This window comes from Staurois parvus, unplaced genomic scaffold (genome assembly GCF_062004578.1).
Source record: "Staurois parvus isolate SC_StPar_1 unplaced genomic scaffold, SC_StPar_1.0 ptg001044l, whole genome shotgun sequence".
In the NCBI taxonomy this organism is placed as follows: domain Eukaryota; kingdom Metazoa; phylum Chordata; class Amphibia; order Anura; family Ranidae; genus Staurois; species Staurois parvus.
This window is the reverse complement of record NW_028318840.1, coordinates 3,560,293-3,632,381: the sequence shown is the minus strand read 5'-3', so window position 1 is coordinate 3,632,381 and position 72,089 is coordinate 3,560,293.

The window sequence follows — 72,089 nt, the reverse complement described above, 5'->3', positions numbered from 1 at the left end:
TTTTTTATATGTTAAAGAATATGAAGAATATATTTAAAAAAAAAATATTTTTAAAAATATATTTCAGATATTTTGTAATATATAAAAAAAGCATTTAAGCATTTCAACACACAGTATATATATATATATATATATATATATATATATATATATATATATATATATATATATATTTTTTTTTTTTTTATTTAAATATATTTTAAAATATATTGAATATGTACAAAATTGTTATATTCCCAATATATGTCAATATATTTGGGAAGAATATGTTTAAAATATATTTCAAATATATCTTTCTTCCATGTGGGTATACTCATGTGGGAATGGTTAATAACATTTCGAAATAAAAGGCCGGCAGCACAAGCTGAATGGGGACCTCATGGGACTCTACTAAAGGGTCAGCACTAGAAGTCACTTTTCAAAAGAGACACATTACTGCCAAGACCAATGTAGTGCTACCCCTGCAGGTGCAGCTTGTATTAACCGGTTCTTCCCTAAAAGCACAAAGGCTGCCTACCACTGCAAGTGCACCAATCCATTCAAAACGTCTCCAATAACACAGTCTAGGGACTTCTTAAGGTTTTCTGCTTGAAGAAACTTTAAAAGGAGATGAGTTAGACCAGCCTTTCTCAATCAGGGTGCCCAGGCACCCCGGGTTGCCTTGAGGTTTCTTCAGGGGTGCCTTGGCAATATGTATAAAAATTGCCGAAAACTTCCATACAAGCCAGCAGGTGGAACAAGCCTACATTTTAGTTACACAAAGCCACGGGTTTTAATTGTACCCCATTACGACCTTCTAGCCACCAGCGTCCTGACAACCAATGACATCAGTTGATAAGGAGTAAGTCGGCTGCTTGTACAGCATCCTGGTTTGACCCTCCCCTGACCCTTTCATTCAGTGCTCGGTTCACATTAGCTCAGTGATGGAGAAAAACTGAGGGAGGAGAGAAACAATGGAACACTAGTCGGTACCAGTGTGCAAAAGTGTATTTGCTTTGGAAGAATAAATCACCTTTGAAGTTGGGTGTTCTACATGTGTGGATGTTGCTGCATTATGTAAAACTATTAGAATTGTTTTTCACATTTTAGAATGGCCCTTTTAAAAATATGGACAGTCTAGGGCTGCCTCAAGACTGTCTATAATTTTAAAGGGTGCCTCGGGAGTCTCCATAATTTTAAAGGGTGACTTGGGACTCTCCATAATTTTAAAGGGTGCCTTGACTGAAAAAAGGTTGAGAAACACTGGGTTAGAGCATGAGAAACTCTAAGCAATTCTCAGTATGTAGAGGACAATCCTCCTTTTAAATAGTTGTGACTGTTGGATGGTCTAATGCTTCACAGCTTGGGACCATGGGGCACGTCTCTGAGTAGTCTAAGGTCTCACAGCTGAAGATCATTGGGCAAGTCTCTGAGTAGTCTAAGGCCTAACAGCCGAAGACCATGGGGCAAGTCTCTGAGCAGTCTAAGACCTCACAGCTGAATATGATGGGACAAGTCTCTGAGCAGTTTAAGGCCTCACAGCTGAAGACCATGAGACAAGTCTATGAGTAGTCTAAGGTCTCACGCCGCAGACCATGAAGTAAGTCTCTGAGTAGTCTAAAGCCTAACAGCGGAAGACCATGGGGCAAGTCTCTGAGAAGTTAAGGCCTCACAGCTGAAGACCATGGGGCAAGTCTCTGAGTAGTCTAAGGCCTCACATCTAAAGGCCTCACATCTAAAGACCATGGGTCAAGTCTCTGAGCAGTTTAAGGCCTCACAGCTGAAGACCATAACACATGTCTCTGAATAGTCTAAGGTCTCACTGCCGCAGACCATGAAGTAAGTCTCTGAGTAGTCTAAAGCCTAAGAGCGGAAGGCCATGGGGAAGTCTCTGAGCAGTTAAGGACTCACAGTCGAAGACCATAGGCAAGTCTCTGAGTAGTCTAAGGCCTCACAGTCAAGGACCATGAAGCAAATCTCTGAGTAGTCTAAGGCCTAACAGCTGAAGAGCATGGGGGGAAGTCTCTGATCAGTCTAAGACCTGACAGCTGAAGACCATGAAGTAAGTCTCTGAGTAGTCTAAAGCCTCACAGCCGAAGACCATGAAGTAAGTCTCTGTCAGGGCTCCCAGGTGTGACCAGAGGTGTGTGGCTGACGCAGGGAAATGCAGACCTCAGATATGTTATAAACAATATAATTTATTAACACTAACAATACAAACATAAACGCAGTGCAATACTAAAACATAATACAGTGCAACCAAACCAAACCAAACCAACCACCCACAGATAACAGTACATACAAGCAAGCATCGTCAGGCAGGCCGGGTCAATATCAATAGGGCAGGTAGGTACAGGGGGAGCAAGCGGAGATTGGTCGGGGTCACAGGCCAGGTTCAGCAGGTAGCAAGCAGCGTAGTACAGAGGGTAAGGCAGAGGGATGGTCAGGGTCACAAGCCAGGGATCAGAACAGGTAGCAAGCAGCGTAGTACAGAGGGTCAGGCAGAGGGATGGTCAGGGTCACAAGCCAGGGATCAGAACAGGTAGCAAGCAGCGTAGTACAGAGGGTCAGGCAGAGGGATGGTCAGACAAGCCAGGGATCAGAGCAGGGTCAGCAGAGAATCAGACAGGAACAGAGAGCAGGAACAGGATACAGGGCCCAAGAGAACACAACACCAAGGCAGAGTCTGTGGGTCTGGCCATCCCTTAAATACCCAAGCATAATCAGTTCCAGGTGTTAGCTGGCTGCAAAGTTGCGTCTCTGATTGCTGGGAGCATCCGCTGGCCAGCCCTGGTACTGCAGATCAAAAGGCAGGTGAGTCCCACCATTGCTGGCCAGTCCATTCCTGACAGTACCCCCCCCTCAAGGAGCGGCCTCAGGACGCTCCAAACAGTCCTAGCTGGGAAAAATGTTCCACCGCCCGGGTCTGGTAACTGGCGGGATATCAAAGACTGGCACATCGGGCTGGACTCCGTGCAGAGGCACACCGGGCAGAGGCACACCGGGCAGAGGCACATCGGGCTGGACTCCGGGCAGAGGCACACCGGGATGGACTCCGGGCAGAGGCACATCGGGCTGGACTCCGGGCAGAGGCACATCGGGCTGGACTCCGGGCAGAGGCACATCGGGCTGGACTCCGGGCAGAGGCACATCGGGCAGAGGCACATCGGGCTGGACTCCGGGCAGAGGCACATTGGGCTGGACTCCGGGCAGAGGCACATCGGGCAGAGGCACATCGGGCAGGACTCCGGGCAGAGGCACATCGGGCTACCAGGAGAAGCGGCAGGCAGCGGGCCACCAGGCGGAGCGGCAGGCACCGGGCCCCCGGGCGGAGCGGCAGGCACCGGGCCCCCGGGCGGGGCGACGGGCCTCGGGCCCCCAGGCGGGGCGACGGGCCTCGGGCTCCCAGGCGGGGCGACGGGCCTCGGGCCCCCAGGCGGGGCGATGGGCCTCGGGCCCCCAGGCGGGGCGGCGGGCGCCGGACCCAAAGGCGGAACTACAGGTCTCGGGCCCTCAGGCGGGGCGACAGGCCTCGGGCCCCCAGGCGGGGTGACAGGCCTCAGGCCCCCAGGCGGGGCGACAGGCCTCGGGCCCCCAGGCGGGGCGACAGGCCTCGGGCCCCCAGGCGGAGCGGCGGGCGCCGGACCCCCAGGCGGAACTACAGGTCTCGGGCCCTCAGGCGGAGCGGCGGGCGCCGGACCCCCAGATAGAGTGACAGGTCTCGGGCCCTCAGGCGGAGCGGCGGGCGCCGGACCCCCAGATGGAGCGACAGGTCTCGGGCCCTCAGGCGGAGAGGCGGGCGCCGGACCCCCAGATGGAGCGACAGGTCTCGGGCCCTCAGACGGAGCGGCGGGCGCCGGACCCCCAGATGGAGCGACAGGTCTCGGGCCCTCAGGCGGAGAGGCGGGCGCCGGACCCCCAGATGGAGCGACAGGTCTCGGGCCCTCAGGCGGAGCGGCGGGCGCCGGACCCCCAGATGGAGCGACAGGTCTCGGGCCCTCAGGCGGAGCGGCGGGCGCCGGACCCCCAGATGGAGCGACAGGTCTCGGGCCCTCAGGCGGAGCAACAGGTCTCGGGCCCCCAGGCGAAGCGGCGGGCACCGAGTCACCAGGCACGACAGTGGGCACCGAGTCGTCTGGCAAGACTGCGGGCACCGAGTCAACTGGCGGAACAGCGGGCATCGAGTCAACTGGCGGAACTGCGGGCACCGAGTTGTCTGGCAAGACTGCGGGCACCGAGTCGTCTGGCAAGACTGCGGGCACCGAGTCAACTGGCGGAACAGCGGGCACCGAGTCGTCTTGCAAGACTGCGGGCACCGAGTCGTCTGGCAAGACTGCGGGCACCGAGTCATCTGGCAAGACTGCGGGTACCGAGTCGTCTGGCAAGACTGCGGGCACCGAGTCAACTGGCAAGACTGCGGGCACCGAGTCGTCTGGCAAGACTGCGGGCACCGAGACATCTGGCGGAACAGCGGGCACCGAGTCAACTGGCGGGACTGCGGGCACCGAGTCAACTGGCGGGACTGCGGGCACCGAGTCGTCTGGCAAGACTGCGGGCACCGAGTCGTCTGCCAAGACTGCGGGCACCGAGTCGTCTGGCAAGACTGCGGGCACCGAGTCATCTGGCAAGACTGCGGGCACCGAGTCGACTGGCGGAACAGCGGGCACCGAGTCAACAGGCACGACAGTGGGCACCGGGTCATCAGGTATCGGATTGTCTGGCTCGACAGCGGGCATCGGGTCACCAGGTATGACAGCGGGCACCGAGTCAATTGGCACGACAGCGGGCACTGGATCAGGTACCGGATCATCTGGATCAACAGCGGGCATCGAGTCAACTGGCCTAATAGGATCGTCGGGCTGGATCAGTTCATCATGCTGAGTAGCGGCATCAGGCTGAATGCAGGCATCAGGCTGAGTAGAGGCTTCAGGCCGAGTAGAGGCATCCGGCTGAGTAGAGGCTTCAGGCCGAGTAGAGGCTTCAGGCCGAGTAGAGGCTTCAGGCCGAGTAGAGGCATCCGGCTGAGTAGAGGCTTCAGGCTGAGTAGAGGCTTCAGGCTGAGTAGAGGCTTCAGGCTGAGTCACGGAAGGCAGGCTCACCGGTTTGGATACTGGCAGGATGGTATTGGTTGGAAAGAATTTTCGCTTTTTTCTGGTTTTAACTACTGGAGCACTGCAAGTAAACGCAGGTCTGCAAACGAATGGAGCAGCTGGAGACAGAGAAAAACTGGAGGATGGAACAGGAGAGGGAGCAGTTGCTACAGAGGGCTTTTTTACAGGGTTAAAGGCAGGATAGGTGCAGCGAGTGGGAACAGGGTACTGACATGCGGTAGATAGCCAAGTATACTGGGCTGTAACTGGAGGAGCTGGTGGGAATACAGGAGTAGAGTTAGAAGCAGGACTGGGTTTTTGTAAGCTGACTGAGGCTGGGTGCAACAAGTCTGTCCATGTCTGCAGTAGGGGTTGAACAAAGCTGAGCTTACACAAAGCCTGTCTGGTCAATGACTGCACTGCGTTTATACAATCTCTTAGTGTCTGTGGTGAACATGTGGAATAACGCTCCAGAAAGTAACCCACATCATCCTCTAATAACCACACCAGGGACTCAACCTGGTCTGCACTAAATGGTGGCAAAAATTCATTCCTGCATTCGGGGGAACCAGATGAAACCAACTCAGCACAAACCTCAATCAATGGCTGCACCTCAGAGAACTCTGTGCCCTGATCTACTAGAACATGAGCGAGCCGTATACATTCTAGTAGTTGATCCCGGGGATACTCCTTCAGAGTTTGATAAGCATACTCCCTGTCATCAAACACTAGCAGATATAAATACACAACCTCATCCAGATCCATCCTTCCCAGCAACAAGCCAAGATGGCTTCCCTGTGCAGCCACTTCTGGTCAGGATTGGCCTTGGTGTAATGTCAGGGCTCCCAGGTGTGACCAGAGGTGTGTGGCTGACGCAGGGAAACGCAGACCTCAGATATGTTATAAACAATATAATTTATTAACACTAACAATACAAACATAAACGCAGTGCAATACTAAAACATAATACAGTGCAACCAAACCAAACCAACCACCCACAGATAACAGTCTCTGAGTAGTCTAAGGCCTAACAGCGGAAGACCATGGGCAAGTCTCTGAACAGTCTAAGGCCTCACAGCTGAAGACTATGGGGAAAGGCTCTGAGCAGTCTAAGGCTTCACAGCTGAAGACCATGGGGCAAGTCTCTGGGAAGTCTAAGGCCTCGCAGCTTAAGATCATGGAGCAGGTCTCTGAGTAGTTAAAGGCCTCACAGCTGAAGACCATGGGGCAAGTCTCTTTGTAGTCTAAGGCCTCACAGCCGAAGACCATGAAGTAAGTCTCTGAGTAGTCTAAGGCCTAACAGCTGAAGAGCATGGGGGGAAGTCTCTGAGCAGTCTAAGGCCTGACAGCTGAAAACCCTGGAGCAAGTCTCTGAGCAGTCTAAAGCCTCACAGCTGCAGAGCATGGGAAAAGGCTCTGAGTAGTCGAAGGCCTCACAGCCGAAGACCATGGGTCAAATCTCTGAGTAGTTTAAGGCCTCACAGCAGAAGGCTATGAAACAAGTTTCTGGGTAGTCTAAGGCCTCACAGCTGAAGACCATGAGGCAGGCCTCTGAGTAGTCTAAGGCCTCACAGCTGAAGACTATAGGGCAAGTCTCTGAGCAGTCTAAGGATTTACATCTGAAGATCATGGGACAAGTGTCTAAGTAGTCTAAGGCCTCACACCCAAAGACCATGGGGCAGGTCTCTGAATTGTCTAAGGCCTCATAGCTGAAAACCATGAAATACGTCTCTGAATAGTCTAAGGCCTAACAGCTGAAGACTATGGGGCAGGTCCCTGAGCAGTCTAAGACCTCGCAGCTGAAGACAATGGAGGAAGTTTCTGAGTAGTTTAAGGCCTTACAGCTGAATACCATGGGGCAAACTTCTGAGTAGTTTAAGATCTCACAGCTGAAAACCATGGGGCAAGTCTGTGAGTAGTCTAAGGCCTCACAGCTGAAGACCATGGGGCAAGTCTCTGTGGCTGGCTTCCTTAAGCCAAAGCACAATTGTTGGTGCCCAGTGCAATCTCAAAAACACTAAACAATCTAAAGAAATCAGTTCAGGGACTTTATTGACAAGTCCCCAGGACAGTTGTCACCCTCCAGCTCCCTCTGGACATGGTCCAGTGAGTGAGACCGTCCTTCTATAGACCTGATCCCTTGTGGTGAAGTCCTGGAATCAGCTTCTAACAAAGTTCATCCAAGCCCTCAGCACTGACACCTCTATAACAGCTTCATAGTTCATGGGCTGCCTGAAGACAGCAGCCCCTCAGGCTCTGGAACTCTTCTGGGGAGAATAAACCCAGCTATCCAGTACCTCAGACTATATATCACCCTTCCAGCCCCCTTCTGGACACTCCTCTTCAGGGATTGGCTGGACAATGATACATATCATGCACATGTAGTCTCAGCCAATAAGGAGGGAGAGAACCGAGGCTGGATTGCGATGGGGCTCATGTAAGTATTGGGGGAGCTGGGGGACTGCTGCACACAAAAGGTTTTTTTTACCTTCATGCATAAAATCTATGAGTCTTTACAACCACTTTTAAGGTCTTTTTTTACCTTGGTCAAGAACAGGTTAAAAAACAATGGGGCTTGGCACAGAAGGTGGTGGGGAAATATGGGGAGAGGCAATTTGCAACTTACTTCCTGCCCTGTCTCCAGTGACCTTGAAAAGTCATTCAGGATCATTCTGCACTGTCTGGTAGGGGGCCTGCCTCTCAAGACCATCTGAGCAGCACCACAAATGTTTTGACAAGTAAAACAAGACATCAAACCTCTTCAGTGGCATATTTAACAATTAAAGTTCAGCTATGAAACAACTTTCTGTTTTGTGGCAGCAAATTTCCCAAGGAGTAGAGTTTGCGTGCTTCGCCTCCAATCCTGCCTCCTCCTAAAACCCAAGCTCTTCCCACACATGTAACATACACATGCACAAATTAATGCATCGCTCTCCCCGCTGCCTAAATTATACACCGCCTGAGATTTCACCATTGTACTGAGTGCCGTGCAATTAGCCAGACTCCTTGCCGCCAAAAGAAGTATTATTGTTATTAGAAACTTAGAAGTGCCTGAGACCGCCAACTTCAAAGGAACGCTTCTGTGAATTGCACATATAGTTGTTTCAGTAATAAAAGGGAATTGAAAAAGAACATATAAAATTACAACATCCCAAATCACATCAATTAACTCTGCAATTATTTCCTGTGAATCAGAAGGTGAGCCAGGTGGAGGGGAAATATTGAGGGAGCACAATTCAAATCGCTGAGCACCCATGTAAATGATAGACCCCCCCGAGAGCAAGTCTAAGAGATAAGAGAGTGGAGATGTTTCTGTCTTTCTTTCTTTCTTCCCCCCTCTTTCTCTCTCTTATTTTCTATGAAATTTTCCATTAAATTACTTTATCTATTAAATGGAAACTTTAATAGTAAAATCAATAAGGTGGAAAATGTAGTAAAGGTTATGATATAGAAAACACCTGGGTATTTGCAACATTTTTCTAATCTATCTATCTATCTATCTATCTATCTATCTATCTATCTATCTATCTCATATCTATCTATCTATCTATCTATCTATCTATATATCTATCTATCTATCTATCTCATATCTATCTATCCATCCATCTATCTATCTATCTAATCAAATCTTTTTCTTTCTTTCTTTCTTTCTTTCTTTCTTTCTTTCTTTCTTTCTTTCTTTCTTTCTTTCTTTCTTTCTTTCTTTCTTTCTTTCTTTCTTTCTTTCTTTCTCTTTCTTTCTTTCTTTCTCCCCCCACTCCCCCTTTCTCTTTCTTTCTTTCTTTCTTTCTTTCTTTCTTTCTTTCTTCTCTTTTCTCCCCCCCCCCCACTCCCCCTTTCTCTCTTCCTTATCTCCATCTCCCTTCTTCCTTCCTTCCATCCCTTCTTCCTTCATTCCTTGCCCCCCCCTTCCCCCCCTTTATTCTTTATTTCCTTTCTCTCTCTCTCTTTTTCTATCTATCCTTCTTCCTCCCTCATCCCTTCCTTACATCTCTTCTTCCTTCCTCACTTTTCTTCCTTTGTTCCTCTCTTTCTCCCTTGTCCTACCATCTTTCCTCCCTCATCACTCTCTTAAATCCTTTCTTTCTTTCTTTCTTTCTTTCTTTCTTTCTTTCTTTCTTTCTTTCTTTCTTTCTTTCTTTCTTTCTTTCTTTCTTTCTTTCTTTCTTTCTTCTCTTTTCTCTCCCCCCCCCACTCCCCCTTTCTCTCTTCCTTATGTCCATCTCCCTTCTTCCTTCCTTCCATCCCTTCTTCCTTCATTCCTTGCCCCCCCCTTCCCCCCCCCTTTATTCTTTATTTCCTTTCTCTCTCTTTCTATTTCTATCTATCCTTCTTCCTCCCTCATCCCTTCCTTACATCTCTTCTTCCTTCCTCACTTTTCTTCCTTTGTTCCTCTCTTTCTCCCTTGTCCTACCATCTTTCCTCCCTCATCACTCTCTTAAATCCTTTCTTTCTTTCTTTCTTTCTTTCTTTCTTTCTTTCTTTCTTTCTTTCTTTCTTTCTTTCTTTCTTTCTTTCTTTCTTTCTTTTTTTCTTTCTTTCTTTCTTTCTTTCCACCCTCCCCCCCCTCTCTTTCTTATTTTCTATAAAATTTTCTATTAAATTACTTTATCTATTAAATTGTATTGTAATTGTACTGTCTGCCCTTATGTTGTGAAGCGCAGCATAAACTGTTGGCACTATATAAATCCTGTACAATAATAATAATAATATCTATCTAGTAGATACATCGGTCTGATATCAGTCTGTCAGATACATCTCTCTCTTTCTCTCTCTCTCTTTTTTCTTTATCAATCCATCTATGATACTGATATCTTTTTTCTCTTCAAGCGCATAGATAATCCTAAAAAAAACAGTGTTTGGTGTATTTTTACAGAACACAGATCAATATTCCATGGAAGCTGCACAGAACTCCCCATATTATCTCCCAGCACAAGACAAACACATGCATGTCTGTTTTCTGCCACTAGGTGGCGAGTGCCATTCCATGGAGAAGGCTGCCTAACAAATGCCTGCTGATTACATACATATGGATGTTCCAGTGTCTGCGACAGACATCTGTACATGATCTAAGCATGTCCTATTACAGATAATCTCACACAGTAACTAATTCCTGGGTGACAGATGTGCAGTTAAAATGGAAATGCAACACAGAGTGCAATGTATCAATTTTATGGTGAAAGGAATTCCATTGGAGGATTGCAGAGCACATAATGGACAGTATACAGTATATATATCTGATACCGGGATCCCTCTTATATGGACGGAGTTGTGGAATAATAATACTAATCTCAGGAACAAACCAGCTGTGACAGACGTCTCTGCTTATACACAGTGTAATAGAAGGCGATGCGTCTTCCACCTAATAATACCGATGGTGCCGACATAAATAGAAGCTTCAACATTCTAAGGCTCAATCCTAATGACAAAAAAAATCCATCTATCCTTCTATCTATCTATCTGTCTATCTATCTATCTATCTATCTATCTATCTATCTATCTATCTACCTATCTAATATCTATCTATCTAGCTATCTATCTATCTATCTATCTATCTATCTATCTATCTATCATCTATCTATCGATCTATCAATCTATCTATCTATCTATCTATATCTTTTATTCTATTTCTTTCTTGATCTAGAAATCAATAAAATGGAAAATGTAGTAAAGGTTATGTTATAGAAATCATGTGGGTATTTGCAATATTTTTCTAATCTATCTATCTATCTATCTATCTATCTATCTATCTATCTATCTATCTAAATCTTTCTTTTTTTTCTCTTTCTTTCTTTCTTTCTTTCTTTCTTTCTTTCTTTCTTTCTTTCTTTCTAAAATGAAAAATGTAGTAAAGGTAATGTTATAGAAAACATCTGGGTATTTGCAACTTTTTTCTAATCTATCTATCTATCTATCTATCTATCTATCTATCTATCTATCTATCTATCTATCTATCTATATCTATCTATCTATCTATTATGTTCCCTTTTTTTCTTGCTTCTCTATTTCTGACAAATGGAAACATTCTGGAAAAGGAACTCATGAAAATATATTTTTTTCTTTTCTTTTCTTTTCCTTTCCTTTCTCCTTTCTTTCCTTTTTTTCTCCATTTCTGGCAAGTAGAAGAATAATCTGGAAATGGAATACCATTTAAAGTGGATAGGGTAGTGGGTGTAGGTTCACACCAAAATTGCACAGAGCCTGTGCAATCTGTGTGCGATGGGATTTTCATTTGAATCGATCAGCTTGTGAGCTGAATTTGGGGTGTCATTAGAAATACAATTTCTTTGCTGTATCCAGCTGTTTATCCTTCTATCTATCCATCCAAATTTATCTATCTATCTATCTATCTATCTATCTATCTATCTATCTATCTATCTATTATCTATCTATCTATCTGTCCGTCTATCTATCTATCTATCTATCTATCTATCTATCTATCTATCTATCATCTATCTATCTATCTATCTATCTATCTATCTATCTATCTATCTATCTGTCTATCTATCATCTATCTATCTATCTATCTATCTATCTATCTATCTATCTATCTATCTATCTATCTATCTCTCTCAATTTTACTTCTGGGTGGAAAACCAGCAAGTTGAATCACTGGCTGCCTTTCAGTTTCACCAGCCATCAACCATCCAACCAACCAACCAACCAACCAACCAACCAACCAACCAACCAACCACTGTTATGTGCTTATTTAATAGTTCACCATGCAAAGTTTCATCTATTCCCAGTGGTGGAACCCACTAAAGATATAAGGGGTCAGCGATTGATTCATCCCACCAGAGTCACCACAAGACTATCAAGTGATAGGCTGGGACAAGGGGTGGGCAGGATGGACAGCTGCCCTGGGCACAATGGTTTACTGTAGGGATGGGGGAGCCTTCTTACTGTAACAAGGCTGACAGGAGTAGGGGCAGCGGTAGCAATTTGACAGACGAGTGACTGCTGAGCGTAGGATCCCCTAACCGTGCACATCAGGGGCGCAGTTTGGCATCTTTGCCCTTGGCGCTGGATGCCCTTGCCCTGACACTGGCTGGACGGGATTACAGGTCCCAGGAGACCGGAGAGCTGGAGCAGTAGTAAATGTGGAAGGAATCCAGGGGTTCAGGTGATCACTAAAGAGGGAGCTGCTGTCTTGAGGAGCCACCTGCTTTCATATTTGCAGTGCATGCTGGAAAGAGACTCCACTGCTACATCTACCCAGAGATCTCAGCAGTGATAGATCACCACTATAAGGTCCTGAGCCCCTGCTGACATCATCAGTTCTGATTGTGCACAGCGGGAGTCTATCAGAAAGTCTTGGCGAATGATTTATGGCTGGGACCTGCTGATCAGCTGTGTCCAATCACAGCCCAGAGCCCTGTGTTAACAATCAACACAGGGCTCTGTACAGAGGGAATGATCTCTCTGTTTCTTATACCTGCAAAACATGGGTTGAGAAACAGAGATCTATTAGTAAAAGCAGCACACATTACACATTATGAGGCACAGAGGTAATCCTTTCATCGCCCTCAGGGGCGGACTGACCATTTGGAAACTCGGGCACTGCCCGAGGGCCCAGGGTCAGTAGGGGGCCCCATGAGATGCCCCTGGTACCTTTTTCATAGGCTTTTTGAGTTTGGACAAGGACACAGGGGCCCCATGATCCCCTATTGCCCGGGGGCCCCATGAGTTGTCAGTCCGCCCCTGATCGCCCTAGATGTTAACCCCTTTCCATTATTATGCTTATCGAGTTGTTTATATGTATATATATATATGTATCCTTTCATATATTTCATTACTTAGTTTATTTGGATGCCCGTTCATTTTGGGCACATCATGCACCTTACATGTGCATATTCATGTGCACACACATCTTTAATACCATCTCTCTTTTCCCTTTGGGATTTTCCTTTCTTTTTTTTTTGATGCGTTGTTTTTCGATGCATTACTTTTGGTATATATATATATATTTTAGTTTTGTTTTGTCTGCCGTTTTGATATAACCCGGTCTGAATAGGTATGGTTTTTTTGTGATTTTATCCCAAGTAGACATGCCTTTTTTTTTTTTTTTAATGCGTTTTTGTATGCTTTTTTTTGCATATATTTATATTTAAATTTTGATTATTTACTAATGTGGCTTCTTAGCCTATATGTTCTTGGGATATTTACTCACTTTTATCTGTTTTTGTTATTCTATTTTTCATTTATAATTTTTTCATAATTATTTTTTCACAATTATTTTTATCCATTTTTCTTTTTCTCTTTCTTTGTTTATCTTTTTATTTCACTTCACTTTCTTTGTTTCTTTTCTTCTTTTCTTGTTGTTCTTTGAGATCACTACTTTTGATACAATGGTTTTATATGTCTTGTTACCAGGGGCGGACTGACCATTTGGAAACTCAGGCACTGCCCGAGGGCCCGGGGTCAGTAGGGGGCCCCATGAGTGCCCCTGGTACCTTTTTCATAGGCTTTTTGGAGTTTGGGCAAGGACACGGGCCCCATGATCCCCTATTGTCCGGGGGCCCCATGAGGGCTCAGTCCGCCCCTGCTTGTTACAATGTATTAGTAGGCGTACCCTCAGGATTCAGGAGTGCTGATTAGGACAGCTGTTCTTTATCAACTAATACCTATATAAGACGACACTTTTGTTGTTTTCTTTGTTATGATTAAGCATGAGATCGTGTGAAACGCGTTAACAAGTCCTGTATTCATGTCCTGGAGTTTTGTGTGTCCTATGGATCAATAAATACACACTATATTCATCTATCCTCCGGTGTGCGGCTGACCCTCAATACTATTGCATTGTGTGTGGTGGCGAGCCGAAGCCTGCACCTGTTGTGGATTGATCTGGATTGTTTGCCTGAGCGGTATACCTTTTGTTCTTTGGATTTAACCCCTTCCCAGCCAGTGAAAGTGTATGATATTGGCATTGATCACTGTATTAGTGTCACTGGTGATGTTATTGGCAGTTTGTCAGCTCCCCTCAGCATCAGTTACTGCCAGATTGCCCGCCCAACTATCACAGTCCCATTATAAGTCACTAATCACCGCCATTAGTAGTATATAGAAAACAATTTATATATATATATATATATATACTGTATATACAGGGGTGTATTTACCACAAGGCAAACAAGGCATTTGCCTAGGGCAGCATTTTTCAGGTGGGGGCAGCATTGCCCCTTGGAAGAAGGGATGGAAGAGTGACACACACGGCATGCCAGGTGTGTTTCGAGAGTTGCTGTGGGTTTCATGTCGGTGTATGTACAGCCCAGCTCTAGTTCCTGGGGATGTCTGAAGCTGTGAAGGTAAGTGTCTTTCTCTCTCTTGCCATGGGGAATGGTGGTTGGTGTACACTGGGGATGGTGTCAGTGGTAGTGGAAGGCTCGGGTGGAGGACAGGGATGTTCTTGGTTAATGTCAGGCTCTTTCTGCTAATTGTTGTGTTGCCTAGGGCAGCATGAAACCTGAATACACCACTGTGTATATATATATATAGTATATATATACACATACACACAGTATATATATATATATATATATATATATATATACAGTGGTGTATTCAGGTTTCGTGCTGCCCTAGGCAACACAACAATTAGCAGAAAGAGCCTGACATTAACCAAGAACATCCCTGTCCTCCACCCGAGCCTTCCACTACCACTGCCACCATCCCCAGTGTACACCAGCCACCATCCCCCATGGCAAGAGAGAGAAAGACACTTACCTTCACAGCTTCAGACATCCCCAGGAACGAGAGTCGGGCTGTACATACACCGACATGAAACTCACAGCATCTCTCGAAACACACCTGGCATGGCGTGTGTGTCATTCTTCCATCCCTTCTTCCAAGGGGCAATGCTGCCCCCACCTGAAAAATGCTGCCCTAGGCAAATGCCTTGTTTGCCTTGTGGTAAATACACCCCCGTATATATATATATGAATTGTTTTGTTGTTGTGACTTAGATGACGTTCAGAGCACATTTTATGCCCAATTCATGCAAAACTCCACGTAATCCCAAGGGGTTCACATACTTTTTCTTGCAACTGTATATATATATACCATAGTTCGAAGGTACTATAACTTTCACACGAACCAATCATTATACACTTATTGGGATTTTTTTTTACCAAAGACATGTAGCAGAATACATTTTGGCCAAAATGTATGAAGAAATTTGATTTATCTATTTTTTTTATGTTTTATAGCAGAAAGTATAAAATATCTCTTTTTTTTCACAATTTCCAATGTTTTTTTCGTTTATATTGTAAAAAATAAAAAAAAAACCAGTGGTGATCAAATACCACCAAAAGAAGGATCTATTTATGTGAATCTCCTAGATTGTAAGCTCCAAAGAGCAGGGCCCTCAATCCCCTCATGTTTTGCATTGTATTGTTATTGTTCTGTCACATGTTCTGTCCCCCTTTGTAATGTACAGCTCTGAGCGAACCATTGGCGCTTTATAAATACTGTATAATAATAATATAATAATGTGAATAAAAATGATACACATTTTGTTTGTGTACAGCGTTGCATGACAGCACAATTACCAGTTAAAGTAGGACAGTGCTGGTTTTAGAAGGGCTAAAATCTTCCGGAGCTGAAGTGGTTAATTGTTAACATTTATTGGTAAGATATTTTACATTTATCAACATCACATTGATGTACATATCTAAAATCCTCTCTAAATCATCACATTTCCGGCAGTCTGTTGGGATGGTAAATGATGTTGTTAGTGAACAGAGATCAAGGAATGAGTAGTTAAGACGAATTGGAACAACAAGAACAATTTAGGTTTCTGCCCATCGAAGCTGCAGCTTTAAGTGATTATCGCCTATCTCTCTATGTGATTATTTTATGCTTTCTTTTTCCTTTTTTTTTTATCTTGCGTTTCCTTGTGTTACCCTTTGAAGACCCCCTGCCATATCTCGCCTTAACTTGCAAGGCTCCCTTTTGATTATAGGATTCATCATGTTCATATCTGGCCATATTTCAGCCTGGGCATCATATAAATTGCTTCTGTGTTCGGCGGGTTTGATTCATTTTGCAATTACTGATTTGTGCTCACTTCCATGTTTAGCGGAGGGGGGTAGTGAGGTTCCGCCTGACAAACGGCTTTCATTGTCCTGTGTTATTTTTCCCCAGATGGAGCATTGAGGTTAGTCAACATGCTGCGGCAATAAAATTTGCAATCCAGGTTGGGTTTGTCGTCCATAAACTCTCAGGTGAGGATGTTTATGAACCCTGAGATCTCGTATTTTCTTCTTATGGCTCTCTCTTGTTTTATTATGGGATTGAAAGGTATGTGCTGATCGGAGTTGAACATTAAAAGCCATATTTTAGGAGTTTTGCTGGCTACAGAGTTACCCTCCCCCTTCTTATATCATTTTGTGACTATAGTGAGGCTGTAGCTAGAAGTAGTGTTTTGGATGCGGTCACTTACCGACCACAGCTGTTGTGATCTACCAGTGAGCCAAATTAATATAGAATTACGTGCACGTGGAAGCAAGACACTGGCACTGTTGCAGTTTGCCAACTTCCTAAAATTCTGTTTTATTGAGGAACTAACAGTATCATTTATAGGGCTTATGATGCAGGCAAAGCATATACATTGATTGGGTGAAAAGTCCACTGGGTTTCTGCGTGTTCTTCCATCCGTGTTGATATCTTCCAATCATTGTCCCCAAAAAGACTCATTCCCTTTTATGGGGGTTGTTTACATTAAAAGATACTTTTCTCCTAATGCAGTGGTGGGCAACCTTTTTTTCAACTGAGCCAAATCTCGCCAAAACCACGATTGAAATTTATTTTGAGAGCCACATTTTTAAAACTGAAAATACATCCCCCATATAGTAATTCATCCCCCATAGTAATTCATCCCCCATAGTAATTCATCCCCCATATAGTAATTCATCCCCCATATAGTAATTCATCCCCCATATAGTAATTCATCCCTCATAGTAATTCATCCCCCATATAGTAATTCATCCCCCCTATAGTAATTCATCCCCCATATAGTAATTCATCCCTCATAGTAATTCATCCCCCATATAGTAATTCATCCCCCCTATAGTAATTCATCCCCCATATAGTAATTCATCCCCCATATAGTAATTCATCCCTCATAGTAATTCATCCCCCATATAGTAATTCATCCCCCCTATAGTAATTCATCCCCCATATAGTAATTCATCCCCCCTATAGTAATTCATCCCCCATATAGTAATTCATCCCCCATATAGTAATTCATCCCCCATAGTAATTCATCCCCCACATAGTAATTCATCCCCCATATAGTAATTCATCCCCCATAGTAATTCATCCCCTATAAAGTAATTCATCCCCCATAGTAATTCATCCCCCATATAGTAATTCATCCCCCATAGTAATTCATCCCCCATAGTAATTCATCCCCCATATAGTAATTCATCCCCCATATAGTAATTCATCCCCCATAGTAATTAATCCCCCATATAGTAATTCATCCCCCCTATAGTAATTCATCCCCCATAGTAATTCATCCCCCCTATAGTAATTCATCCCCCATAGTAATTCATCCCCCATATAGTAATTCATCCCCCATAGTAATTAATCCCCCATATAGTAATTCATCCCCCCTATAGAAATTCATCCCCCATATAGTAATTCATCCCCCATATAGTAATTCATCCCCCATATAGTAATTCATCCCCCATAGTAATTCATCCCCCATATAGTAATTCATCCCCCCTATAGTAATTCATCCCCCCTATAGTAATTCATTCCCCATATTGTGTCAATTCACTTACCTTTGCTCCGCGCGTTCCTCTCGCCGTGTTCCTGCGCCGTTCCGGTCTTCAGGGCGGACTGTGAGAGGAGAGGAGTTCATTACGCTGCCCCGCCTACATCCTGACAGCCAATGTTTGCCACGCTCCGCGGGCCGGATTAAAAGGTCCGCCGGGCCGTAGTTTGCCCATTGCTGGGCTAGCTGCAGAGTCCTGACTTTTGGGGCGGCCGCCCGAGAGGAGGGAGGGGAGCGGGCGCCCGGCACACAGAAGAGCCGCATTAAAGTGTGCAAAGAGCCGCATGTGGCTCACGAGCCGCGGCTTGCCGACCACTGTCCTAATGAGTCACCTAGGGTGAGACTCCGGATGAAGGCGCCATCTTAATTATCATTGTTCTGTCAACCTATATCTGATTGTTTACTTAAGAGAGTAAGGAATTTTAAAGAGAAAGAAGCAGAAAGTAGCAAGAATATAAAATTGTCATTTTACTGATCATCTAATAGAACGTGGACTGTCTATCACAATCCACTACAATGCCCCCTTAAAATGGCTATTTTATTCCTGACTGTCCCTTTGTCTTTCTGATGTCCTAACTGCCTGGTGGCCCTCCCCTTGGAACTCTTTTAAGACGCATTTAGAGCCCCTGAGTGGCTAATCCATCCCTAGAGTCTCGATGTGTCCTGAGAAGGCCACAGTCAGACACTGTCTTTCCCTGCTTATAGTTGTCTGTTAAGGGGGGGGGGGGGAATTGTAGCATTCCCTCTTTTTTTATAAGTCTGAAATATGATGGTCAGGGGCCACGGCCTGTAAGGGAGTATAGGATTCCCTTTCTTCACGGGGGGGGGGAGTTCAACATTGTTATAGTTCAGGAATGTAGGGGAGATCTCGTTCACAGCTTTTCCTATTAGCCTCTTAATGCAATCACACAGCAGACTGTTGCCATTAGAATGATAATACCCAGGATAACCACCCCTGCTTGGGCGAGGGCTTTCTGCCAGCCACTCAGCCATCCAAACCACTGATCCCAGGGATGTGTAATACCTGAGTTTTCCTTAAGTTCATTTGATAGGTCCTCCAACCTCTTGATGGCCAGTGTCACCTTCCCATTTGGGCCTTTGTTATCTGGGATATACGTACAGCAGGTCATGGTCTTTGGTATCATTTTACAGACCCCCCCTTTTTCAGCTAATAACATATCGAGTGTCATACGATTTTGAATGTATAAAAAGTTCAATAAATTGGGGTTCCCCTGAATATTTTAAAATCACATTCAGCCACCTTGCCATAACAGAGGTGACTAGTAAATTTAGTTTGCTGGACAGTAGTTATACTGAGGCTGATCTATAGCTTTTCATTGGGCTCTCTCCTAAGTTCAGGGCTGCTGCTGATGCCTCTGGGTGTCACTGGCACTTAGGGCAATAGTCATGGGCAGGGGCGGACTGACAACTCATGGGGCCCCCGGGCAATTGGGGATCATGGGGCCCCTGTGTCCTTGCCCAAACTCAAAAAAGCCTATGAAAAAGGTACCAGGGGCATCTCATGGGGCCCCCTACTGACCCCGGGCCCTCGGGCAGTGCACGAGTTTCCAAATGGTCAGTCCGCCCCTGGTCATGGAGGCCGTAACAATCTTGGGTTTATGAGTATTTATGTCTTCTCTGTCAGTCACTAGGAGGTTCATGGCAAGTGGTGCATGCTGGATTTAAATGTTTGGGGAGAGTCCTGGTGAGCCATTTGGGTACTGATTAGGTCAGAGATCTGTTTGGGCCTAGCACCCAGGATTCTCCAACTGTCCTGTCTGCTCACGGAGAGTAGCGCAGGATGGAAGTCCTGCTGGAGAGGGAATGGAGTCTGCCTCCAGAGGATCATAGTACACCCTTGGATGGAGAAGTGTGGAGGACCCTCGAACCCCGGCTGTTGGAACTAACACCCAGAATCCTCTAGCTGCCTTACCTGCTCAAGGAGGGTAGCACATTCAAGGTGGAAAGCCAGAGGATGGAGGTCCTGCTGAAGAGGGAATAGAGTCTGTCCCCAGAGGGTCATAGTACACCCTTAGATGGAGGAGAGGTCTGGAGGACTCTCGAACCCCGGCTGTTGAGCCTAACACCCAGAATCCTCAAGCTGCCTTGCCTTCTCAAGGAGCATAGGGCACCCAAGGTGCAGATCCAGAGGAAGAAATTCCTGCTGGAGAGGAAATGGGGTCTGCCCTCAGAGGATCCCTGATACTCCTTTGGATGGAGAACTCTGGGGGACTCTGGAACCCCCATCTGTTGGGCATAACATACAGAATCATCAAGCTGTCCTGCCTGCTCGAGGAGGGTAGAGCACCCAAGGTAGAGAGCCAGAGGAAGGAAATTATGCTAGAGAATGAATGAAGTCTGCCCTCAGAGGATCATGGTAAACCCTTGGATGGAGGAAAAGTCTGGAGGAGTCTGGAACCCTGGCTGCTGGAAGTATCTGAAACTCTACCCCTCTCTCCCTGTGAGCCAAGGCAATAAAACATTGCAAAATGCTAAACTGACTGGCGCCCTTCATTGTTGTGACTGTCTACTGTGGCCATGGATCCACCCTGGGGTAATGCTAGCTTTGCCTAGGTGGGGGAGGTGGCTACACACCTGAGCTTCCAAATTTCAGAATTTCTGGACTAGATGTCCTGTTGAAGTCAATAGTATTTAGGCTGGAAAAAAATGTACCAGAGATCCTAAAATTGATGGGTGGAACCTGGTGGGACTGATAATTGAGCTAAAGGTGCCCAGGCAATAGCAGAAGCATATATTAGGCAGAAACAGCCTGAGACATCTGCAAACCTGAACAAAAATAACACTGAACTTCAGATTTAGTTCTGCCATCCACATTTCAGGATCATCTTTATTAGTCATCTTGAATTAGACATGTTCTGTAATGTTGAAAATGATCCACCACTCATCTAAGTGGCTTCCTCACTTTTAGGTGTCAAGAACATTGCCCATTATTTATAGTCACACCAGAAACTCCTGTTAAAGCTGAACGTTAGATATGGCAATTTTTGCACAGTCTAGCTTGGACAACAATTCACATCTTAAAGTGGAACTTCACTCTCTCTCAATCAACATTGACTATTTTGAATCCTTATGCTGCTATCATTGGTAAATTGATAGGAATGTATATTATATTTACTTTATTTAATTTTTTTTTTGTACATTTCTTTAGTTACTTCTTGATTTCCATGCCTTGGCAAATGATGTCATACATCCCAGGACTCTTCAAGACCGGAGAAGGATCTTTTTCAGCTAAGCACACCCTCCTGCTTGTATGCCTGAACTAAGGGCATATGAATTATATGCCCTTACTCAAGATGGCCATGGAGCATGGAGAGATGGATGGAAGGGGGAGTTTGCTTTGAATATTAATCATGAATGAAATAGTGCTCTTGGTTTGTGGTGCTCAGATGCTTTAAGCTATGGATTCTGGGACAGGTGTTAATTGCTGGAGTTTTGTAGCTTTAGAATTGTTGTACAAATGGCCAAGGTAGAGATATTAAAACAGCACTATACTGTATGTAGGTGACAGATTTTCTGAAGCAACCCCATCAGTGTTTAGAGATGTTTATTCCAGTTTGATGCCAATAGTGGGTGGGCGGATAAATGAAAGGTCTGCCTCCTCCATTCATAGATCACATTTCATTAATAGAAACTGTAGTATGGCTTCTATGAATAGAGTAGGGGCTGGAAAGGGTGGGCATAGTCAGGCACTATTGATGAGCTGGGCTTTTTTTTTTTACTAAACTTAGGCTTCCATCAATGAAATGGGCTCTATGAAAAAAAGGACAGGTGGATGAATGAAAGGTCCACCTTCTCCATTCATAGAGCACTTTTTATTGAGTGCCTGACTGTGCCCAAACTTTTCACCGCCTCTTTCTTTCATAGAAACTGTGCTATAGCTTCCATCAATTAAAAGGGCTGGTGAATGGGTGGATGAATGAAAGGTTTGCCTCCTACATTCATAAAGTGTTTTTCATTGAGTGCTCAACTATGCCCACCTCTTTCGCCTTCTCCTCCATTCATAGAAGCCCTGCTTAGCTTCAGTTCATGAAAAGGGTTTTCTTTCATCCACGGACATCAATTCACAGAGCTCATTAGCATGGCTTCAATGAATGGAGAAGGGGGCAGAAAGGACAGTCATAGTTGGACACTATTGATGAGTTGGGCACTTTTTTTAAAACTTAGGCTTCCATCAATGAAAAGGGCTCTATGAATGGAGGATAAAACACTTTTCACTGAATGCCTGACTATGCCAGCCCATTTTGCCCATTTTGCCCTTTCCTCCATTCGTAGAAGCTGTACTATAGCTTCCATCAATGAAAAGGGCTTTCATTCATCCACATGACCTTCATTCACAGAGTCCTTTTTATTGATAAAAACTATAGTACGGCTTCTATGAATGGAGGAAGGGGAGGAAAGGGAGGGCATAGTCAGCTCCTTTGACAAATGCTTATGACAGGTTCAGGGAAACGTAAGTACTTCCCTTATACTGATTTTTTAAGAATTTCACCTAAACGTAAGCTTTCATTAAAAGTGCACTGCCCCTGAAGAACCCCTGTATTAAGAACACATATATATCTAAAGATATATACATTTATTTTCCAAATATCTTCTGAAAGGTCTTTTCTGTTATCCTCTGTTCATAATGTCAGCGTAATTTAGTGCAATAGTACTAGTAGTACCCCAAGCCCAAACCAGCTTAATGACAACCCCTCAGAAGGCAGGTCCATGACAGACTGACATCCTCAGAGCAGGTGGAACCCAGAAAACTGGTGCCATTGGGTGGCAGAATGAAATTATTGTGGAGGCTAGCTGAGGATTGCAGGTAAGTAATGCAGCAAAAGACAAGTCTCTATGACAGGTCCAGATAAATGTAAGTATGTTCCCTTCTGATGATTTTTTAGGCTTCCATTAAAAGAAAACCGCCCCTGAGGAACTATCTATCTATCTATTTATTTACAAAAGTCCATCTAGTTCAATCATAAAAAAAAAAAATTACACTTTGTATCAATCTTCTATCTATCTATCTACATTATATTGCCAAAAGTATTGGGACACCTCTCCAAATCATTGGATTCAGGTGTTCCAATCACCTCCATGGCCACAGGTGTATAAAATCATCACCTAGGCATGCAGACTGCTTCTACAAACATTTGTGAAAGAATGGGTCGCTCTCAGGAGCTTAGTGACTCCAAGCGTGGTCCCGTGATAGGTTGCCACCTCTGCAATAAGTCCATCTGTGACCAGGGGCGGACTGACAACTCATGGGGCCCCCGGGTAATAGGGGATCATGGGGCCCCTGTGTCCTTGCCCAAGCTCAAAAAAGCCTATGAATAAGGTACCAAGGGCATCTCATGGGGCCCCCTACTGACCCCGGGCCCTCGGGCAGTGCCTGAGTTTCCAAATGGTCAGTCTGCCCCTGTCTGTGACATAACCTGGCTAATAAATATTCCACGCTCAACTGTTAGTGGGATTATAACAAAGTGGAAGCAACTGGGGACAACAGCAACTCAGCCACCAAGTGGTAGGCCACGTCACATGACAGAGCGGGGTCAGCGCATGCTGAAGTGCACAGTTCGCAGAAGTCACCAACTGTCTGCCAATAGCTAAAGACCTCCAAACTTGGTGTGGCCTTCAGATGAGCCCAACAACAGTGCGTAGAGAGCTTCATGGAATGGGTTTCCATGGCCGAGCAGCTGCATCCAAGCCTTCCATCACCAAGTGAATAGTGTTGGATGCTGTGGTGTAAAGCACGCCACCACTGGACTCTAGAGTAGTAGAGACATGTTATCTGGAGTGATGGAAAACTCTTCTCCACCTGGCAATCTGATGGACATGTCCGGGTTTGTCAGTTGCCAGAAGAACGGTACTTGCCTGACTGCACTGTGCCAAGTGTAAAGTTTGGTGGAGGGGATTATGGTGTGGGGTTGTTTTTCAGGGGTTTGGCTTGGCCCCTCAGTTCCAGTAAAGGGAACTCTTAAGGTGTTAGCATACCAAGACATTTTGGACAATTTCATGCTCCCAACTTTGTGGGAAGAGTTTGGGGATGGCCCCTTCCTGTTCCAACATGACTGAGCACCAGTGCACAAAGCAAAGTCCATAAAGACATGGAGGAGCCAGTTTGGGGTGGAGGAACTTGACTGTCCTGCACAGAGTCCTGACCTCAACCCCATAGAACATCTTTGGGATGAATTAGAGCGGAGACTGCAAGCCAGGCCTCCTCCCCCCGACATCTGTGCCTGACCTGACAAATGTGAAGAATGGTCAAACCTTCTAAACCTTGTGGACAGCCTTCCCAGAAGAGTTGAAGCTGTTATAGCTGCAAAGGGCAGGGCCCAGGGGTGGACTGACAACTCATGGGGCCCCCGGGCAATAGGGGATCATGGGGCCCCTGTGTCCTCACCTACATTCAAACCACACCGAAAAAAGCCTATGAAAGGTACCAGGGGCATCTCATGGGGCCCCCTACTGAGCCTGGGCCCTCGGGCAGTGACCGAGTTCCCAAATGGTCAGTCCGCCCCTGGCGGGGCCAACTCAATATTGAGCCTTACAGACTAAGACTGGGATGTAATTAAAGTTCATGTACATGGAAAGGCAGACGGACCAATACTTTTGGCAATATAGTCTATCTATATCTATCCATCTATCTATCTATCCATCTATCTATCTATCTATCTATCTATCTATCTATCTATCTATCCATCTATCTCATATCTATCTATCTATCTATCTATCTATCTATCTATCTATCTATCTATCTATCGTTGGCTATTAATGAGCTATAAGCTTTGTCTTACCTTCGTCCTAAGGGGTTAAATCCCAGCAGGGAGTACAATGGCTTCCATTTGTGTTACAAAAACTGCAATCAAAGCTTCATCTCTATTTTTAAGCCACATTTCCTCTATCAGTACAAGTCATCTATTTTTTTTCTAATCTTCTGTTGCGTTTGTATGTTTAACAGAATTTAATTCCAAGGTATTCTTTTTCCCGTCTTGTACAAACAGATAGAAATCAATCATTTCAGACAAATCTGGCGAAAATTGGATCTCGTGATATAAAACAAACCTGGAGGGAAGTAAGCTCCTGCAGCCAAAAGGGATTTCTTGCCCCCCCCTCCCATCAGCGGCCACTATGCGGTCAGAAGCCCGCGGTCAACCTGAATTCCTGCGCCAATCCTGTAATTGAATTTTAAGACTTGCAACACTTTAAAAGTATTCTTCTCCTGTTTTCCGGGCTGATGAAATGAAAAAAAAAAGTGAAAAGACATATTTCACGGGAAAGTTTAGGCCGCCAAGTAATTGGTTATGGCAGGTTGTCACAGTGGCAATTAAGTCGGGAAAGATGATACAACTGCATCTTGTTGACCCGAAAGAGGGATCACACGACAATGGAGAGAGCGAGAGAGCGGCGTCTAGACCGACGCGAGTTCCATTTAGGTTCCTGGTTTAAATAATGCTCGCGGACAAGGTTAATTTGAGAGGTTAACATTTATCAGTCCTTGATTGCGTTATTTAAAATGAAAGAACTCCCAGTCAGGGGTGCACGTTACCGAGAAATTACGTCATGGCGGGTTCAAAAAGTAGCAGCACTGAAGGTTTCAAACCAGTCCACTGCAGCAAGGGAAAGGGAGGGAGGGGGATTGGGGCAGTGCCGTCCCGAGGCAGGTGCGGGGGGTGCGGTCCGCACCGGATGACACCAACCGCACGGGGTGACACCGGACTCCACAAAAAGGTAAGTTGTAAAGCAAGCCGATGCATCGGATCTGCAGATTGAGCATAATGGATCGGAGTCTGATCCATCATGCTCAATCCGCGATCCGATCCATTCTGCGGGGATCGTCGGAGGGGGTGTCACCAAGTGTTACCACACCGGGTGACACCTACTCTAGGGACGCCTCTGTCTTGGGGCCAGTGCTGATAGAGCTGCATTGTGTGCAATTGCTAGTTGATGCCTGGAAGCCTCAGAGACAGACTTGGTTTTTTGGTACAGTGTTGAAAATCTATCGAAGTTTGTTTTTCAATCCTCAATGCATGCTTACAAGAAGCTTTGCACACATTAAAATCCTCAATCAGCACAAAGGAACAGTATATACATTCAGGCCGGGTTCACACTCATATGGTGCGGTACATCGCATGTGATTCGCACAGGAACCGCACCACATTCCTGTGCAAATCACATGCGAATTGCGTGCGGTGCGATATGAGCCATACATACAAGCGCACCGCATCCACACCAAAAAGGTGCAGGACCCTTTTTTGGGTCCGCACTAGAATCGGATCGCACGGGTATTCACACCTATGAGATCCGATTCTACGCATCGCACCACATTTTGCTGACCGATTTCAGGGTGTTGTTAACTTAACATACACAACCGCAGCGGTTCACATGAACGGGGTGAGATTCTGATGCGGTGCGCAATTTGCACAAAAAATGGTGAGAATTCTGGGCCGCATCAGTTTGAACCCAGACTTAGGGCCAGTTCACACCATAGAAACACAGTCCAGATGCATTCTGGATGTGTTTCCGCATGCGCATTTTTGGCACATTACAGGTAAGTAATGCAGCAAAAGCTGTTCTTTTACTTTTGCTGTTTTTTCCCCAGACTTCCACTTGTACATGGCACCAGGGGTGAACTGACCATTTGGAAACTCGGGCACTGCCCGAGGGCCCGGGGTCAGTAGGGGGCCCCATGAGATGCCCCTGGTACCTTTTTCATAGGCTTTTTTGAGTTTGGACAAGGACACAGGTCCCCTATGATCCCCTATTGCCCAGGGGGCCTCATGAGTTGTCAGTCCGCCCCTGCATGGCACATGCTTTTTTGCTAACTGCTTCCCTAGTATCACGTACCTGGTGATGGAGGCCAATGGAGAGAGGGCTTCCCTTGCGGCTAAGTTCCAGGCTCCCTTGGATATGGGACAGAAGGAGTCAAGCTCAAAGTAGCACAGGTCACCTGTAGGAGTGCTGGTCAGAGGTACACCCAGCAGCACAGCTGTTGTACTGGAATGGAGTCTGCAGACAGGTGGCACCTGTGAGAGGTATGCAAGCCTTCAGGGAAACAGAGGACCACAGGATAGTCGGTTCAAAGCCAAGGTCAAGTACCAGGTGAAGATTGGAGCAGACGTAGGCAGTAGAGTTGCTGGGGTCATACACAGAGGAGCAGGAGAGAATATCCGTTAGCAGGGTCAGGTCAGGAGTCAGGCAGAGGAGACAGGTCCAAGAGCAAGCCGGGTCGGTAACAGGAAATCACTATAGCAAAGGAACACAGACAATGGTACTGGGGAGCCAGAGATCAACCAGCAACTTGAGGGAGTGATGAACCTCCTTATAAAGGCCGTCTGGCGCCAAACTGAGCTAATGCATTCGCAATTATGCGCCAGTGTGCATGCATGTTCTGGCTAACGTCCGTGCACCAATGCGCATGGATCTTCACCCACGTGTGCTTCTGCGGCCATGCAGGGTACTGGCAGGAGTGCCAGGTCTTCTAGAATCTCTGCTGTGGACAGAACCCTGACACCTAGGCTGCTGTTGGCTTGGCAAGTTTAAGAAAGAGACAAGGTTAGCACTTCCAAATGTAGCCCTACCCCCTTAGGGGTGGCTGAAGATTTGGGTCTCCCTATAGTTCTGCACAGCCAGACAACATACACATTTTTCACCAACTTGCATTCTGGAGACAGCAAATAGTCCTTGAGCATTGTTTTTAAAGTAATATTAGGGGTATTGAACTTGGATGGGGTTGAGGGGTGTATGGGATGCCCAAGGAACTGCAACTGAGGACAACGCCTTAGCAACTATGTACAAGTCTCTACAGATAAAATGGATTTCCTACTGGAGAACTCTCCAGCCCCTCCTGATATACCACCCCAGACCCCAGATGAATCCTCTCCTTATCAAGCTGTACTGGGTGAATCCCTGGGCAAGGGTACCCAGAATCCGTCTCTTTAGAGCAAACAGTTGTAGATGGGGGCTAGTCAGGTTTCCCACCCAAATGCCCTTTCTGTTTATCCGGCCCAGGGGGTGTAAGAGTACTCGCACTTCCTCTCCCGTGAGCTTGCTGGGTTGGTGACTACCTTCTGCTGGGCTGGCTCTTACTCTGCTGCAGAGGTGGTCCTCTCTCAGAAGACTCCTGAGGTTGAGTGATTCTCCTTTCCAGCAACTCTGCCTGGAGGTAGGCCCCTTCCAACTGAGCCCCCTCCAGTCTCCTGCATCTATGCCTCTCACTTCATCTTTCACCCGAACGTTCCTGCTGCTGAGCATGCTCAGTCACACTTAAAGGATGCCCTGGCCCCATGCCAAGCCTCCTGCTTGGGGATTGGCCAGAGTCCTCTAAGAGTACAGGCCAAGCCCCTCCTCACCCCCGCCCTCTGCTTCTAGAATCTTCTCCAAGTTTCTAGACCAGGGAGAGGTATCAAGGAACTGACCATCAGAGCCCTCAGCCCTGATCTAAATTTGACCCACTGTCTCATGCCCATTGGGGATTGGCCATAGTCCTCTAAGTGTGCAGGCCAGCCCCTCCTCACCCCCAGCCCTTGCTTCTAGAATCTTCTCCAAGTTTCTAGAGCAGGGGGAGGTATCGTGGAACTGACCATCAGAGCCTTCAGCCCTGATCTAAATTTGACCCACTGTCTCATGCCCAGGCTGCTACTCAGCCTTTCTAAGTAGAAAAAATAACTAGCTCCCCCTGGCTATCTAGAGGGGCTCTACACAAAGACAGAACCTCACCAGCACACCATTAGCATTTACATGGAGCATTTAATTAGCCACAAGGAGACATTTGCAATGTCTCAGAGCCCTAAGCAGCACCTTCTTTAGGAAACATTAAATAGAATTCCAAATGTGCCTCAAAATATAAGAGCTAATGGTGTTCTGGTGAAGAATTGTGTCTATGTATGTATGGACAATGGCTCCAACCATTGAGAGTCATTACAACACTCAATGAATGAAGGGTGGGTGACCATGTGCAGGGCACCGTGTTTGCTTATCATAATGCCATCGAGGTCAGGGCCACTCTCAAGGATTGCCTACCACCAGAAGAGAAGATCCAAAGAGGAAGAGAACCTGCACTCTATGTGACCAGCCACAAGATATCTGGAAAAGGTACATTTAGAGAAAAAGCATAAAATACATTGGAGGACCCACCCAGAGAGAACGGGTGGGGGGGGGGGGGCGCTATGGGCTGGAGGTGGGAGCCCGGGTTTGGGTTTTAAAATGGTACTTTCTCTGTCTCTGGATTTCAGCTTCAATGCACAGGGACACACTTCTAGTCTTACCTTCTTCTACACAGCAGCATCCATCTAGACGTAAAATGCTCAGAAAGCTACCTGGATATACTATATACTGTGTATATAAAACACACAAACTTTATTTATGCATCTCATACACTGCATTTTTGCTTTATTAATCTAGATTTGTTTGAAGTTCCGGGCCGCATGCAAGAGACCCATAAATAAAACAACCTATTTCCATACCATTTTTTATATACCAACACTTATGTCAGTTTTTTTGTGCTGTACATCAAAGAAAATAAACAAGTACTCCTCCAGGATTGTATGAAAAGGGGAGAATCTAAGCTGCTGCTGCTTTCTGTTGTTTTTTTTTCTTTATTTTTCTTCTACCACTTTAACAAGCTTTGCCCCCATGTGAGTTCTGAAGTTCTGAAACCCTTTCATGGCCAGGGGTTATTGAAGCCTAGATGTCCAATAAAAAATATAGCGGTGTCAAAATGTGCTGGCTAAACGTTACAATACTTTTTACTGACCTACATAAAATAAAAAAAATAAAAAAAATAAATATATATATATATATATATATATATATCTACAGTATCTCCCAGAAGTGAGTCCCCCCCTCACATTTTTGTATTTTATTCTATATTTTCATGTGACAACACTGAAGAAATGACACTTTGCTACAATGTGACGTAGTCAGTGTACAGCTTGTATAACATGTAAATTTGCTGTCCCCTCAAAATAACTCAACACACCACCATTAATGTCTAAACCGCTGGCAACAAAAGTGAGTCCACCCCTAAGTGAAAATATCCAAATTGGGCCCAAAGTGTCAATATTTTGTGTGGCCGCCATTATTTTCAAGCACTGCCTTAACCCTCTTGGGCATGGAGGTCACCAGAGCTTCACAGGTAGCCAATGTAGACCTCTTCCACTCCTCCATGACAATATCACGGAGCTGGTGGATGTTAGAGACCTTGCGCTCCTCCACCTTACATTTGAGGATGTCCCACAGATGATCAATAGGGTTTAGGTCTGGAGACATGCTTGGCCAGTCCATCACCTTTACCCTCAGCTTCTTTAGCAAGGCAGTAGTCGTCTTGGAGGTGTGTTTGGGGTCGTTATCATGTTGGAATATTGCCCTGTGGCCCAGTCTCTGAAGGGAGGGAATCATGCTCTGCTTCAGTATGTCACAGTACATGTTGGCATTCATGGTTCCCTCAATGAACTGAAGCTCCCCAATGCCGGCAGCACTCATGCAGCCCCAGACCATGACACTCCCACCACCATGCTTGACTGTAGGACACACTTGTCTTTGTACTCCTCACCTGGTTGCCGCCACACACACTTGACACCATCTGAACCAAATCAGTTTATCTTGGTGTCATCAGACCACAGGACATGGTTCCAGTAATCCATGTCCTTAGTCTGCTTGTCTTCAGCAAACTGTTTGCGGGCTTTCTTGTCCATCATCTTTAGAAGAGGCTTCCTTCTGGGACGATAGCCATGCAGACCAATTTGATGCGTATGATCCGAGCACTGACAGGCTGACCCCCCACCCCTTCAACCTCTGCAGCAATGCTGGCAGCACTCATACAACTATTTCCCAAAGACAACCTCTGGATATGAGCACGTGCACTCAATGTGTTTGGTGGACCATGGCGAGGCCTGTTCTGAGTGGAACCTGTCCTGTTACACCGCTGTATGGTCTTGGCCACCATGTTGCAGCTCAGTTTCAGGGTCTTGGCAATCTTCCTATAGCCTCGGCCATCTTTATGTAGAACAACAATTCTTTTTTTCAGATACTCAGAGAGGTCTTTGCCATGAGGTGCCATGTTGAACTGCCAGTGACCAGTATAAGAGAGTGAGAGCGATAACACCAAATTTAAACACATCTGCTCCCCATTCTCACCTGAGACCTTGTAACATTAACGAGTCACATGACATCGGGGAGGGAAAATGGCTAATTGGGCCCAATTTGGATCTTGTCACTTAGGGGTAGACTCACTTTTGTTGCCAGCAGTTTAGACATTAATGGCGGTGTGTTGAGTTATTTTGAGGGGAAACTAAATTTACATGTTATACAAGCTGTACACTGACTACATCACATTGTAGCAAAGTGTCATTTCTTCAGTGTTGTCACATGAAAAGATAGAATAAAATATTTACAAAAATGTGAGGGGTGGACTCACGTCTGTGATATACTGTATATATACATACGTATTTTTATATTTTTTTTTTCTTTAGGTAGACCAGTATAAGCTATTGTACACTTAACCAGCAATGTACACATTGTGTGTATATATATATATATATATATATATATATATATATATACTGTATATATACAGTGAGGAACAGAAGTATTTGAACAACCCGCGATTTTGCAAGTTCTCCCACTTAGAAATCATGGAGGGGTCTGAAATTCATATTGTAGGTGCATTCCCACTCTGAGAGACAGAATTTAAAAAAAGATTCAGGAAATCCCATTGTATGATTTTTAAAGAATGTATTTGTCATAAGTATTTGAACACCTAAGAAACAGCAAGAATTCTGGCTCTCAAAGACCTGTTACTGTGCCTTTTAAAAAGTCCACCTCTACTCCACTCATTAATCTAACTTAGTAACAGCTGTCTGAGCTCTTTAAAGACACCTGTCCACCCCACAGTCAGTCAGACGCCAACTACTACCATGGGCAAGACCAAAGCTGTCAAAAGACACCAGAGACAAAATTGTGGACCTCCACAAGGCTGGAAAGGGCTACGGGGCAATTGCCAAGCAGCTTGGTGAAAATAGATCAACTGTTGGAGCAATTGTTAGAAAATGGAAGAGGCTAAAGACGACTGTCAGTCTCCCTCGGACTGGGGCTCCATGCAAGATGTCACCTCGTGGGGTATCACTGATGATAAGAAAGGTAAGGAATCAGCCCAGAACTACAACGGAGGAGCTGGTCAATGACATGAAGAGAGCTGGGACCACAGTTTCAAAGGTCACTGTTGGTAGAACACTACGCCGTCATGGTTTCAAATCATGCATTGCACGGAAGGTTCCCCTGCTCAAGTCATCACATGTCCAGGCCCGTCTGAAGTTTGCCAATGACCATCTGGATGATCCAGAGGAGGCTTGGGAGAAAGTCATGTGGTCAGATGAGACCAAAGTAGAACTTTTTGGTCTAAACTTCACTCGTCGTGTTTGGAGGAAAAAGAAGGATGAGTTGCATCCCAAGAACACCATCCCTACTGTGAAGCATGGGGGTGGTAACATCATGCTTTGGGATGCTTTTCTGCAAAGGGGACAGGACGACTGCACTGTATTAAGGAGAGGATGAATGGGGCCATTTATTGTGAGATTTTGAGCAACAACCTCCTTCCCTCAGTCAGAGCATTGAAGATGGGTCGTGGCTGGGTCTTCCAACATGACAACGACCCGAAGCACACAGCCAGGATAACCAAGGAGTGGCTCCGTAAGAAGCATATCAAGGTTCTGGATTGGCCTAGCCAGTCTCCAGACCTAAATCCAATAGAACATCTTTGGAGGGAGCTGAAACTCCGTGTTGCTCAGCGACAACCCCGAAACCTGACAGATCTAGAGGAGATCTGTGTGGAGGAGTGGGCCAAAATCCCTGTTGTAGTGCAAACCTGGCCAAGGACTACAGGAAATGCCTGACCTCTGTAATTGCAGACAAAGGCTTCTGTACCAAATATTAACACGGATCTTCTCAGGGGTTCAAATACTTCTGTTCATCAGTGCAAGACAAATACATTCTTTACAAATCATACAATGGGATTTCCTGAAATTAGTTTTTTTTAATTCTGTCTCTCAGAGTGGGAATGCACCTACAATGTGAATGTCAGACCCCTCCATGATGGAGAAGTGGGAGAACTTGCAAAATCGCAGGGTGTTCAAATACTTCTGTTCCTCACTGTGTATATATATATATATATATATATATATATATATATATATATACACACATATATATACACACACACACATATATATAATTTAAATATTAGTATTAATAATATTCATCCTTAAGTATAGACAGTTTTCATAGCAATCATAATCTTTTATCTTTTTTATGACTAATAATAATATTATTAATAACGATAATAAACAATATTAACATAATAATATATTAAAATATTTTGTATTATTATCATCATTATTCTATCTTGGTAGAGGTCAAGCAGAAGGGAATTCAGTAAACAAGCCAAAGGTTGGTAACAAGTGGGGGAACAAAACGCAGTTGAGAACTGGGGCGGACTGACCATTCAAACACGCGGGCACTGCCCAAGGGCCCGGGGTCAGTAGGGGGAAATGCCCCTGGTACCTTTTTATAGGCTTTGTTGGGTGTGCTTTGAGTGTGGGCAAGGACACAGGGGCTTCATGATCCCATATTGCCCGGGGCCCCATGAGTTGTCAGTCCGCCCATGGTTGAGAAATAAGCCAAAGGTCGGTAACAAGCCAAAGGTCGATAACAAGTGGTAGTGGAGATATGGACAGCAGGAAGAGTGAAAAGAGTGAGATATTGGCAGGAGAGAGCACAGTAATCTGGCAAAGGCATGGCTTAAAGCGGAGCTCCACCCGAAAAGGGGAAGTTCCGCTTTAAGCCTTTGTCCCCCGCTCCCCATTAAGGATTGGCACCTTTGGGGAACAGGGGGGAGAGGGTACCCGAATTTGATAGGTACCGGCTCCCAAGTCCGCTGCGATCGCCTAGGCGATCAGAAGCGGAAGTTGTCCTCCCTCCCCATAGTCTTCTGGAACACGTGATAGGTCACAGAAGACTACGAGGCCATTCACAAAGATTATGGGGCCATTCACAAAGACTACGGGGCCATTCAAAAAGACTACGGGGCCATTCACAAAGACTACGAGGCCATTCACAAAGATTACGGGGCCATTCTCGTGCATGTGCAGTGGGCACCTGGCTGTGAAGCCACAAGCTGTCACAGCCAGGTGCCCACACTGAAGATGCCAGCGCCAGGGAGAGACGGCCAGTGAAACCAGCGGTGGTGAGGACACCGCTGGACCAAGGGGCAGGTTAGTGGCTGTATTTTAAAAGTCACTTTTATTTATTTTTTTTAGGTGGAACTCCACTTTAAAAAGGAAGTTCATTGGAGGAGCAAGGAGTTCAAAGTTCAGCAGAAACAAGGCACAAGGCAGGGTTGTCCAATGGATCAGATGGGGTGCTGCTCAGCATCTCCAGTAGCTCAGCCAGACATCGCCAGACGCATCAGAGGTCACAGGTTCAAAACTGGATCCTGACATAGGGTCCCATTTACAAATACTCCGTTGCATTACTGGTTTTTTGCTGATATTTTCAGGGGAAAAAAATAAGTTTTTTTTTTTTAAACTTAATTAACATTTTTGAGATTTATGTGATTGGGTTTACATATGTTTCAAAGAAGTCCTTTAACTCCATTACACACAAAATGTCTTTATATTTTATATAGAAGCACACCTAAGAAACACACTGAACCTGCCCATAGGAAGGGCACCCTGGGCCTCCGCACAAGGTAATGAACATGCCAAGCAACTTCGCCCTCGCCGATGATTTAAAATAAAGTCACGGAAGACCCAAGTTCCAGGAAAGACTGCCTGCAATTACAAACTCGATTCTTCTCTGTCTCAAACTTGGTGGAAATGGATCATGAAGGTCTGAAGTTCACCCTTTCAATTATAAATAAAATTAATTAAACTGAAACTCAACATTCTTTTTCTTTTTTTTTTGGCTTATAACCTGTTTTCTTTTACCATGCGAAATTCATACAGGTGACAACGACCCAATTAAGCTTGACCCAAGAAGCCATAAACCATACAGCTTGTCCGGGAGACTAAATTGCCCGTTGCTTTGGATCGATTGACACCGAGCCAGGCTTTGGATGGCGTTCTTCTCAGCGACCTTGCTGGTTTTTTTTTTTTTTTTTTACGTGTACAGCTGTTGGGATAAGTCATTCTTCTGTTTTATGGACGCTGCCTTGTGGTCCACTTATGTACCTGTCAGGAGGAATATATTTATACTAAGAACGCAGAGCATGACTGTTCACCTACATATTATACTCATGAATACTACATGAGGACATGAGAACAACTAACGTGGCTCCCTCTTAGGTAGGATGATACAGACAATTTGTAAATCATTCGAAATACATTTTTTTTTGTGGGGAAAATAATAACTTGGCTGAAATAGAAATGTATTTATTATTTATTTCAGGTACTTATATAGCGCCCAGGGGCCCCATGAGATGCCCCTGGTACCTTTTTCATAGGCTTTTTTGAGTTTGGGCAAGGACACAGGGGCCCCATGATCCCCTATTGCCCAGGGGCCCCATGAGTTGTCAGTCCGCCCCTGATAGTGCCATCAATTATACTATTATACTATTATAGCAAGCCCATTTATTAAAATGCGTTTTTCAAACTTTCTTTTTATTTTTCTTTTATATTTATTTCTATTACATTTTTATTTATGGTACAATAATCTACCTTTTGCACTACCTCATCGATTTATTCATTATTATTAATATTTATTTTCAACTCCATTGTTCCATTCTATGTATTTTTAGATTTAATTGTCATTTTCTATTTCCCTTCGAATATGCCATTTTTTAGATATACCGTATTTTCCGGCGTATAAGACGACTTTTTACCCCTTGAAAATCTTCTCAAAAGTCGGGGGTCGTCTTATACGCCGGCATACGGCATGCTGACACTTTTTAGGGGGGTGGCGCGGTGCCACTGCCGCCCCCCCCCCTTCCAACGGAAGGGACACTAAGTACAGGGGTGGACAGGGTCTGTTTCTTACCTGGCTCCGGTCCCACGACGATCCAGTCCAGGAAGCGCGGCTGCTCCTTCAGTTCGGCCACTGGATGTTCGTGCGGCTGCTTGGCTCCGCCTCCTCACCGGTGATTGGCCGCCAGAACTGTAGCTCAGGAAATGCACACAGGCGGCCAATCACACTGTTCAACAGGTAAAACGTTTTGGGCATAAAATTAGCTAATCTTACATAATTTTGGGGTGCTGAAAACAAAAATGACCCTAAAAAATGTTGATTGGCTCTAGTTTCCATGATATATTCACCCATCTAATGACGTAAGCCATTCAAAATTATGATGCAACTTCAGCTGCATATTGCGCAATTGATACTGGTGACCAATAGAAAATTGCATGTATACTGAGATGATGCAATATTAGCCTTTAATTGCATCACTTCACTGCATAAAAGCTGCAGTATCTGTAGCTGATTGGAGTTGGACAGCGTCTTTACATTTCGTTTTATGCTTATATAGGCTACTCAGTAATGCCTCGAACTTGTGTGAATAAAGCAGATAATTTCTGCTATATCTGCGGTGAAATAACTTTTATCTCACAAAAAAGGAGGATAACAGGAATGATTAAGAAAGCCTACAACTTGTATTTTGGCTGCAAGATAGGAGACCAGGACAAGAGCTGGGCACCACATATATGCTGCAATTCTTGTGGGACGGCACTGGAGCAATGGTTGAATGGAAAAAAGGCATCTATGCCTTTCGCTTTGCCAATGATTTGGAGAGAGCCAACAGATCATGTTAGTAATTGTTACTTTTGTATGGTGCCTCCAACAAAAGGGCTAAATAAGAAGAAAAAGTTATCTGTGCACTATCCAAATATTCCATCGGCAATACGTCCAGTTCCTCATGGAGAGGGGCTACCAATTCCTAAAGCACCAGAATCCTTCGTGGTTGAGTCAAGTGAGAAAGAACCTGAAGCGTGTAGTTATCAACCGTCAACCTCACATGACCCAGACTTTCTTCCATCCACACCCACTGAACCACACTTCATTACACAAGTGGAATTGAGCGATCTTATCAGAGACCTGAATCTTCCGAAGAACAAGGCAGAGCTTTTGGGGTCAAGACTACAACAGTGGAATCTCCTAGCAAGTGATGTTCGTACTTCTTTCTACCGTCATCGTCAGAAAGATCTGATCCCATTCTTCGTCCAGGAAGGTGATATTGCTGTATGTAACAATGTTCATGGTTTAATCTCAGCCATCGGCGTATGCTATGATCCCGATGAGTGGAGGCTGTTCATTGATGCTTCAAAGGCGAGTCTTAAAGCTGTTTTGCTCCATAATGGCAATCAGCTGCCGTCAGTTCCAGTTGCTTACGCAGTTTCAATGAAAGAAACGTATGCAAACTTGAAAGAGCTTTTAAGGTGCATCAACTATGATGAACATCAATGGTCGATTTGTGGTGACCTGAAGGTGATTGCTATCCTACTTGGACTTCAAGGTGGATATACTAAGTACTGCTGCTTCCTCTGTGAGTGGGACAGTCATGCGAGAGAAATGCACTATGCCAAAAGAGACTGGCCATTACGCCAGTCATTGCAGCCTGGAGAAAAAAATGTTAACTATCCAGCACTTGTAGACAGCAATAAGATCTTATTACCTCCATTACACATCAAGTTGGGATTAATGAAAAACTTTGTTAAGGCAATGGACAAGAATAAAGCAGGTTTCAAGCACCTGATTAGCAAATTTCCAGCACTTAGTGCTGCAAAAATAAATGAAGGAGTCTTTGTTGGGCCACAGATTCGTAAACTTATTCATGATGATGAGTTTCTTTCTCTGTTGCGTGGAAAGGAAAAGGCTGCCTGGACAGCATTTGTATCAGTGACATCAAATTTTCTTGGAAACAATAAAACACCAGACTACAAGAAAGTGGTAGAAAAACTCATCCAGACTTACAGAAATCTGGGTTGCAACATGTCTCTAAAAATTCATTTTCTACATTCGCATCTGGATTTTTTCCCACCAAACTGTGGAGCAGTGAGTGAAGAACACGGAGAGCGCTTCCATCAAGACATTGCAGCTATGGAAAGAAGATATCAAGGTAAATGGAGCCCATCAATGCTTGCTGACTATTGCTGGACAGTTGTAAGAGATAGCCCTTTCCTCGAATACAAGAGAAAAGCCAAGAGAAGCAAAACCGACACAAACTGAAGACAAAACTAGTGAGAATCCTAAGTATTAAAATGATTCAACTTAGCTTATGGCTATAATTGTTCTTGGTAATCCTATGCAATATATTCTGCCATTTAGGCTTTGTTATGTAGTCAATATCACTTGCTTTATATTTGTGGAAAGACATCTATCTATATAATTATTGTGCATTATGTAGTCATTACGCCTATAGTAGAAAACTTTCCGTTTACAGAAAAACTAGAGCCAATTGACAAATTTCATTGTTATATTTGAACTCAAAATGTGAAATTCATTAAGAAATGGATCCTTTTGTTTCCAAAACTGGCAAAAAATAAAAATTTGTTGAACAGTGTCACCGGCGAGGGGGCGGAGCCGAGCGGCCCGGCGAAAATCGAGTGCAGGAGCAGCAGGTAAGTGTTCAGTGTAGAGGTGCTGCTGCAACCACATATGCTGGCTGCAGCAGCACCATACTAGAACAGGGTCAGCAAGTGTAATTGGTGTCAGTGGGAGGAATAGTGCCCTATCATTGGTGTCACTGATACCAATGATGAGGCACTATTCCTCCCACTGACACCAATGATGGGGCACTATTCCCCCAACTGATACCAATGATGGGGCACCTATTCCCCCCACTGATACTAATGATGGGGCACTATTCCTGCCACTAATGCCAATGATGGGGCACTATTCCTGCCACTGACACCGATGATGGGGCACTATTCCTCCCACTGACACCGATGATGGGGCACTATTCCTCCCACTGATACTAATGATGGGGCACTATTCCTCCCACTAATGCCAATGATGAGGCACTATTCCTCCCACTGACACCGATGATGGGGCACTATTCCTCCCACTGACACCGATGATGGGGCACTATTCCTCCCACTGATACCAATGATGGGGCACTATTCCTCCCACTGATACCAATTTTGGGGCACTATTCCTCCCACTGATACCATTGATGGGGCACTATTCCTCCCCACTGATACCAATGATGGGGCACTATTCCTCCCACTGATACCAATGTTGGGGCACTATTCCTCCCACTGATACCAATGATGGGGCACTATTCCTCCCACTGACACCAATGATGGGGCACTATTCCTCCCACTGATACCAATGATGGGGCACTATTCCTCCCCACTGATACCAATGATGGGGCACTATTCCTCCCACTGATACCAATGATGGGACACTATTCCTCCCACTGATACCAATGTTGGGGCACTATTCCTCCCACTGATACCAATGATGGAGCACTATTCCTCCCACTGACACCAATGATGGGGCATTATTCCTCCCACTGACACCAATAATGGGGCACTATTCCCCCCACTGATACCAATGATGGGACACTATTTCTCCCACTGACACCAATGATGGGGCATTATTCCTCCCACTGACACCAATGATGGAGCACTATTCCTCCCACTGATACCAATGATGGGACACGATTCCTCCCACTGACACCAATGATGGGGCACTATTCCTCCCACTGGTGTGCATTGGAAGAAATGTAGTCTCATACGGCGAGTATAGCCCAAACACTACATTTTAGCAGGAAAAGTAGGGGGTCGTCTTATACGCCCAGTCGTCTTATACGCCGGCAAATACGGTATGTTATTATATGTATACATACTCACTTGTATCCTTTTTAACCCAAAAGAATTAGAGCTATTCTCTCGTGTGTTTTTATTTCTATTTTTATTTCTGTTTTTATATCTTTTTTATACTTGTATTAATTCCTGTACGCTGCAGGAAAACATGTAGGTCCTTAGGACCCAGCAATTACTTGCCTCCCTCCCATTCCCTTCACACTATAAAAATGTCAGGGTTCTACTGGGGCTCAGGTCTGAAGAAGGAGCCTATTGAGCATGCTCCGAAATGCATTACCGCCCCCTTCACCTGCTACATCTGACTCTGCTCTCCAAGCTTCAATTTTGATGCACAGGCCAGGGGCGGACTGACAACTCATGGGGCCCCCAGGCAATAGGGGATCATGGGGCCCCTGTATCTTTGCCCAAACTCAAAAAAGCCTATGAAAAAGGTTCCAGGGGCATCTCATGGGGCCGCCTACTGACCTTGGGCCCTCGGGCAGTGCCCGAGTTTCCAAATAGTCAGTCCGCCCCTGGCACAGGCACATCCTGGACTCTACTCCCTGATCCTATAGGCATAGTTTGCTGCTGGATGTCCCACCTGGATCTAATTACCACACGATGAGTCTTTTTAACCGTTTATCTTGTAAGTGCAAATTTTCCATTGTTTACTGAATAAATTGTCAATACTGTACTTAGAGGCGCCTTCCTCTCTTTTTCTTGATTTTGAATGTTTGCCCCTCACAAAGAAACGATCATTCTGAAAATCGAATGTTTGGTGTATTATAACACTGAGAGACAGAATAGCAACAAAAAATTCAGCAGAAATGCGTCTAACAAATGATGACTGATCTGCATGTTCATGAGGGAAATAAGGATTTGATCCCCTTCACAAAACATGACTTAGTACTTGGTGGCAAATCCCTTGTTGGCAATCACGGAGGTCAAACGTTTCCTGTAGCTGGCCACCAGCTTTACATCTCAGGAGCAGGGGCGGACTGACAACTCATGGGGCCCCCGGGCAATAGGGGATCATGGGGCCCCTGTGTCCTTGCCCAAACTCAAAAAAGCCTATGAAAAAGGTACCAGGGGCATCTCATGGGGCCCCCTACTGACCCCGGGCCCTCGGGCAGTGCCCGAGTTTCCAAATAGTCAGTCCGCCCCTGCTCAGGAGAGATTTTGGCCCACTCCTCTTGGCAGATCCTCTCCAAGTCATGAGGGAAATAAGTATTTGATCCCCTATCATTCAGCAGGATTTCTGGCTTCCAGGTGTCTTTCATACAGGTAAAAAGCTGAGATTAGAAGCAGCCTCTTAAAGGGAGTGCTGCTAATCTCATTGTGTTACCTGTATAAAAGACACCTGTCCACAGGAGCAATCAAACAATCAGATTCCAAAATCTCCACCATGGCAAAGACCAAAGAGCTGTCCAAGGATGTCAGGGACAAGATTGTAGACCTACACAAGGCTGGACTTGGCTACCAAACTATCGCCAAGCAGCAAACATTCAAAATCAGCAGGGGATCAAATACTTATTTCCTTCACTGTATATCAGGGGCGGACTGATCATTTGGAAACGAGGGCCCGGGGTCAGTAGGGGGCCCCATGAGATGCCCCTGGTACCTTTTTCATAGGCTTTTTTGAGTTTGGGCAAGGACACAGGGGCCCCATGATCCCCTATTGCCTGGGGGCCCCATGAGTTGTCAGTCCGCCTAGGGGCGGACTGACCATTTGGAAACTCAGACGCTGCCCAAGGGCCAGGGATCAGTAGGGGGCTCCATGAGATGCCCCTGGTACCTTTTTCATAGGCTTTTTTGAGTTTGGGCAAGGACACAGGGGCCCCATGATTCCCTATTGCCTGGGGGGCCCCATGAGTTGTCAGTCCGCCCCTGACTCTACCCCTGCTGTATACAGGGGCGGACTGACAACTCACGGGGCCCCCGGGCAATAGAGCATCATGGGGCCCCTGTGTCCTTGCCCAAACTCAAAAAAGCCTATGAAAAAGGTACCAGGGGCATCTCATGGGGCCCCCTACTGACCCCGGGCCCTTGTTTCCAAATGGTCAGTCCGCCTCTGATATACAGTGAAGGAAATAAGTATTTGATCCCCTGCTGATTTTGAATGTTTGCTGCTTGGCCATAGTTTGGTAGCCCTGTCTTTGCCATGGTGGAGAGTTTGGAATCTGATGGTTTGATTGCTCCTGTGGACAGGTGTCTTTTATACAGGTAACAAAATGAGATTAGCAGCACTCCCTTTAAGAGACTGCTTCTAATCTCAGCTTGTTATATATATATATATATACCATATATATATATATATATATATGTGTGTGTGTGTGTGTGTGTGATTTTGCGCACCTGTGCCGCCCTGTAGCAGCATTTCTTCTATAGGGCCGGTGTGGAAGCGGTTAATTAAGGTTCAAAGAAAGTGGCAGAGATTTGATTTCTGAGGCCGAGGTTAGGATGCAAATGCATTTCAATCTACATTCCAGCTTCAAATAGTATATGTAACCTTTTTGTATTTTATGGTTGTAAGCAACAAACCTTATTGTTATTCTGTATCCTTTTTATTTTTTAATCAGGTGCATCTTAATGACAGCGATCCCGCTCTATCACATACGGTGATTGTATCCCATTAATAGCGAAGCATAATGAATACAAACGGTAAACTACGCACCGGCAGGGCTTTATTGTCTTTTAATGTAATGAGTGACCTTTGAGAGGAATATTTAACTTCCACCGAGGTGCTCGGGATGCTCGTCGCGTCCTTTGTGCTTTCCCTACCGCGTTCCGGAGAGAAATGCCGATGCTTCGGGGGCACTGTATATGATAATCACAGATCTTCTAAGAAAGACTGTTAATGGAGGAAAGTTTGCAGGAATGGAATCTAACTACTGTACTTAATACATTCCAGAGGTTGGAAACATTAACATTTTATATGGAGCGCTATGTGCTTTAATATGCTGCTGCCCGCTTGTTTTGCAAATGTTTTGCTGCCTGAGCCATTTTTTTTTCAATTTTAAAAGCACATTTTAGGTCAGAAGCAGGGGCGGACTGACCATTTGGAAACTCGGGCACTGCCCGAGGGCCCGGGGTCAGTAGGGGGCCCCATGAGATGCCCCTGGTACCTTTTTCATAGGCTTTTTTGAGTTTGGGCAAGGACACAGGGGCCCCATGATCCCCTACTGCCCCGGGGCCCCATGAGTTGTCAGTCCGCCCCTGGTCAGAAGATTAGTTAAACTCCCCCCCCCAACATTTAAAGTATAACTAAAAGTAAGGGTTTTTTTTTTGTTTTTTTAGTCTTGCATAGAGTAGAGTCAGTCCGGATACTTTCACCCCCTTCCAGTCCGGACACTTTCCCCCCCTTCCAGTCCGGACACTTTTACCCCCTTCCCGTCCGGACACTTTTACCCCCTTCCCGTCCGGACACTTTCCCCCCCTTCCAGTCCGGACACTTTTACCCCCTTCCAGTCCGGACACTTTTACCCCCTTCCCGTCCGGACACTTCCCCCCCCTTCCAGCCCGGACACTTTCCCCCCCTTCTAGTCCGGACACTTTCCCCCCCCTTCCAGTCCGGACACTTTTACCCCCTTCCAGTCCAGACACTTTCACTCCCTTCCTGTCCGGACACTTTCCCCCCCTTCCAGTCCGGACACTTTCCCCCCCTTCCAGTCCGGACACTTTCCCCCCCTTCCAGTCCGGACACTTTCACCCCCTTCCAGTCCGGACACTTTTATCCCCTTCCCGTCCGGACACTTTCACCCCCTTCCCGTCCGGACACTTTCACCCCCTTCCAGTCCGGACACTTTAATCCCCTTCCAGTCCGGACACTTTTATCCCCTTCCAGTCCGGACACTTTTATCCCCTTCCAGTCCGGACACTTTCCCCCCCTTCCAGTCCGGATACTTTCCCCCCCTTCCAGTCCGGACACCTTCCCCCCCTTCCAGTCCGGACACTTTCCCCCCCTTCCAGTCCGGACACTTTCCCCCGCTTCCAGTCCGGACACTTTCCCCCCCTTCCAGTCCGGACACTTTCCCCCCTTCCAGTCCGGACACTTTCACCCCCTTCCAGTCCGGACGCTTTCACCCCCTTCCTGTCCATGCCAATTTTCAGTTTTCAGCGCGATCACACTTTGAATGACAATTGCGAGGTCATGCAACACTGGACCCATATGAATTTTTTAGCATTTTTTGAGACAGATAAAGCTTTATTTTGGTGGTATTTATTCACCGCTGGGATTTTTATTTTTTTTTTGCTATGCAAATGAAAAAGTCCAAAAATTTTGAAAAAAAGTGTTTTTCTTATAACATTTTGCAAATAAATAGTATTTCATCATAAATCTTGGCCAAAATTTATTCCGTTATCTTTTTAGTAAAAAAACAATAACACAAGTTAGTTTATAACCAAAAATTACATTTTTTAAACTTTTTTTTTACATTTTTGTTTTATTTTTTTATATTATTATTTATTTATTTTTTTTACATACTGTCACCCTAGCAGTAAAGTGTCACCATGGTGACACTGTACTACTTGTGGGGAGTGATGAAGATTTTTTTTTTATTTTTTACACTGATTGCTTTTACACTCATAAAGGCTGTAAAAGCAATCATTTCTCCTTCTCTCTGGCTGCATTCTTGCAGCCATTGAGAACTACTGTGTGAGCTGTGATTGGTTACAGCTTGTCACATGGTACAAGGCTGTTGTGAATAGCCCTGTACCATGTGATCTCTGTGATCATTCACAGATTTCACAAGTAGTAAGCAATGATGTCAGAAGTGAGATCTTGCTTACCACTCTTCATGTGATCACTGATTGGCCAATGAGTGATCATATGATGTGGACCTCTCACAGAGGTCCCGTCCGACGATCGGTGTTCCACTGTGTCCTCCGGACACAGCGGGCACCGGATTGCGGTGCTGTGCGCTCCCAGGGAGCGCACACAAGCAGAGTTCGTGGAGGCCGTTTATAAAAGGCCACCCGCCCCTGCACTGCCACTGTCCGGCCATTTATATACATGAGCCAGACGGGAAGTGGTTAAAACATTTTGCTCATGTGCCCCCATTAGGGAGATTCACTTTCTCCATCTGCCCTATTCACTAATATCACGGAGAGTGAAAGTTAAAGTGTTACTGAACCCACAACAGTACAATCAGTCTGTAGATGCAGTAAAGCATGCATGTTATACTCACTGTGGAGCCAAAGGGGTTAATCCACTGCATTGTGTAAAACCGCTGTTTGATCCTGTCTTCTCTGATCCTCCCCTTCTTCCAGTGCCCCCCTCTTATCTCCTGATAAGACATATCGCATGGAGGTACTCTGCATATAGTCAGTTTGGTGTGTATTGCTAGAGAGGTTTTTTTTTTTTTTTTGGGAGAGTGCATGTGATCAGCACAGGGCCAATCAGCACTGTCCAGACAGAGGTCAGGGGTTCTGCATCTTCCTAGAGCAAAATTAAAACTTCTACAAGCTTTAACCAACACTCGGCTGGACACTGATAGAAGTCACAAGACTGCTCTAACTGCTGATGAAAAAAAGTATTTATCAGTTTATATTTATTAAAATAATTGCATTTCCATTTTCTGTGTACTGTGGAAGACCAGATATAGTGAATGCAGGGTCCGGGGAGACCAGATATAGTGAAAAAGGTTCCGGGGAGACCAGATATAGTGAATGCAGGGTCCGGGGAGAGCAGATATAGTGAATGCAGGGTCTGGGGAGACCGGATATAGTGAATGCAGGGTCTAGGGAGACCAGATATAGTGAATGCAGGGTCCGGGGAGAGCGGATATAGTGAATGCAGGGTCCGGGGAGAGCGGATATAGTGAATGCAGGGTCCGGGGAGAGCGGATATAGTGAATGCAGGGTCCGGGGAGAGCAGATATAGTGAATGCAGGGTCCGGGGAGAGCAGATATAGTGAATGCAGGGTCCGGGGAGACCAGATATAGTGAATGCAGGGTCCGGGGAGAGCGGATATAGTGAATGCAGGGTCCGGGGAGAGCGGATATAGTGAATGCAGGGTCCGGGGAGAGCAGATATAGTGAATGCAGGGTCCGGGGAGACCAGATATAGTGAATGCGGGGTCCGGGGAGACCAGATATAGTGAATGCAGGGTCCAGGGAGACCAGACATAGTGGATGCAGGATCCGGGGAGACCAGATATAGTGAATGCAGGGTCCGGGGAGACCAGATATAGTGAATGCAGGGTCCAGGGAGACCAGATATAGTGAATGCAGGGTCTGGGGAGAGCGGATATAGTGAATGCAGGGTCCGGGGAGACCAGATATAGTGAATGCAGGGTCCGGGGAGAGCGGATATAGTGAATGCAGGGTCCGGGGAGACCAGATATAGTGAATGCAGGGTCCGAGGAGAGCGGATATAATGAATGTGGGGTCTGGGGAGAGCGGATATAGTGAATGCAGGGTCCGAGGAGAGCGGATATAGTGAATGCAGGGTCCGGGGAGACCAGATATAGTGAATGCAGGGTCCAGGGAGACCAGATATAGTGAATGCAGGGTCCGGGGAGACCGGATATAGTGAATGCAGGGTCCGGGGAGACCGGATATAGTGAATGCGGGGTCCGGGGAGACCGGATATAGTGAATGCAGGGTCCAGGGAGAGCGGATATAGTGAATGCAGGGTCCGGGGAGAGCGGATATAGTGAATGCAGGGTCCAGGGAGAGCAGATATAGTGAATGCAGGGTCCGGGGAGAGCGGATTTAGTGAATGCAGGGTCCGGGGAGAACCATTATTAGAATGAAAAAACCCTAAAAATCCCAGTATCTTTCCCGCCATTTGTAAATGCTATAATTTTCACGTAAACCAATTAATTTACACGTATTGTGTTTTTTTCTTTAGCAAAGACATGTCGCAGAATGCATTTTGGCAGAAATTTATGACTAAATTTGATTTTAAAATTTATTTTTACTGGACATGTTTTATAGCAAAATATTGTTTTTTTTCCTCAAAATTCTCAGCCTTTTTTTTTATAGCGCAAGATATAAAAACCGCACAGGCGATAAAATACCACTGAAAGAAAGCTCAATTTGTGGGGAAAAAAAGGATGTAAATTTCATTTATGTACCGTATTGCATGACCGCGCAATTGTCCATTAAACTAGCGCAGCGCTGTATAGCAGAAAAATGGTGTAAATTGCAGTATCTATACCATGGTTTGTAGACGCTATAACTTCCACACAAAGCAATCAATATACACTTATTGGGATTTTTTTTACCAAAAACATGGAGCAGAATACATTTTGGCCTAAATTTATAACCAACTTTGAGTTTACTATATATTTTTTATAGCTGAAAATAAAAAATATTATTTTTCTTCAAAATTTTTGGCCTTTTTTTGTTTATAGCGTGAAAAATAAAAAGCGCACAGGTGATCAAATACCACCGAAAGAAAGCTCTATTTGTGTAAAAAAAAAAAGGATTTCATTTGGGTGCAGCATTGCATGACAGCGAAGATATCAGTTGAATTAGTGCAGCGCCGAGTAGCAAAAAGAGGCGTGGTCATTAAGGGGGGTAAATCCTCTGGAGGTCAAGTGGTTATCAATGAATGATTGCTGTCACCCTGATGTATATGGCGATACCTAATGTGTGTATTCCAATCTTAGCTTTCGTAGGTACAGTGCCTTGAAAAAGTATTCATGCCCGTTGAAATTGTCCACATTTTGTCATGTTACAACCAAAAAGGTAAATGTATTTTATTGGGATTTGATGTGATAGATCAACACAAAGTGGCACAGAATTGTGAAGTGGAAGGAAACTGAGAAATGGTTTTCAAAATGTTTTACAAATTATTATCTGAAAAGTGTGCGTGCATTTGTATTCAGATCCCTTTACTCTGATACACCTGTGTGTCATGTAATCTCAGTATAAATCCAGCTGTTCTGTGAAGCCCTCAGAGGTTTGTTAGAGAACATTAGTGAACCAACAGCATCGTGAAGGCCAAGGAACACACCACACAGGTCAGGGATAAAGTTGTGGAGTATTTTAAAGCAGGGTTAGGTTATAAAAAATATATCCCAAGCTTTGAACACCTCACAGAGCACTGTTCAATCCATCATCTGAAAATGGAAAGAGTACGGCACAACTGCAAACGTACCAAGACATGGCCGTCCACCTAAACTGACAGGCCGGGCAAGGAGAGCATTCATCAGAGAAGCAGCCAAGAGGCCCATGGTAACTCTGGAGGAACTGCAGAGATCCACAGCTCAGGTGGGAGAATCTGTCCACAGGACAACTATTAGTCGTACACTCCACAAATCTGGCCTTTATGGAAGAGTGGCAAGAAGAAAGCCAATGTTGAAAGAATGCTATAAGAAGCTCTGTTTGCAGTTTGCGAGAAGCCATGTGGGGGACACAAAAAACATGTGGAAGAAGGGACTCTGGTCAGATGACACCAAAATTCAACTTTTTGGCCTAAAAGCAAAACACTATGTGTGGTGGACAACTAACACTGCACATCACCCTGAACACACCATACCCACCGTGAAACATGGTGGTGGCAGCATCATGTGGTGGGGATGCTTTTCTTCAGCAGGGACAGGGAAGCCGGTCAGAGTTGATGGGAAGATGAATGGAGCCAAATACAGGGCAATCTTAGAAGAAAACCTGTTGTCTGCAAAAGACTTGAGACGGGACAGAGGTTCACCTTCCAGCAGGACAACCACCCGAAAAGGGGCAGACTGACAGCTCATGGGGCCCCCGGGCAATAGGGGACCATGGGGCCCCTGTGTCCTCACCCACACTCAAACCACACCCAAAAAAGCCTATGAAAGGTACCAGGGGCATCTCATGGGGCCCCCTACCGACCCCAGGCCCTCAGGTAGTGCCCGACTGCCCCAATGGTCAGTCCGCCCCTGCACCTGAAACAGCCAGCCAGAGCTACAATGGAATGGTTTATATCATAGCATCTTCATGTGTTAGAATGGCCCAGTCACAGTCCAGACTCAAATCCAATGGAGAATCTGTGGCCAGACTTGAAAATTGCTGTTCCCAGACGCTCTCCATCCAATCTGACAGAACTTGAGCGATTCGGCAAAGAAGAACGGGCAGAAATGTCCTCTCTAGATGTGCAAAGAGACATCCCCAAAAAGACTTGCAGCTGGAATTACAGCCAAAGGGGGTCCTACAAAGTATTGACTCCAGGGGGCTGAATACAAATGCCGCCACACTTTTCACAGATTTATTGGTCACAAATTTTGAAAACCATTTCTCATTTTCCTTCCACTTCACAATTATGTGCCACTTGGTGTCGGTCTATCACATAAAATGCATTTATGTTTTTGGTTGTAACATGACAACGTGAGGAACATTTCAAGGGGTATGAACACTTTTTCAAGGCACTGTAGGTGCACCTGATGTGTGTATTTATGTTCACATATGTATATACATGGGGAATGGGTGGTCTTTGATAATTTGGGGGATTTTTTTATTGGTTTTATTAAACCTTACATTTTTAAAACATTTTTCACCTAAAGCAGAACTTCATTCCGCCTATGGCTCTTCACCCCCCTCAGCGTCAGGTGGGAACATTATGGCCAATATGGTAGTGTGACAAGAGCAACACCACCTAGAAAAAAGAGGTTACTTAAAGATCCACGCGGAGTAATGTAGGTTCAATAGTTACAAAGAATACTTTATTTGATCACATAGATCATGGGGAGGTTAAGCAAAGGCACGGTGAACATATCAGACAAATAAAATCATTTAAAAGCACTTGGCGTCCTCATTTCTGGGTGATTTTGGCACATAGGGAACCATATAAGGCAATGGGGTCAACGTAATGACGTCACTACGCTCGGCGTCTTCATAGGGTGCGGTGCCCACGAGGAGGAAAGGAGCGGCGTTGCTACAGCTCCATGCTAGGATGGCACGAGGCCTTGAAAAACTACCATAAGGCTACTATTATAGCAGTCCGCATATGGCCATCGTAAATAGGATCATACTTTCCACCGGTGGCAAGTTATCTTGGCTTATTTGGCTCAGTTAGCGGCAGTTGCTATTTTCTTCATAGAGCTTATATGGTGGTTGAGAGGGAATGCTATATGTGCCTAGTACTCCTGCTTTTTCAGGGAATTTTTTGAAAATCCTCTAAGGGGGAAAATATATATATTCTATGTCACACATATGCTGTACGCTGTGATATAGCTATATCCTCAAGGAACCGCTTTACTATCTCAGTTTGAGCAATTTTTGGAAGCCCTGTATTGGGTATATAAATTCAGGTATATAGTGCCTGCTACATAATACTCTGTTTGAAATCTATGTATTGAGACTACCTGGCTTCCCACCTATATATGCAGTATTGAACAAGCATTAAGGACCTGATCCTATTTCAAGTCGACGTGAGTCCTCTTGATCTTCACTGATGGTAATATATACCTCTATTTTATTTTGTTGTTTTTCACTCTTCAGGGATTCTGCTTGATGTGTATGATCTATATAATGTTTTATATATATCTTTAGAATCACTTGTTACTGTGGACTCTGTTTCACTTGGGGTGGTTACCCAGGAAGTCTGTGGTATGACAGCCAAGTTACTGAGAAGGTAATGAAAGTACTAATCTATCTCTGGATGGGGCAGTTATGGTGTGATCTATGTGCTATTTAAGATCCTATATATATTTTTTTGTTCCAGTTTCCACTTACCAGGAAGCTATTCTACATATCCAGGTTTATACCAAGAATACGTCTGAGAAATACATGGCTAACCTAAATACAAGCTTGAACTATATGGAAACCTAGGATCATATAGCTAGATAATACCTCATTGCCTTATATGGTTCCCTATGTGCCAAAATCACCCAGAAATGAGGACGCCAAGTGCTTTTAAATGATTTTATTTGTCTGATATGTTCACCGTGCCTTTGCTTAACCTCCCCATGATCTATGTGAACAAATAAAGTATTCTTTGTAACTATTGAACCTACATTACTCCGCGTGGATCTTTAAGTAACCTCTTTTTTCTAGGTGGTGTTGCTCTTGTCACACTACCATATGGTCTATTATGCATTTCCCGGTTTATAAATCCACACTTTTATGATAAGTGAGTCGGAGATAGTACTAGGACACAAACTATTTGTGCCTTTATAGGTGGCTTGTTTCTGTTCTATTTTTGGGAACATTATGGCACATGCTCAGATGCCCTACCCAGCCCTCGGTTTCTGACAGAGCCCATCGGCACATCTAAGCATGCGCAGGTTATTTACCACGCACATGCAAAGACTGGGAAGGATTTGAAATTCTCTGGTAGCAATCTTTGGGCGTACACAGGAAACCCCACATGTACACAGATGGCTGCGGAAAACAGTGCAACCACCTGTGCCACAGCACTCTCTCGGGAAATGAGACTTGTAGCACATCAGTGCATGTCCAGGATGCTGAAATTATTGTCTAGGTAAGAACTGCGGAAGTGCCGCTTTGTAGCCAGGGGCGGACTGACCATTTGGAAACTCGGGCACTGCCCGAGGGCCCGGGGTCAGCAGGGGGCCCCATGAGATGCCCCTGGTACCTTTTTCATAAGCTTTTTTGAGTTTGGGCAAGGACACAGGGGCCCCATGATCCCCTATTGCCCGGGGGCCCCATGAGTTGTCAGTCCGCCCCTGTTTGCAGCATATTTAAAGCACTTAAAAAAAGAAAAACCTTTCAATTTGTGGGAGGGGGGAGGAGGCAGGGCCGCAAACCATGCCCTTTAGGGTGAAGGTCCGCTTTATTTCTATCATGTAGGGGGCTACCATAATGGAAATTACAGTTCCATTCTTAGACCCCAAGTGTCACCTTTGCATCTTATTGAAGCGAATCAAGCACATGTAGCGCTACCCTCGGAGGAGCCACTGAATTTCTTGTGATTTCACCCAGCACTTACTGACACACCTGGATATATTTTTTAAACACTTTATTAGGCCAAGCATAGCCTAATAGAGTGGACTAGCAAGTGTACTTGATACTCGGAGAGATAATGATTAAATACTTGCAGTATTCCGACCATCCAGGGGTGGACTGACCATTTGGAAACTCGGGCACTGCCCAAGAGCCCGGGGTCAGTAGGGGGCCCCATGAGATGCCCCTGGTACCTTTTTCATAGGCTTTTTTAAGTTTGGGCAAGAACACAGGGGCCCCATGATCCCCTATTGCCCGAGGGCCCCATGGGTTGTCAGTCCGCCCCTGAGACCATCAGTACTTAACAGAACCAAATTGCTTTTACCTAGCAACAGTATATAAAGACAGTTCTAGCTTGCTATAACAGCCCCCATTTTATCACACCATCTAGTGAATGATGAAAAAGAAAAAAAACAGTGGCCAGCAAAGTTGGGGTCCTTTAACCTCCCTAGTGGTATGAATATGTCAGTATTTATGTGCTCAAAGCGGTACATTTTTTTGCATGGAAATATGTTGTTTTTTTATTGTAGGCCTGTCACTTTTAGGAATAACTCACTGAAATCTGTCCGAACAAGAGTCTATTAAACATCCCGGGTATGATAAAATTTGAAACGCAAAATCATAAATTACAATATAATAAATAATCATAAAAAATAATAATATAATAATAATAAATTTAATTCAATAATATAATCAAACCAAAAACACTGAAATGTGAAATAGAGCGCCAAGTTCGCACATCACTGAGCAAAGTCGCAGAATCGTTTTCAGTGTCTGATGAGGAATTTCCCCCACAAATCATTATCACTCAATTCTGCAAGTGGTTCTGATTTACTATCGCTGTTCTCTCGCCGGTCTAAAACCGCGTTTGACCTAAAGGGGCGCTTTTTGGACGCCATGGACGTTTCTCAGTTTCCAGGCAGAAAGAACAGTAAAAATGCAGGCAGGGCGCCGGACAAAGCACTCGGGACAAAATGTATGTGAAATGGTTTGATACAGGAATGTTGTGATTTTAGTGTATTGAGTGAATGTCACTTTTAAAATTTTTGAATTTCCCGCCGGTTCCGTCCCCCGTACGTCCCGACGCTCGCAGGGACCGGAACCCGGAAGACAGATGCCGGCATCGGCAGGAGGACATGGCCGGGGACGCTGAAGGGGGGACATCGCGGGAACGCAGGACAAGGTAAGTGAAAACAGGGATCCCAGAGCAACGCTGCAGGGTAACCGCTCTTGGTACGGAAAGTTTACCCCGAGCTACACTTGGGAATACCGCCAGGGAGGTTAAGAAAGCACAACAGTTCCCAGCAGACGACAGAATAACTTGTGCAATGTTAGTCTCTTACCACACCCAGGGTACCATCTTCTGGGTCTCTGGATATGTGCTCTGATTCAGTACAAGGCCTAGGACAGAAATGAAAGTTGCTGTTATTTCTCTCTTGCAATCCTGAGACAGTCCCCCTTTTCCTTCCTTACAAGTAGTGGGGGTTCTCTCTAGTAGTCTTACATTCTGTATGAATTTTCTTTAGAAAATCAGAAATTTAGTTTGTTTTTTAATCCGATGGTGCCACCATTGATTTTGAAATTCAACCAACCAAGCATTTAATTTCACCTACAGAAAATAATTTTTGTGGCCAAGAATTTTCTTTTCTTTCCAGGTCACGGCTCACGCTCATTTTTTTTTTCAGTTACATTTCTCGCACGATTCTCTCATCATTAGTTAGAAATTCGTTAGTCTTTCAAAAAATTCCCAACATGCCCAATTACTCAAAAGTGATGGTCGCTTAAAAATCGGCTATTGCTGTGGCCCACTAATGGTGCGAAATTAGAAAGAAAATTCTTAGAAATGATTTAAAAACAAATTATTCAGAATTCGGTCCATGTATGGCCAGTTTTAACTCACAAGGCCTCCAAATCACACCCTCCCAGGGAAAACTTGCTTGTCTCTGAGGCATGGTCCTGTGCAATGAGCAGCCTTTCTGAGGTCTCACCCGATTATGGTCAGCTATGGCAGAGCTCCATTCAGTCAACAGTCCAGTCTCTAAATCAGCCAGCAGTGCAGTCTCCTTTCCTTACCCCATTCACTGTGATCTATCTTCCTCTCAGCAGTCTGTAGACCCTCCTCCCCTTGTTTTGTTGCAGCAGCCAATCACCATCCTTCCAGGATCGACCCAAACCTAGCCAAGAGCATTGAAATGTGGTCTCCTTTAAGATAGCTGCTGCACTTCTGCATTAATGAATATTCAGTCTAACCCTGTCTACACTGCAGAAAGATAACACAGCAGCAACAAAGGAAGAAGGTCCACCTCAGTTATCAGCTACAGTGAAGGTTACACACACATCATGCTGTAGATTGTAAGCTCCAAGGAGCAGGGCCCTCGATCCCCTCATGTTTTGCATTGTATTGTTATTGTTCTGTCACATGTTCTGTCCCCCTTTGTAATGTACAGCGCTGAGCGAACTATTGGCGCTTTATAAATACTGTATAATAATAATAATAATAATTAGCTTCTTCCCTGGCCACAGCATCCACGGAAGGACAGCTCAGAAACCAGAAGAAGAAATGCTTCTCATTTTCAGATTCATTTAGTGCTGAGGAAATCAACACCCAGGAGGGGCAGTAGAGCCCAGAATACATGGTGGGGAGTGTGGGAGGATCATCTGGGGGGACGGCACCTCCCAGCATGTGTGGAAGTGATTGGGCAGCTTTACAGCCATCAAATTATTTCTACAAAAAAAAAGAAATTTTCTGAAAAGGTGTAAACTAGGATTTAGACTACAGTGCTGCGAGACAGTACTCATGTTCATGGCAGCTAAGGGGTTAGCAAAGAGCTATGTGGATTGAACATTCTGGTATACAGGTCCTTGGTGCAGAAGACTTTTTGTTACGTCGGAGAATTGTTTGCCTTATTTATGCCATTAGGCTGTCGTTTTCATGCATAAGGCTTTTGACAAGAAGTGGATTGGAGTGCGCTTCAATCTATGATATGGCAATGCTAATCGTGAGGTCTTCTAAGAAAGACTATTAATGGAAGAAAGTTTGCAGGAATGGAGTCTAACTACTTCCTTGAAACTCGTAATGTAACATTTCTATTATAATAATAACATTGCACTTATGATACATAACTTGAATGTTAATGAAGCTAGGTAGGCTGAAGCATATCTATTGTTATTATCTCTTCAGGTCTTGAAACTTGTTTCAGTTGTTTGGTATTGTGATGTTTGCATGGAAAGTAAAATCCCAGCTCTGTTTAAAGATAAAAAAAAATATCAATAAATGAACAGGACAAAAGAAGACCTCAAAGATCATTCCGTATGTTTTCTGTAGGGTTGAGGTCAGAGTTCCGTGCAGGCCACTCAAGTTCCTTCACACCAAACTGGTCAAGCCATGTCTTTATGGCACTGGCTTTGTACACAGGGGTACAGTAATGCTAGAACCAAAACTGCCTTCAACAAACTGTTACCACAAGATCAGAAGCCCACAGTTGTCTAAAATGTCTTTGTATGCTGTATCGTTAACCCTACCCTGGACTGAAAACAGCTGAACTGTATCATTTGGAGGGGTACACACAAACTTTTGATTACGTAGGTTGGGGTCTCAAAACTTTTCAGTATGAGGGCAACATTGTAAATTTTACAAATATTTATCAGTTTTATAAAGAGTCACCACTTACATCCAGGAGTACCCATCAGAGACCCCTCTTACATCCAGGAGTGCCCATCAGAACTCGCAAGAAAAAGTATGTGAACCCCTTGGGATTACGTGGAGTTTTGCATGAATTGGGCATAAAATGTGCTCTGAACGTCATCTAAGTCACAACAATAGAAGAACACAGTCTGCTGAACATAATACTACACAAACATTAGATGTTGCCATGGTTTAATTGCACATAACATGTAAACATTCACAGTGCAGGGAGGAAAAAGTATGTGAACCTTTGGACTTAATAACTGGTTGACCCTCCTTTGGCAGCAATAACCTCAACCAAACGTTTCCTGTAGTTGCAGATCAGACCTGCACAACGATCTGGAGTCATTTTGGACCACTCCTCTTCACAAAACTGTTTCAGTGTAGCAATATTCTTGGGATGTCTGGTGTGAATCGCTCTCTTAAGGTCATGCCACAGCATTTCAATCGGGTTGAGGTCAGGACTCTGACTGGGCCACCCCAGAAGGCGTATTCTGTGCTGTTGCAGCCATTGTTTTGTTGAATTACTTGTATGCTTTGGGTCATTGTCCTGTTGCATTGCCCATCCTCTGTGGAGCTTCAGTTGGCGGACAGATGGTCCTACGTTTTCCTGAAAAATGTCTTGATAAACTCTGGAATTCATTTTCCCATCAATGACAACAATCCGTCCAGGCCCTGAGGCAGCAAAGCAGCCCCAAACCATGATGCTCCCTCCGCTATGTTTTACAGTGGGGATGTACATCTAAGTGTGCTCATCAGAACCCACCTTACATCTAGGCGTGCCTATCAGAACCCCCAGCCTTACATACAGAAGTGCCCATCAGATTCCCCTCTTAAATCTAGGTGCGCCCAATGGAGTCCCCTCTTACATCCAGGAGTGCCCAAGAGAGTCCACCACCTCACATACAAGTGTGTTCTTCCCTTTTTCATCCATATGTGCCCATCACCAGAGTCCCCCCGTTGCATACAGTACAAGTGTGCCCTGTAGAGTTCCCTCTTACCTTTCTGGGTGCAGAGCAGTAGGGCAGAAGTGATGATGAAGAGGAGATGTGGATGAAGGAAGTCTGGTCCTCCCGTAAATGCTGGGGAGGGGCAACATCATCATTGGTTTCTAGAGCACTAGCAGTCCTAGCAAACAGCTACAGTGAAGGGAGGGGGGAAATCTGTGCTGGGGACTGAGGGAGGGTCATGGCTGGCTAGATGGCTGGCATGGATGTGTTGGTCTTCATATTATGGTACACATACCCTCGCATCCACTGCCAGCCTGGTTGGTGCTGGTCAGACGTGGTCCTTGTAGTGGACCAGACGTGGTCCTCCAGCCATAGTGTGGAGACCCCTGTATTCAGAATTTGTAGGAGCCGCTGGTATTTTCCCAGGCTTTCTGGCAAATCTTTACCTGCAGCCAAGCACACAGTATTTCCTATAGCCAGTTGCATACAACTTTTGCTCGTTACTCCAAATGATCAGTCTAGGGGTTGTAGTTTTTGTTATATTATATTAAAACTGGGAGAGGGAAGACATATAGTGGGATACTCCAAATTGAATTATTCTCAAATGAGGCCAGCTTTCCCTAAGTGGATCTATGGATTCTCCACTCAGGGAGAACTGTGTACCAGACTGTGCAAAGGATGTAGCAAGTCCTTCTGTAGCAATGCAGAGACTAAATGGACAGTTTCTTTGCGGGACACCTCTTCATGTCCCCTCTAGCTTACACCCAGCAGCTGACTATGAAGGTCCCAAGAGGGTTAAAGAGCACAAGTTCTAGGATCCCTTTGGTCTGTACTCACAAGGTCCTTTCTGCAGGTCGCCTTCCTCCATGATACTAGACAAAATCTGTAGAAGTCCCCCTCATCAGCTCTCAGAAGCACCCTGGGTTTCAGTGTTCTGACCCATCCAAGGCCTCTTGGCAGCATGTACCAGAGGAAGCAGGCCTCTTGGCAGCATGTACCTTGGATGGGTCAGTGTTCTGACCCATCCAAGGCCTCCTTGGCTGGAACTCCTTTTCTCAGGAGAAGAGGAAGAAGAAGAACCCAGATCCCATGTGCTCACTGAACATAAATACCAGCACCCAGCATACTTAGGGGCAAACTCCCTCTAATTGGCTGGAGCTGCATCCATATTTATACTGCTCATCTACATGTTTCATACTATCAACCCAGAACCTTCCTTGGCTACCTGGATACAGATGAACCTTCACCCAGAAGCACTGTGAGTCACATAGGATGAACTAATTAAACAATTGTAGCTCTTCTGTTAAGCAGAGAGTCGCTAAATATGCCTGCCAATCTCCTATCAATGAGTTACTAAATCCAGAACCCTGCATTCACTATATCTGGTCTCCCACAGTACACACAATATGGAAATGTAATTATTTTAGTAAATATAATCTGATAAAAAAATTTTCTCATCAGCAGTTAGAGCAGTTTTGTGGCTTCTATCAGTGCCCAGCAGATCACTGGTTAATCTTGTAGGAGGAGAGTTAATTCCCCCTGATTGTCCTGTGAGGCTGCAGGACCACTGACCCTCTGTCTGGATAGCACTGATTGGCCCTGTGCTGATCACATGCACCCTTCCAAAGAAAAAAAATAACTCTCTAGCGATACACACCAACCTGAGCATGCACAGAGTGACTCCAAGGCTCTGTTCTATCAGCAGATGGATTGGGGACATTGGTAGAAGGGTAGAAGACTGGATCAAACAGCCTTTTTACACAATGCGGAAGATTAACCCCTTAGGTTTCACAGTGAGTATAACAAGCATGCTTTCCTGCATATACAGAATGATTGTACTGTTGTGGGGTTAGTAACACTTTAATGTAATGATATAATGGGGGTAATTTACTAAAACTTAATGGCGCAAAATCTGGTGCAGCTCTGCATAGAAACCAATCATCTTCCAGGTTTTATTGCCAAGGCTTAATTGAACAAGCTGAAGGTAGAAGTTGATTGGCCCCCATGCCCGGCTGCTCCAGATTCTGAGAGCTCCAGTTTTTGTATACCTCCCCCAATGCATGCATTCACGCATTGCAAGGAACTAATGAGAAATTCAAGTCCCGATTTCCAATATAGATACAGTATAAAGTGTTAAGGATGCCTACGAGGCCAGAGAGAGGCTGCCATTTTCTGTGGGGACAAATGCGATGAAAATGAAAGCCTGATACTTATGGATAACTCACTTTTGGGTGATTTCAATGGAAAGCCTGTCCTCAGCCTACCAATCTAACCAACAGGCTTTTGTATTCTGATGACTGCTGATGTTGCATAGGACTGGGGTAGTTACGTACATTAGCTGCATGCAGGGGCGGACTGACCATTTGGGCACTCAAGCACTGCCCGAGGGCCCAGGGTCAATAGGGGGCCCAATGAGATGCCTCTGGTACCTTTCATGGGCTTTTTTGGGTGTGGTTTGAGTGTGGGCAAGGACACAGGGGCCCCATGATCCCCTATCGTCCAGGGTCCAGATGAGTTGTCAGCCCGGCCCTGACTGCATGTCTACTGTTTGCCACGTAGTTAAGTAACCATTGGTAAGCAATTGGCTGCCTGTTGGAACATTTCTGCTGATTGCGTTGTTTTAGATTTCTGCAATTGCGTATTTGTGTGTTTTGATGGCATAAGGCAGGGGTGTCCAAACTATGGTGTTGAGGAGCTGCAAGTCCCATGAGGCCTTGAAAGACTCTAACATCCACAGGCAAGACACCCGGAGGCAGAGGCACGATGGGACTTGTAGTCTTTCCACAACTGGAGGGCCATAGTTTGGACACCCCCCTTGGCCAACTCATACACTCTCACGGCTTCAACTACCACCTATATGCCGACGACACACAAATCTATCTCTCAACCCCCCACCTCACCCCCTCGGTCTCTGCCCGAATCACACACCTGCTGAGCGACATATCAGACTGGATGTTGCTCCACTTCCTTAAACTGAACCTCTCCAAAACCGAGTTTCTTGTCTTCCCCCCAGCCCGCACACCACCCCCCATTGACTTCTCCGTCACATCCAACAACGCCACCATCAAACCCGCCCCACAGGCCAGAGTACTTGGTGTCATTCTGGACTCCAACCTATCCTTCCAGCCCCAAGTCCAATCTTTAACAAACTCGTGCAGACTCCACCTCCGCAACATCGCCAAAATCCGCACGTTCCTAACCCCAGAAACCACTAAACAGCTCATCCACTCCCTCATCATATCACGACTCGACTACTGCAACTCCCTCCTCACTGGCCTGCCTCGCCGCTGGCTATCCCCGCTTCAGTCGATCCTGAATACGGCTGCCAGACTCATTCACCTTTCCAACCACTCCGTATCCGCCACCCCCCTCTGCCAATCCCTCCACTGGCTTCCAATTGCGCAACGGTTCAAATTCAAAATCCTAACACTGACGTACAAAGCCGTCCACCATACTGCCCCGAACTACATCACTGACCTAATATCCAAGTACCACCCAACACGCACACTCCGCTCCTCACAAGACCTCCTTCTCCCTAGTTCCTTGGTCTCCTCCTCCCATGCCCGCCTCCAGGACTTCTCCAGGGTGTCACGCATCCTCTGGAACTCCCTGCCCCAACCCATCAGATTATCACCTACTCTCCTCTCCTTTAGGCGCACCCTGAAAACCCACCTCTTCAGGGAAGCCTACCCCACCCCCTGCTAACCTGCCGACCTCCTCCACTCTTCCTACCACTCCATCCCCCACAGCTATCTCCTCCTGTACCACCATCCCCTCCCTCCTAGATTGTAAGTTCAAAAGAGCAGGGCCCTCGATCCCCTCGTGTATCGCATTGTATTGGTATTGTTCTGTCACATGTTCTGTCCCCCTTTGTAATGTACAGCGCTGAGCGAACTATCGGCGCTTTATAAATACTGTATAATAATAATAAAAAGGGAAGTACTTGTACTACATCCCATCCATGCCATTTTAGACCCAACAAGGTCAAAGGAAAATTCTGTTGGTTTCTGTGCCTTTAATTGCTGCCGCCGTACTAAGCGTTAACAGATAGCATAACAGCTTGCTGAAATATCATTGAACGAAGTCTGTTCCGATCATAGCCAGCCAATGAAATGTACTTAATCCTCTCCATAGCCACATGTGCCTGAAGGGAAGGGTTCAGTGCTGTCCCGACTTGTCACTTTGATAATGACATTTTTGCTGAGCTATTCTCCTTGCAGTGGTACCGGGCCAATAAACTAGTCACCTCCTTTGCCCTTTTCAAATATCCTCTTCAGAAGTGCCTGCTGCATTCTCTGCTCGTTTCCCATCTCCTCTGACCAGCATTAGTCCCGCCGATATCTCCCTGATGCTTCTGGCCCTTCACCTCGCTGCAAACGCTCTAATTTCCCCGTCTACGGAATTCATTTCTGACTCGTCTCACCGTTTTTATTTATTTATTTTTTTTAACGGATGCTTTATGTACACTGCAGCATCCACAGATGTGTACAGATTTACCCTCTGCACTTGTGAAAATGATCATGTCGTGCAGAAGGCCTTGATTTTAGCATGCATAGAGCATTCCTTGCCAAATGCATCATTTTGTTTTGCTTAGAAAATGAGTTCTAAAACCTGCTTTTACATTTTAACTACTAACGAGGCATTTTCTTGCTTATCTTCAAAAGTACATTGGCAACCCTTGAAGTAAATGAGTTCAGGTGTTTCCAGTGAAGGGTACCAACAATTCCAATAATTCCACAGCAAACGAAGATGTTTTAGATCATTGTGTTCTTCCGAACTTGTGATAACAATTATTTATTATATTATTATACAGGATTTAGAGAGTGCCAACAGTTTGCGGAGTGCTTGGCCAGGGGACTAAAGATGGCTTGCAAGCAGGGGCGGACTGACCATTTGGAAACTCAGACACTGCACAAGGGTCCGGGGTCAGTAAGGGGCCCCATGAGATGCCCCGGTACCTTTTTCATAGGCTTTTTTGAGTTTGGGCAAGGACACAGGGACCCCATGATCCCCTATTGCCCAGGGGCCCCATGAGTTGTCAGTCCGCCCCTGCTTGTAAGTCCCACTAAACCAATACCAACCCCCCATCCTTAACCTAAGTAACCACACTGACAACAAATGGAGTTAATGGCCCAAAACCGGCCTTTTATTACAACCATCAATGAATACAATTTTTTAAATAACAGAAAACACAGTATAAACATACGTTCTTTCATGGTCCCAATAGGCTTCAGGAAAATGAATACCCCCCACCTCACCCCCTTAGTCTCCGCCCGAATCACACACCTACTGAGAGACATGTCGCTCTACTTCCTTAAACTGAACCTCTCTAAAACCGAGTTTCTTGTCTTCCCCCCAGCCCGGACACCACCCCCCATTGACTTCTCCATCACATCCAACAACGCCACCATCAAACCCGCCCCGCAGGCCATAGTACTTGGTGCCATTCTGGACTCCAACCTATCCTTCCAGCCCCAAGTCCAATCTTTAACAAGCTCGTGCAGACTCCACCTCCGCAACATCGCCAAAATCCGCACGTTCCTAACCCCAGAAACCACTAAACAGCTCATCCACTCCCTCATCATATCACGACTCGACTACTGCAACTCCCTCCTCACTGGCCTGCCTCGCCGCTGGCTATCCCCGCTTCAGTCCATCCTGAATACGGCAGCCAGACTCATTCACCTTTCCAACCGCTCCATCTCCGCCACCCCCCTCAGCCAATCCCTCCACTGGCTTCCGATTGCACAACGGATCAGTTTCAAAATCCTAACACTGACGTACAAAGCCGTCCACCATACTGCCCCGAACTACATCACTGACCTAATATCCAAGTACCGCCCAGCACGCACACTCCGCTCCTCACAAGACCTCCTTCTCTCTAGTTCCCTGGTCTCCTCCTCCCATGCCCGCCTCCAGGACTTCTCCAGGGTGTCACCCATCCTCTGAAACTCCCTGCCCCAACCCATCTGATTATCACCTACTCTCCTCTCCTTTAGGCGCACCCTGAAAACCCATCTCTTCAAGGAAGCCTACCCCCAGCTATCTCCTCCTGTGCCACCATCCCCTCCCTCCTAGATTGTAAGCTTGAAAGAGCAGGGCCCTCAATCCCCTCATGTTTTGCATTGTATTGGTATTGTTCTGTCACATGTTCTGTCCCCCTTTGTAATGTACAGCGCTGAGCGAACTATTGGCGCTTTATAAATACTGTATAATAATAATAATAATACCTGCGTCCTGCTTAACTAGGCCTCCAGCTGCAACATCACCGACTCGGAGACACCACCGCAGATACCCCCACCAGAACAACTGGAAGCCGTACCTCAGACGGGTTCCTACAAAGTGCCTTTTCTTGTGCCCACATTAACCAATGAGGACCTTGCACCCCGCCGGACATCCCCTAGCACCAATATGGCACAACCACCATCAAGACAAACCATCAAACAACGGGCAGTCGGGAAGTTTGCTTTGTGAAAACTCTCTACAGACTGAAAACCCCCTGCCACACCCTGTAAGACCACCCCTCATAGCTCCCCCTACTCCTTCCTTAAAACTATTTAGACTCCCCTTTATGCTATTGGGACTCTTCCAACCCACTTTAACCCCTGTCATGCCGGCCCTTCGTTCAGGTCTTCTTTCTTCTTACTCCGGGCCTTCCTTTACAAAATAAAGGGAGACAGTACAGCAACAATACAGTTCAATACAAGAGGGTTAGGGGGACCCTGATCCTGGGAGGTTACAATCTAAAAGGGAGGAACTGGTGGTACAAAAGGTAATAACTGTGGGGGATGGACTGGTAGGAGGAATAGAAGATTCCATTATTTGCTGAAGGCAGGATAGGCTTCCTTGAAGAGATAGGTTTTCAGAGATCACTTAAAAGTGGGCAGAGAAGGTGAAAGTCTGATAAATTGGGGTAGATAGTTCCAGAGGATGGGGGAGGCTCTGGAGAAGTCCCAGGGACGAGCATGGGAGGAGGAGACAAGGGATATAGAGAGCAGGAGGTGGGAGGAGCGGAGAGGACGCTTTGGGTGATATTTGGAGACAACATTGGTGATGTAATTTGGGTCAGAGTTATAAATGGCTTTATATGTGATTGTTAATGTTTTGAATTATTGAAGACCTTTTTTTATTACATCATGATTATGTCCTTGTGCACAAAGCCTGGACCCTAAAGACATTGTTTGACCTATTTTCGTGAGGAGAAACTTGAGTGGCCTGAACATAGACCTGACCTCAACCCTAGTGCACACCTTTATATGTATATTTTTATATTGCAGCTTACCAATTCGTAGATGTGATGGCTCTATTAAAGTGTTACTAAACCCACAACAGTACAATCAGTCTGTAGATGCAGTAAGGCATGCTTGTTATACATACTGTGGAACCTAAGGGGATAATCCTATGCATTGTGTAAAAAGGCAGTTTGATCCTGTCTTCTCTGTTCCTCCCCTTTCTCAAGTGACCACCTCTTATCTCCTGATAAGACAGACTGAACTGTAGGCATTTGCACATGCTCAATTTGGTGTGTATTGCTAGAGAAGTTTTTTTTTTCTTGGGAGAGTGCATGTGATCAGCATAGGGCCAATCAGCACTGTCCAGACAGAGGTCAGGTGTTTTGCATCCTCCTAGAGCAGAAAGAAAACTCCTCCTACAAGCTTGGCTAGACACTGATAGAAGCCACAAGAATGCTCTAATGTCTGATGAGAAAAGGTATTTAGCAGTTTATATTTACTAAAATAATTGCATTTCCATATTCTGTGTACTGTGGGAGAGCAGATATAGTGAATGCGGGGTCCGGGGAGAGCGGATATAGTGAATGCAGGGTCCGGGGAGAGCAGATATATTGAATGCGGGGTCCGGGGAGAGCGGAATTAGTGATTGCAGGGTCCAGGAAGACCAGATATAGTGAATGCAGAGTCCGGGGTGATCGAATATAGTGAATGCAGGGTCTGGGGAGAGCGGATATAGTGAATGCAGGGTCTGGGGAGAGCGGATATAGTGAATGCAGGGTCTGGGGAGAGCGGATATAGTGAATGCAGGGTCCGAGGAGAGCGGATATAGTGAATGCAGGGTCCGGGGAGACCAGATATAGTAAATACAGGGTCCTGGGAGACCAGATATAGTAAATGCAGGGTCAGGGGAGACCGGATATAGTGAATGTAGGGTCTGGGGAGACCATATATAGTGAATGCAGGGTCCAGGGAGACCGGATATAGTGAATGCAGGGTCCGGGGAGACCGGATATAGTGGATGCAGGGTCCGGGGAGAGCGGATATAGTGAATGCAGGGTCCAAGGAGAGCAGATATATTGAATGTGGGGTGCGGGGAGAGCAGAATTAGTGATTGCAGGGTCCGGGAAGACCAGATATAGTGAATGCAGAGTCCGGGGAGATCGAATATAGTGAATGCAGGGTCCAGGGAGAGTGGATATAATGAATGCAGGGTCCGGAGAGAGTGGATATAGTGAATGCAGGGTCCAGGGAGAGTGGATATAGTGAATGCAGGGTCCAGGGAGAGCGGATATAGTGAATGCAAGGTCCAGGGAGAGCAGATATAGTGAATGCAGGGTCCGGGAAGACCAGATATAGTGAATGCAGGGTCCGGGGAGACCGGATATAGTGAATGCAGGGTCCGGGGAGAGCGGATATAGTGAATGTAGGGTCCAGGGAGAGCGGATATAGTGAATGCAGGGTCCGGGAAGACCGGATATAGTGAATGCAGGGTCCGGGGAGACTGGATATAGTGAATGCAGGGTCCTGGGTTTAGTAAAACTTTAAGATGAACTGGAAAGCCTTCTTGATCAACATCAGTACCTGACCTCACAAAGGGCAAATGGGCAAAAACTCCCACAGACGTATTCCAATATCTTGTGGACAGCCTTAGCAGAAGAGTGGAGGCTGTTACACTCACAACTTGGGGTCAACTCCATGTCCAGTTGTTTTGGAATGAGGTGTGCAGCAACCTAAAATAGCTATGATGGTCAGTCGTTTTTCTTGTTCTATCATTACTTTGTGGTTGTACACAAAGCCAGCACACTAAAGACATTGTTTGACCAGTCTGATTTGGAGAAACTTGAGTGGCCTGCACAGAGGTTTGATCTCAGCCCTACTGAACACTTTGAGGACAAATTGGAATGCCAAGTCTTCTTGTCCAACATCAATACCTGACCTCACAAATGTTCCTATGACTGAATAGGCACAAATTCCCACAGCACTCCAAAATCTTGTGGAAAGCCACACTTGGGGACAACTCCATATCTCATGGTTTTGGAATGAGTTATGCAACAACCTCATGTACTATAGCTATGAAGGTTAGTAGACCTTTTTTGTTCTGTCATGACTTTGTCGTCATGCACAAAGCCAGCACTCTAAGGACATGGTTTCACCAGTTCGGTGTGGAAGACTTCGAGTGGCCTGCACAGAGACATGACCTCAACCCTACTGAACACCTTTAGGATAAATCAGAATGCCAAGTCTTCTCATCCAATATCAGTACCTGACCTCACAAATGTTCTTATGACTGAATGGGCACAAACTTCCACAGATGCACTTGAAAATCTTGAGCAAAGCTTTACCAGAAGGTTGGAGGCTGTTACAGTTACAATTGGGGGCCAACTCCATAGCCCATGGCTTTGGAAATAGCTGTGCAACAACCTCATGTAGCTATGATTGTGTCGCTCAGTGGGTGTGTGATTCGGGCAGAGACTGAGGGGGTGAGGTGGGGGGTTGAGAGGGGTTGGGCTCCGTTTCCTCCACCCCCCTCTTCCAATCCCTCCACTGGCTTCCGATTGCGCAACGGATCAAATTCAAAATCCTAACACTGACGTACAAAGCTGTCCACCGTACTGCCCCGAACTACATCACTGACCTAATATCCAAGTACCGCCCAACACGCACACTCCGCTCCTCACAAGACCTCCTTCTCTCTAGTTCCCTGGTCTCCTCCTCCCATGCCCGCCTCCAGGACTTCTCCAGGGTGTCACCCATCCTCTGGAACTCCCTGCCCCAACCCATCAGATTATCACCTACTCTCCTCTCCTTTAGGCGCACCCTGAAAACCCATCTTTTCAGGGAAGCCTACCCCACCCCCTGCTAACTTGCCGACATCCTCCACTCCTCCTACTACTCCATCCCCCACAGCTATCTCCTCCTGTGCCACCATTCCCTCCCTCCTAGATTGTAAGCTTCAAAGAGCAGGGCCCTCAATCCCCTCATGTTTTGCATTGTATTGGTATTGTTCTGTCACATGTTCTGTCCCCCTTTGTAATGTACAGCGCTGAGCGAACTATTGGCGCTTTATAAATACTGTATAATAATAATAATAATAATGATGGTCAGTTGGCCTCAAACACTTCACCATAAAGAATATCAATGATTATGTTTTTCATTAATCTTGTCCATCTGCACCATCAACTAAGTATATGCAGCTGTCCAAGGAAGCTTTGAAAGGAACCAGCGAACTATGGAGGCCACCATGGCTAAACCCATGTCTGAAAATGCTAGAAAAAAATGCTAAATCGCTAAACCAGAATGAGTGTACAGATAAGGAATGTTGAGTTTTCTCTGACTTGATTTTCATAGTTGTGTAGTGATTCAGAAAATGATTGAAATTCAACATTACAGTCAGTAAGCAAGAATTTCAGAAGAAGATCAGCAAATGGCGCAAGTACCACCATATAATGGGGATGAAAAGGGCCCACTTTTCATGTTAGTACTCTGTTAAATTGGGAGCAGGAGATGTGTCCGTGCAGCTGCTGCATCCCACATGACACGAATGGGACTGCCTGCACACAGATGCATGAAACACTTGCAAAACAAAGCCGTCACATGGGTGTATGATTGGGCTACAGTCATACTCTGTGTGTGTATTGGGAATGTGCGCAAAATTGTGCGATTTCCAGACAAACACAGAAAGGTCCTGCCCTTTAGCAGATGCTCAGCTGTGTCATTAATTCTTATGTGGTTCAGTGCGGCTCCATGTGATTCAGTGCGGCACAATTTTCCAAAAAATCAGGGACTTCTTTGCACATTACTTGGGCATAAGGCAGCTCATTGAAATAAGTTGGCTGTCCTAAAATTGACACTCGTGAATGCACACTCTCTGTTGCACCTACTGGTGTGAATGCAGCCTTAGGTACACCTGTGTGAATGAGATCTTAGAACATTTTTAACATCTATGCAGGCCATAGATGGGTCGAAAACCGGATGTTTTTTTAACAAAAAAATGAAAAATCGGTCGTTCAATAGGCCGACGTTACCACCAACGGTAAAAAAAACATCGGCCGATTTTTGTCCCAACTACGGCCGGCATTTAATTACTTCTGTGCTCTGCAGAGAGCTCCGCTATTATATTTGACATGAAAAAGTATTGCGGTTACAACAATGTATCTATTTGTATCCATTTTGGATGTTTTTATTCGGATACAAATAGATACATTGTTGCAACCGCAATACTTTTTCATGTCAACTCGTGCAGACTCCACCTCCGCAACATCGCCAAAATCCGCACGTTCCTAACCCCAGAAACGACTAAACAGCTCATCCACTCCCTCATCATATCACGACTCGACTACTGCAACTCCCTCCTCACTGGCCTGCCTCGCCGCTGGCTATCCCCGCTTCAGTCGATCCTGAATACGGCTGCCAGACTCATTCACCTTTCCAACCGCTCCATTTCCGCCACCCCCCTCTGCCAATCCCTCCACTGGCTTCCGATTGCGCAATGGATCAAATTTAAAATCCTAACACTGACGTACAAAGCCGTCCACCATACTGCCCCGAACTACATCACCGACCTAATATCCAAGTACCGCCCAACACGCACACTCCGCTCCTCACAAGACCTCCTTCTCTCTAGTTCCCTGGTCTCCTCCTCCCATGCCCGCCTCCAGGACTTCTCCAGGGTGTCACCCATCCTCTGGAACTCCCTGCCCCAACCCATCAGATTATCACCTACTCTCCTCTCCTTTAGGCGCACCCTGAAAACCCATCTCTTCAGGGAAGCCTACCTCACCCCCTGCTAACTTGCCGACCTCCTCCACTCTTCCTACCACTCCATCCCCCACAGCTATCTCCTCCTGTACCACCATCCCCTCCCTCCTAGATTGTAAGCTCGAAAGAGCAGGGCCCTCGATCCCCTCATGTTTTGCATTGTATTGGTATTGTTCTGTCACATGTTCTGTCCCCCTTTGTAATGTACAGCGCTGAGTGAACTATTGGCGCTTTATAAATACTGTATAATAATAATAATAATGTCAAATATAATAGCGGACTGGAATTCTTCTTCTTCTTCTTCTTTTTTTTTCTACTTCCTCTACTTCTTCTTCTACTTCTTTTTCTTCTACTCCTTCTTTTTCTACTTCTTCTTTTTCTACTTCTTCTTCTTTTTCTACTTCTTCTTCTTCTTCTACTTCTTCTTTTTCTACTTCTTCTTCTTTTTCTACTCCTTTTTCTACTTTTTTTTCTTCTTCTTTTTCTACTTCTTCTTTTCTTCTTCTACTACTTCTTCTTTTTCTACTTTTTTTTCTACTTCTTTTTCTACTTCTTCTTCTTTTTCTACTTCTTTTTCTTTTTTTTCTACTACTTTTTCTACTTTTTTTTCTACTTCTTCTTTTTCTTTTTTTTCTACTTCTTCTTTTTCTACTTCTTTTTTTCTTCTTTTTCTTGCAGGTCATGGCTCATGCGCAGTTTTTGTATCAGTAAAAAGATTGTCCGATTTGCCCATCATTGCCGCGAAAATCGGCCGTTTTGTTTCCAACTTTACCGATCAAAAAAAGTGCCAAAATCCAGAAAAACGGCCAACCAATTAACCCATTAACAGTGCGAAAATGGGCTAATTTTTTTTCTGCCGAAAAATCAGCCGATTTTCGACCCATCTATGGCCTGCATTAGTTTGCATTTCCATTTTAACGTTTGAAGTGTCTGTGTGAAATCACACATAATTGTATACAATTACGAAATGCGTGAAAAACACCTTTTGAGTGTGCATTGCCATTCTTTGGTAATAAATCCCCCAAAAAAGCCTGAAAAAAAAAAAAATGCTCAATACTCAAAAAAGGTACACGAGCAACGTTGCCACATTTGACATTTGTAGAGCAGCTGTTTAGATTTTGATAGGTGAGAAAACAGCTGTCAAGGGTGCATTACCGCATTACCGCTCATTGTTAATGGAAGCCCAAAAAAGCTGTCCCAAATCTCAATGCTGAGAAAGGTACATGAGACACTTTGCCACATTTGATGTTCCTGGAGCAGCCGTTTTGATTCCGAAATGCGTAAAACACTTTTCGAACGTGCATTGCTAGTCATTTTTAATGGCAATAAAACCCCAAAAGATTGCAAAATGCACAGTTAAAAGATACACAAAGCTTAACACTCAAGAAGGTACATGAGCTACTCTGTCTCATTTGGCATTCACAGAGCAGTCCATTGAAATCTATGGACTGCCCGCTGTGCAAGATGCAAAAACGTGGCACCATTTTGCAAGCATTTACAGACCCTCAAAGTCTGGCTTATGGAGTCAGTAGACATGAAATCTGAAGAATCCTGAAAAATGTTTGTATTGTTTTGCTGGTCACTTGGTGCTGTAGATTTTCTATATCTTGTGTTGTCTTATCTCTGTGGAAGATGTCTCCTATGGCAGTTTGACATAATGAGAGATCGTTCCGACTCGACTTCATCACTTCCTGCGGCAGATGACATTTCTACAATTGAAGGTTCCTGTTTGAACAAATCCGACTTTCTCCCCCCAAATAACGACCTGGGAATGTAAAGCAGTAATTGACTGACCTTCATTGTGAGCATACTAGGTATATTTTTCTCCTTGATTCTATACGGCTCCGGGATAATTAAACCGAGATGTGAGACAATGATAAAATGGGGCATCGTGCGCTCCTTTCATCCTCCCTTGTTAAAAGGCTCTAGAAGCCTCACATCGTTAATGCGGCAAACGCTGGGCGACCTTAATCTACGGCTTGATCCATACATCTAAAGAGTCACATTGCTCATGATTATTTGCTATGACATATACAGTGGGGAGGTTAATAAATCTTAGACTGAATCCGAATGATCAATGAACAGATAATCAACACACGGAGCAGACCATGTAGTACTATATATACTCAACTCAGCCACAACTCAGGCCCAGTATTTTTATTCCATGTACACAGATCGCTCTTCTCCTGATTTAATATAGGGGAAATAATTTATATATTCCATTATAAAACACCTTGACACTAAATCTTGTGACACAAATGCGGTCAATACCCAAATGAAAGTGATGACATCATTATTCTACAACTAGTAGTGATAACATTGCTATACATCTGTTGTAACAAGCTGAATGTGCCAGCCGTGCAAAAGTCTATCTATCTATCTATCTATCTATCTATAGCATCAAGTCAACTAAATTCCTTGGATATTGATCTTGTCAGGTAAGTAGCAGAGGGGGTTGTTAATCAGTTTAAGCTGCTTTGGTGTGAATTAAATTAACAACAAGTGCACTAGATGGACAACAATGAGACAACCCCCAAAACAGGAATGGTTTTACAGGCGGAGGCCATTATTCTACAACTAGTAGTGATAACATTGCTATACGTCTGTTGTAAAAAGCGGACTTTGCATTCTTTTTTTCTGGGCAAAACTAACAAACGTATCTACCTATCTGCTAGATACATCAGTCTGATATCAGAGAGAGAGAGAGAGAGTGAGAGAGAGAGAGAGCGCGAGAGCGAGAGCACGAGAGAGCGCGCCATTTCCAGATACTTTTTCAATTTTCCAAGAAAAAAGAGAAAAAAAGGAAAGAGAAAAAGAAAAAGGAAAAAAGAAAAAAAGAGAAAAAAAAAGAAGAAAAAGAGAGAGAAAAAGAGAGAGAAAAAAAGAGAAAAGAAAAAAGAAGAAGAAAAAAAGAGAAAGAAAAAAGAGAAAAAGAAAAAAAGAGAAGAAAAAGAAGAAGAAAAAGAGAAAGAAAAAAAGAGAAAAGAAAAAAAGAGAAGAAAAAAAGAGGAAAAAAGAAAAAGAGAAAAAGGAAAAAAGAAAAAAAGAAGAAGAAAAAGAGAAAAAGAGAAAGAAAAAAGAGATAAAGAGAAAAAAAGAAAAAGAGAAAAAAACAAAGAAAAAGAAAAAAAGGAAAAAAAGAAAAAAGAAAAGAGGAAAAAAGAGAAAGAAAAAAGAGAAAAATGAAAGAAAAAGAGAAAATGAGAAGAGAAAAAGAGAAAAAGAAAGAGAAAAAAAGAAAAAAAAAGGAAAAAAAGAAAAAGAAAGGAAAAAAAGAGAAAAATAAAATATTGTAAATCTCCAAATGTTCTTTCTATAACCTTTACTTCTTTTCCACTTTAATGATTTCCAGAACACATCTCTATTTGCCGTTATCCGTAGAGAGAATACAAACCCTCTATTATTCTCTCTCACTCCTCTCTAGCACCTGACCTGTTTTGATCTTTTTTTATTTCTTTGACTTTTCCAGGTTTTGTTTCCCTATCGATCTCTATTTTTTGCCATCTTTTTGGTCCCTCCCTTCTCCAAGTCCAAATCACTGTCTGTACTGGTGAATGGATAAACAATGTACTTTTGGAGCACTTAAATCTCTCCATCCTGCTTTCCTACTCTGTAACATATAATAGAGGAGCATTTATTTTGGCAAAGGTCGATAGCATTTAGACTCCTAATGCATTTTAAAGTTAGAAATGTAGTCCATGGAGTCTTGTGTCCTCGGTTTGCCACTTTGCTACAGTTAAGGATATCCCGAATTATGAAATCTCTTGAATCTCTTTGCAAGGCTGTTGAAATTCTGGAAATACTCATGGCACATGGGAGGTGAGATCAAAGTGCTGTGGAGCATATGGAAACAAGGAAGAGATCACTTATACTTTGTAGAATGAACATAGAAACCAGCTTGTGGAGATGAGCACAGTGCCCGATAAAAAGGCAGATCATA